The sequence below is a fragment of the Megalops cyprinoides genome, chromosome 19, assembly GCF_013368585.1.
Source record: "Megalops cyprinoides isolate fMegCyp1 chromosome 19, fMegCyp1.pri, whole genome shotgun sequence".
Lineage (NCBI taxonomy): Eukaryota > Metazoa > Chordata > Actinopteri > Elopiformes > Megalopidae > Megalops > Megalops cyprinoides.
Genome location: NC_050601.1, coordinates 10,712,729 through 10,773,676, shown reverse-complemented (window position 1 = coordinate 10,773,676; position 60,948 = coordinate 10,712,729). Strand labels below are relative to the sequence as shown.

At 41.3% G+C, this 60,948-nt stretch overlaps 3 protein-coding genes across 7 annotated transcripts; 1 reads left to right on the top strand and 2 right to left on the bottom strand.

Moving 5' to 3' along the window:
- Positions 1-7,609: 7,609 nt before the first annotated feature.
- LOC118794405 (putative E3 ubiquitin-protein ligase UNKL) lies at positions 7,610-28,632 on the bottom strand. Of its 5 annotated transcripts, none has more exons than XM_036552652.1 (16): positions 28,501-28,632; positions 27,220-27,429; positions 19,361-19,537; positions 16,620-16,753; positions 16,079-16,214; positions 15,477-15,594; positions 14,901-14,985; positions 14,616-14,782; positions 13,769-13,957; positions 12,736-12,798; positions 11,926-12,103; positions 11,088-11,180; positions 9,561-9,794; positions 8,989-9,203; positions 8,335-8,592; positions 7,610-8,017 (listed from the first exon to the last, which is right to left on the bottom strand). In XM_036552652.1, exons 1-16 carry the CDS (start codon positions 28,563-28,565, stop codon positions 7,862-7,864), a joined length of 2,478 nt encoding a protein of 825 aa, XP_036408545.1. In that variant the 5' UTR covers positions 28,566-28,632; the 3' UTR covers positions 7,610-7,861. The 5 variants fall into 5 exon arrangements, with proteins under 5 accessions (XP_036408545.1, XP_036408546.1, XP_036408547.1 ...); XM_036552653.1 differs by having other exon boundaries at positions 8,989-9,185; XM_036552654.1 differs by lacking the exon at positions 28,501-28,632 and adding an exon at positions 27,821-27,868.
- A 2,245-nt stretch (positions 28,633-30,877) lies between these two features.
- On the top strand, positions 30,878-33,697 carry LOC118794186 (histone H3.3A). Its single transcript, XM_036552384.1, has 4 exons — positions 30,878-30,943; positions 32,143-32,293; positions 32,562-32,715; positions 33,243-33,697. The coding sequence occupies exons 2-4, from the start codon at positions 32,166-32,168 to the stop codon at positions 33,369-33,371; spliced, it is 411 nt and encodes a 136-aa protein (XP_036408277.1). The 5' UTR covers positions 30,878-30,943; positions 32,143-32,165; the 3' UTR covers positions 33,372-33,697.
- A 15,887-nt stretch (positions 33,698-49,584) lies between these two features.
- LOC118795091 (G-protein coupled estrogen receptor 1) lies at positions 49,585-51,023 on the bottom strand. Its single transcript, XM_036553451.1, has one exon. The coding sequence runs from the start codon at positions 50,781-50,783 to the stop codon at positions 49,710-49,712; it is 1,074 nt and encodes a 357-aa protein (XP_036409344.1). The 5' UTR covers positions 50,784-51,023; the 3' UTR covers positions 49,585-49,709.
- Positions 51,024-60,948: the final 9,925 nt, after the last annotated feature.

The following is a 60,948-nucleotide window of genomic DNA, read 5'->3' as shown; positions in this document are numbered from 1 at the left end:
TCCTGCAGTATCTGCAGGGAAAGATCTCACCTTGGAAGTGTAAAGAATATTGACAACAGGTAGGTAGCTAAATATGACGACAGGTAGGTAGCTAAAACAAGACTGACACTGTTTTGTTGTAGCAGACAAGAATTGCAGAACAGAGACAGATTGAGAAAATGTATGCACAGACATGATGCAGTTTTCCAAAAATCAAATCCCCTCTCAACGGATACATAAAGCCTAAACTTCAGCGCTGCTTCGGCCAGCGGGTTTTGTATTTGATTAAGCTGACTGGTGCATTTGTTATCCTCAAATACAGCTTGGGGCATACAATATAAATCTTTATATAAAGCTAATCCAACATCTGTGGAACTGGAAACAAGCATGGACACAATGCTGGCCTTTTTCCTTGGATACAGCTAGATTTTTGAACTTCAACGTGCAATTGGGTCGTAGGGCTAATTTTACCTGCGTTTTCCAAACATGTGGAAACGTGTGTGTCTCTAAAAGCTATAAATGATTTGATATGACCAAGTACCATAACCCAAGTACATAATTCAACCATTAGTGAATCATGTCTGTCGTTATGCAATTTTTTTGTAATCATTACGTGTCTGTTATATTGTAGTTACATCATAAATGCATACCTCGCATTTTCAAATCTTCCCACAACATATAGGCAAGGATTGTGTGGGGCTACACAATTCATTTGCTTATGAAAATGTATGGATACATTTAGATCAGTAAAAACTGACCACCAACTGGCAACAATAGCCTAGTTAGCCTTTTCAACCTTCCTTCTTCTGTGGCTGTCCTGTTAAATGTTAGCTGTCTTAGCAGGCTTTGAAGATGACAACAGGACATCTGGGCTGTACCCACTTTTCACATCAGCGTTTCTATTATTCTAAGCAAACAGCCTATGAATCAGCTTTGCTTCTCAACTGTCGCAGAATGACAGCCACAGTTATCTTCAGTTCCCAAGTCTGGTGCTTCTCTTTGCAGAAGTCAGAGCAGAGCAGATCTGACGTGGTCCTGCAGCGCTGGATCTCGCTCACCAGCTCCTGCGGGAAGCGGGCCTCTCCGCACAGGGGGGCCTCCCCGCCCCGCGGCCCTGTGTTCCTGCTCTGCGAGCTGCGCGGCTCCGCCTCCATGGCCTCCCTCCGGGTCCTCTGTCGCTGCCGGTAACGGCCGGCTGCGTGCCTGTTCTGCTCCATCTCCCTGGGCTTGCCGGTGTTGCCCGGGGGAAGGGGACAGGCTTCGGCCCTCTCTGCGGCGGAGTCGGAGCCTCCGCAGGTGAGGATGGACGGGGTCAGAGCCAGTCCCTCTGACTCTCCATGGCCCTTGCACTCTGTCCCAGCCTCTCTGTTGTAAAGAGGCACCGCCGCTCTAAACTGTCCGTCACAGAGAGCAGCAGCCGCTCCAGTGTGGCAGGGAAGCCGCGGTGCATCCGTCTCTGCATCCTGTTCTTCTGCACAGAGCGTCTGAGCACGGGGAGAGGGGGTCAACAGCAGGGCCCCATGCAGGCCAGAAGAGGCAGCCTGGGAGGGGGGGGGGGTAGTGTACAGAGGACGACCGTGAAGGCCTCACAGGCATTCGCGTCCCCCAGCGTCCGTCCTGAGGCTATGAGTATGAGCCTGGGGTTTCATGCTCTGTTCCATCTGGGAGGACGTCCACCCTGTCTCACTCACACCTGCAGCACAGCGGCACCTCGCCCGCTTTCACGGGCCACAGCCTCTGCTTCACTCAAGAGCGCCTGAGTGAGGCCTGAGGAAATGGACTCCTCCTCCTTTAGGTCCCAGCAGTGGGTCAGCCTCAGCGATCAGCGAGGCAGCGTGTGGAAAGAGGCTGCCCGTGCAGCACCTGGGCCCCAGCTGCTGGGCTCTTGGGGGCGCCGTAAGAGGAGGCCAGGATTTGTCCTCGTCACATGAAGAACTACCGACCAGGAATAATGGGAAAGCCTTGGGACACAAATAAGAGTCAAGTTTGTTCTTCATATCATATATCATATCATAACCAATATCATGTTATATTATACACACACATATGCACCACAGCATTCCCAAAATGCATATTTAAAAAGCTAATTGAACTGAACAGGACTGCATTAAGAAACCTGCTTCGAATTATTCTGTATTCTGTATTAATGATTCATTCTTAACTTAATCACACTTTGGTATGGTACACTTTGGTACACTTATGTATGATCTCAGATATTTGCTGTGTGTAATAACCCTGAATGTATTAGAAAATGCAAGCAAAATCCAACAGGCTCACAAATTTCAAAATAGATTTAGAGGTACTCACTCCATCTTTGGTTGTGGTTTCTGGGAGCTTTCAGGTAGCAGGCAGAATCTAGATGTTTTTCAGTCCATGAATGCAGCCTTCTCAGAAGTACTACTCAAAATCTACTGGTAACGGCAAAATAACAATATGTGTTTGTATATATGCGTGTGTGTATGTAATCGGACTGGCTGACAAATTAGTAAAATGCAGAAGACTTTCCCCTCTGACAAATCAGAAAAGGCAGATCTATTTGCCACAGGGGAACACGAGACATTAACAGGGAAGTAATAAGTCCATTTCAGTCCCTACCTTCTCAAGCAGCAAACACTGCAAGACCACTGAGAAACACTTTTCTGTGTCCCCTGCTTCTACCTCATTCTCTCACATCACGTTACAGCAGAGGCGAGCTGTATGATGCAATGTTGAGCAATCCATTGTGTGTTAGTGCTGTTATATTTAGGGCATCTGACCCCCCCCTCCCCCGGGTTTAAAAAATGGGTCGGTGCCCCCAACGTTGGAAATAAATGGAAAGCAAGGAATGCACAGAGATGTAAGATCAAAAATCATTTTAATTCCCAGGATGATAATAAAAATAATTCAATGAATTCTGTAAACCATTGCATAAATGCTATAGTGTAAAAATTTGAACAAGTGTTAACAATTTTAAACAATACACTACAAGTAAATGATTATGCATTATAAATAATACCTTCTACTTTATCTTTAAAAGGAAGAAAAGCCATTCAATCTGTTCTAGACACTCGGCTATTGTAAGGGCTTCCATAAATTAAGCACAGGAAAATTCCCATTAATATGTAATTAAGGTCGTATATTGACAACACATATACAAATTAATATACTGACAGTAATATTTCTAGGAATATTTAAACACTAATTAAAACACTAATTAATAATAGCAATTCTATATATCAATACATACGGTACCAAAATATGGGATATGTTTTCTCCTATATAATAAAAATGTTTATTCCAATCAAATTCTAATCAAATAAATCTATTAAATGCAGTTTAAAGTCTGTAGGAACTGAACACCATTCTTTATTCTACAGTTATTACTGTAAAACCCTGAGAAAATAAAACTTTTCCATTTGGACACCCTCTATCATTGACTAATAAATACACAAACCTAAAAACTGCATTTGTGTTTAAATCTTAAAAATTTATTTGTATAGTACATAGCCATTCACAAACCTAATGCTACATAATAATAGCTGAACTGAACTCCACCTTTTTCAGTGGCCAATATCCAATTTGGAATGATACATTCAATATTAGGGTTCAGATGTCAGAATTAGAATTCTTTTACAAGTGGTTCCAGTACGTTGGACATCATTTTATTTTTCTTCCTAAAAAATACTTTTTTTTGATAGTTAACGCTGAAGTTCTTTAAAAGAAAATTCCTGTATATTCTATGAAATGCAACCAGCTTCATACTTCTCAACGAACAAGATTGCATAAATGTCCTCCGATTTAATAATTACAATATTAATACAGAAAAAAATTCACGGGAATGGAAAAAAAAGATTATCCACAGCAGAACATTATGAACATTACAGCTCATTTACACACTGCAAACAGTGAAAATTCCCCACTTGGTGCTTTTCTCCAGCATCAATTGCTTGGTTTAGTTTGTCTCATTTAAAGTCTTACTGAAGGTTTTCCCAGAGCACATCTATGAAGTAAATACAAAACTAAGCTAGCTGTAGCTGGTAATTACAACGTGTAACGGCTAATACAAACAGCTGGGAATTTTCAGGATGAAATATCATGTTGGATTCACTGACGTTAGATAACTTTAGCTTATTTCCCAAATGCTTCCTCTGTAAGATCTGATGCAATTGCTGCTGTATGGCCTGCTTGTTCCCATATACAACCTGTCTGGCTAAACCAGAAGACTCAGATGACAAGGTTCTCTACAGCCCCCATAATCAAATAGGAAAGGAGCCATATCTTAGCAAGCAAGATAAAGCAAGATTAATTGGTTAAAAGTTACCTATGCGAATGGGAATTGACCCCGTGAACCACACCTGTCTGTAATGGCCATAGGGCTCGCATATTCACCTGTCAGCAGGTAAGGGCTGTTTACTGAGGTACTGTACTCGCTAGTCAGATTGCAGCAAAGAGCATTCTTCAGAGTGACATTCCGGAATTTTAATATAAAAAGGTAAGAAGTGTGCTTTTGCATGTTTGCAACTGTAGAAACAAATGCGCTGTATATGCTGACATGTACCCAACACACCAATCAATTGAACACCAAAGAAAGCACCTTACAGTCCAAGTGTACACTTTATAGAACTGACAGAATATAACAGTGCACAACCATTAATATTCAGTATTACGAGGCTTACCAGTAAGTGACAGTTTAGCACAAAATCAAGAAAATAGATTTCAATTAAGTAATAATCAATATGGCCACTTAAGAATAATAAAAAAAATTCTCCAACATTCCTTCACTATGGACTACTGCCAGTTAAAATCATCACTGTAAAGTTTGTGCATTCAATATCTATATACAAACCACAATCTTTTGTTTCAGAAAAAAAGAACATTTTGTTGCCATTAGAGGAGTTCTTGTAAATGCACACTTTAATTTAAATAAGGTATCAGGTTTGGTCATTTGTCAAAATCAGAATTCCAGCCATTTCTTGCTTAGAATGTTTAAAATAAAAAGTAATAAGAAAAATAAGACAAATATCATAAAACAGTAAAGGTCTTTGGCAAAAACTACAAAATGGGCTAACAGTCCATTAATATTGTCAGCAAAAGCAGTTGGCATAGTTTTTCCTCCTTCATTGAAATGGAATAGAATACATATTACCATTATTATACTAACTGTATGTTTTAAATATTTGAATACACACTTTGAAAGCAATACCATGAAGAAACTACTGGCTACAACACTTTGGTTCATTTAATTTTACATCTACTTTAGCAGACATTACTTACTTCACTTCCCAGCAAAAGATACTTCAAGCCAGATCTCAATTATTTGGGTTAATTAAACCATACAAAAGTTTTCATTATAGCTTGAACAATTAACAGGATTCTTACTTCATCAGATAAGAGAACTGAGAAATCCTGGACCCAGTGTGCAGGATCCAGTTAGATTCAATGGTAGCAGGTCAGCTCATTATCTCAGTTTAAAATGGCCAACGAAAGCTTGTGTGCAAATTCTTTTATCCCTGTTTAAGTACCGCAACCTGTATCTCACACAAACACAACTCAAATTTTGGACAAAATTTTGTGTTTTAGACAACTCTTCAAAGTTTTGTTGCTAAATTTCCAAACACCTTTTATGTTGCGTGCAGTGGAAGTATTAATTTGCCTTTTGCAAAATCAAAATTGTGGCTTAAACAAAAAGTACATTTCAAGAAAGGATAAAGAAAGGGGTTCGTTACACAAATACCTTCCAAAAAGATAACCCCCAGCATGATGTGCTGTGATGAGGCCCTAAATGTTTTGCAGGTATGAAACAATAAAAAAATATACACGGCAGTGCAATCTACATGATTAAACTGGTTAACATAAATCGTACTGGAATAAATGTAAGAGTACTCAAGTGTTTTTGCCTGTTCTTTTTCCCTAGCCCTATATAAAACATGTGAGCTATACACAAGTTAGTGTGTATTTATTAAGAGTTACACCAAATTCTTTGTAGATGGGGGCAATAGTACAAATTTTAACCCATGTAACTTATTACCACTTCTTAGTAAGTGCTAATTCCCACAAGTGCCGGTTAAAGTTTCTACTCTTTTTCAGGTCTTACAATCATAGAAGGAACAACTGCCTCTCATCATATAACACGTGTTTTTGAAGACTGAGGCTCACACAATTACAAACATTTGTGTTCACCCAAAAATTCAACAGAAGAATCCCCACCCCCTTGCTAGACTGCAGTTAATTATACCAGGATTTCAACCTTGGTTACAAACTGACACAGATGTACCCCTCAGTCATTCAACATCGTAGTTTTTTTTCCCCTGTTTTGCTGAACTTACTCATTGCTGTAAATATTAAAGGACCATGATAAAGAGTTGTAGAAAATGAACACAAATACACTGTTTGTGAACACAGTAGTAGGTCATTTCATTAGATTAACCTAAGCACATTACACTGTCGTGTTTGACAACACAATTTACAGATTGGATGCTGCTGTCTGTTCCGTAAAGGCATTACAGAATGATTTTTTTTCTGGCATTAGAGAGAGAGAGAGAGAGCCAGAGAGAGAGAGATTTTTTTGTCTCATTTTTAAAAACATACATTATTTTACCCAATTTGCCTGCTTCTTACAATGAAATCAAAGATGGTGAACTCTGAGGATACCGCACAAATTAGTACCAAAAACAGCACCATTGCCCATTTAGACACAAGAAATGGGGACAGGAGTTTTTAAACTGATGTCAGAGTACTGGCACCGACCTGTCCACCTGCGGAAACATTTAAGCATTGAAATGGGCTGCTATACATTGTATTTGATGTACTTCGTTTGGTAAGTAATAATGAATACATTTTGCGTAATATGCACAAGCATTTGATTAATGATAGTTTGTTTTTTATAACTACAATCTTTAAATGCTCACAGAGGCTTAAGTTATTCCGAGGCAAGGCACTTGAGAGTGAGTGGCCAAGTATTAGTTAAATTCTACCTAACACATCCAATAGGCTGAGTCCTACAAAACGCACTTTCTCAACTGACACAGTCACAGACTACCTCAGCACACGTGTGTGTGGAGCAAGCTCCTCTAATTCCTAAGCAATGAGCAATAGAGTAATAACAGAAAAATGGCAGCTGATTTCCTAAATGCTTTAGCATACTGTATGTGCCTTAATGATATAATAACTGCTGGTTATGCTTAAACGCATTAAAGTATGCACTTTTTTGATTGAAAAATGTAAAAATCCTAAGCAATTCAACAATACTATTAGTTTCTATTTTTTAGTACTTTTTATATGAAAACTAACATTATATTTGCTATACCATGATTTAACAGTAAGAAATATGAAATATTCTATTATATTTCACAGTACACAAACAAAAGCTTCATACATTAGCATATTTAGTAAAAAATATAAATCTACAAAAAAAAAACAAACAAAAAAATGAAACTACAAAGCAGCTTAAAGCAATTTTCTAAAGTAACCTTTAAACAAATTCCCAGGTCAACAAAGTGCTTTTAAGAAAAAAGAAAAAAACTTCACATAACTAGTAGCAATAACAATGTTTGACTGATACTTTTAAAAGTTCATAAGGAGACCATAATTAACAGTCAAAAGGGGACACTACAATATATATGTACACCAAATCAGAGATGTCATGGGGCAAACTAAATGCTTTTCAAATATTTTATGCAAGTCATCATTCAAAAAAATTAAATAAACTATTTTGGAAAATTCCAGGATCAACCCATGTGTCAGTCAAACACCATTATTTATTTTCTGATCAAACTATCAATTCACTACATGAAATACTGAAAAGACAGAGAGAAATTGCCATTCTTAAATTGTAAGCATTATGCATGTATTAGTAGTTCTTCAAAGGGCTAAATCCATAAATACCATCTTGAATAGTTCTACATCACCACTTCAGTATTTTTGTCTTGCAGTAAGGGCATTCCGTTTTGCTAGGTGCGCAGTTCTCACACAGTACATAATGCTGACAAGGTTGCAGGACTATGGAACGATCATGCTTTTGGCAAACTATACATTTCTTTGACTGAAGCTGATATATTACCTGTGTGTTGAGAAAAGAAGAATTAGTATCTGTCACATCTCTAAAAAGTGAACAAAGATCATTCAATGCACAACGTGTTTCACACGGCTTCCCTGGAATTAATTTTTAGTAATTTACTAATTAATTTCACTAATTTTAAATGTAACCCGCATGTCTACTGTACAGACATAACAGTATGATAATTATAACTCATGAACTTATTTGTGTTTTCTCTAACCTGTGTAGCTATTCATTTCATTACTGGTTGAAAATGGCATGGTGTCGAATTAGGCTGTGTGTAACTGTGAAAGAGAATGCGGAGGTCTGGTCGTTCTTACCCCGTCTATGAGGTCTAGGTCTGTTCGCAGCTGGCTCTGGATGGAGTGAAGCTTTGGTAGAGGGAGCTGGTCCAGCTCTCCATAGCTGCGCAGAAGGGGCACGCTGGAGGACCTGCAGAGCGTGTCGAAGTCCTCCTGGAGCTCCTTCAGCTTGCGCTCCGTGTCCTCGCGCTTCTGGGTGGCCAGTTGCCGCTCCGCCTCGGCGGACTTCGCCTGTTCTTTCGCGTCCTGGGCGTCTTTCTGCCAGGCTTCACAGGCCTGATGCAAAAAAAAAATGAACATTATATTACTGCAATTTAGCAGACACTTTTACCCAGAGCAACTTACGTAGGTTGCTTTTTTTTTTTTTTTTTACACATATTATCCATTTATACACTTGGATATTTAGTGAGACAATTTTGGGTGAAGTACCCAAGTACCCAAGGGTACAGCATCATTGCCCTGACCGAGAATTGAACCAGCAACCTTTCGGTTACGAGCCCTGCTCTTTACCATTATGCTCCACTGCTGCCCAAATAAAACTCTAGATCTTTCCCTGGAGGTTGTTACGTTCACACAAACTTCAAACGGCACAATGGCAGGGTAACCTCCACCACACTGTGTAAGCTGGCAATACACATGGACTCTGTCACAAACAGACGAGGTCAAACTGACCTGTTTGACCTGCTGCCAGGCCTCCTCCCACTGCTTGATCTTCCTCTTGGCCTCGTCCAGCTCCCTGAACATGCGTGCCAGGTCTGCGCTGCCGGAGCTCATGGTGGTGGAGGTGACGCTGCTGAACACCGGGGATGGGCTGGGAGAGTAGCTGCCGCTCACAAAGTCCCATATACTGCCAGAGCCCCCATTCAAACCTGCAGGGGAGGAAAGACCTGCAAAACCTGATGCTGACCTCCCAAATGCAGCGATGGTGTTCTACAAACAACATGTTATCCCCAGCTTAATTAAAGCTCACTGCAAACTGATAGAATAAATAACAGTGTCTGCTTCCACTAATCCCCCCACTAATCTGTGCCAAAAATGTGATTTTAGCAGAAAATGGCACTCTATTGCCTCAAGGTTACCAAGATAAATTATTTTAAGAAGTGCACAAAAAACAATTTACAAATAAAACACTTCAGATATCTTAAAAATAAACGGGATCTTGTGATGAGAAAATTCTCTTATTTATGGTCTGACTGCTTCCTGCTGAATGTGTTTAGAGAGGGGAATGCTCACTGCAGCCTTACCCAAGGAATTCTGGGAGGAGGTGGAGGTTCCCAGAAGGCCATGCTCTGTCTTGGTGGGCGGGGCTGGGGGCTGACACTGCTGAGGCGCCATCCCTGATAGGACAGACTGGGAGAGGGACTGGGACAGCGAGCTGAGCGGGGAGGCGGAGAGCGAGGAGGATGACTGCAGAGAGGAGGAACGTGCCAAAGAGCCGGGGATGTTCACAGGGGCTGATCCTCCTAGCAACCTCTGATCTGGGGAACACACACAAAACATTTTATTTTCACTTTTCTCTTTTCTAACTTTTCCCTCTTTTTTTAAACCCTTACTTTGGAAGTGCCAAATGTGAATTAAGTATGCAAGGCTGTGACACCATCTACAGGAACAGCATCACTGGATGCAATCCCCTGATACACTATTCACAGCTGCCAATGGCCATTTTGACACTACAAGACCCACAGTGCATTAAAAGAGAATGAACACTTATCACTGTAATGAAATGTAATGATCAATGCATCTGTCGCTGATGTCAACTGAACAAACTGCAGGTGCCTGAAGAGTCACTAGAGGGTGCTGAAGAGTGGTGTTACAAGGAACCCTGGCTGACACAAACCCACACTACCCTTGCAGAATGAAGCGAGTTATGTTCCTTCACAGCAGACTCCACGTCACTATTAGCTACTGACACAGCTCTGACTCAGACTATGTTGTCTTGGGCTGTAGGGCTCGCCCTGTGCCCAGAGCAAGCACCGTTTCTAGATGAGCCCATTAGAAGTCAGAAAGACAGTGTCATGAAACCCACAATTGTTTCAAGACATAGCTAACAACAAACGTGTAGCTCTGTTACTGAATAATGTTATCTTGAAACCTGACACAGTCTGTCTTGTTTGTCTAATTGGTGATAAGGAGGTAAGTTTTAGTCAGCCAACTGGTTTTTCACTCAAGATACCCTCACAAAAATGTATCCATACTCTACAAGCATAGCCATAACCCATAAGTGTTTTCCTGATGACATACCCTAAAATCATGTTTTGGAGAGAATATGCTAGGGATGCATTAGAATTCAATGGGAAATATGCTGTTAGTCAATGATTTTCTGTAATCTACATTTTTTTGTGAAGGACACAAAAACAAATTAACACAAGTGGACATTACTGCCAGGGACTCAGAATTATCAATCATTAAAACAAAACTGCTCGAACTACCAAGATCATTTATGCAAAGTCACCAGCCACATAACTACCAGCACCTTTGATATGCTTTTCAAATAGAGATAAAAGAAAGTACATTTTCACTGTTATCGCACCAAAAAGGCAAACTAGTAAGACAGACAGCAGCTCAAACAAGTCACATCATTTACTGGTTTACAAACTTATGTTTTAGGTGATTCATTAGTGCAGCTTTGGTACACAAGTGATTTACAAAACATTTACCTGTGCTTATGCTATCCTCATTCATCTTGTCAAACTGACTTACCAAAAGGAAATGTAAGGTGCTAGCCATCCACTGACAATTGCCCAATAACAACAATAAAACAATGCTCTTACTTGTTAAACCAATGCCATTATTTTCTTGTTCCTCTAATTCTTTATCAAGAGAAGCAACATTGATGTCACTGAAATTCAGATCAAGAGCAGAACCTGAAAAAGAAAAAAAAAACAGTAAGACATTTGACTGAAATTAAAAAAAGGCCTACTGCAATCATAATGAACAAATACTGTATTCTGCCATCCAAAACAGCTGCCACATTTAACAAAGTGAAAACTGATGCATCATATTCTACAACAATTTTAATCTGAAGCCTCAATAGCATATATACTCTAGAAGACCATCTACATTTGCTCATTGCCAGCAGCTACATACTGCAGCCAACAGTACTGAGGCAACACGCTTCATGAACTCATCAGCAGAATAGACCGTCATAAAAGCTTGTCTAATGAGCTTCGCGGCACGGCCTAATTGTTTTACATACTCAAAGGAGGAGAGGGAAAAATTACAGCCTACCTGGGAGTCTCCACAGAGAGCGGGTCTGCACTCGTGCTGACTCACTGTCTGCAGCAGCCTGCTCAGAGCCTACACACACACTCACACACCCATTCACTCTCAGACTGCTCGCGCACACAGCAGCTCGTCGCAGGCAGCGGGAGTCACATGACTGCTGCTGGTGCCTCCTAGTGCTGCAGAGGCACCACAGACTCCCTCACGCTGCCCCCCGGCTGCAGCTTCACAGCGGGAGCCGTCGCGGTCTGCTGAGGTCTGTCTGAGAACGAGCGTGTGCTTTCGGCCCTTCCTCCTCCACAGGAAAACGACTGCATTCTAACGCAGGAAACTGCACCGCGCCGATGTTTGTATTTAGGCGCGGTTCAACGTCAGGTTGGGACGTACCTATGACTGACTCCACGGTGTTGCTCCCGGGATAGAAAGGGGTGGCTTTTGCATTCATGGTTGACAGGGTGGTGGGTGACGAGCTGTCTGAGCCAATACTGGAGGCCAGGCTGGAGGTTATGCTGGAAGTTATGCTGGACGCCAGAGGGTTTGTCACTGAGAATACACTGATAAGGGTCTGAAAACCAAAGAACAAAACACTTACTGTTAAGTGTGCATTACATACAGTCAACAGGGATTTTTTTTAATAAAAATATAACTGCTGGGCGCTACCCCCTAGACAAGGAGTTATAGATGGGGGTAACAAGGCAGGCCCTTTTCAGTGTCATTTTTTTCCATATAAAATATTTATCAAACCATATGTTATGCTCAGGGACCCAAAGGTTTCAATGTGAAGTTACATCTGAGCAAAATTCACAATGTCAACACCTATGGCATGTCCTGAGACTTAAACCTCAGTGGCCATGTTCACAGACAGGCTTACAGTCTCATCTGAAATTCACTTATACATATTTAAAGTCCATGCCTGCAAAAAATATCTAAACAAAATTTAGTTGCAGCACAAAGAGACACCCACACAGGCCAGTTTTCTCAGCTTGAGTCAAGTAAGGCAACTCATCAATCACAGTGATTTGACATAATGCCATGTAACACCTCCTTCCTCAAGAGCAGCTCGTCAGACTCTGCTTCCATTGAACAGGCAAGATATACAGCACCCAGGGTGAAAAGCAGTGTTAAAACAGAATTTAAAAACAAAACATATAGTCAGATGAATTATTATATGAAAAACTCAGTACTATCATCTCTCACCTGTTTGTCTTGGTCCATTAACTTTTGATTACCATCAACGGGATATCCCTTCAGGTTCTTTGCCTGAAAACAGACCACAGATTCATTTGATCAAACAACATGTGTAATGGATGTCAGACTCATATGCTTCTTTAAGAGAACAAAATGCAGCAAACGTTCAGTCTAACATCTGGAGTGTAAAAAAGGAGGGAAATAACTCTCAGTTCTTTGGATTTGCAAACAAAACAACACTTACAGTGAAATACATTTCAATTTACCATACATTTAAATATCATATGATAATCAAAAGTCAACCACAGGAAAGTTCTACATGATCTTTGTTTGCATATGCATTTCAAACTGAACTCTGATATGACAAATCTGACAGACATGATGAGCCAACTGATTATTAGGTCTTCGTATTAGTAACTGGTTTTGTTTTATGCTTTTTAAAGATGTAGAGACTGGGACAAAGCAAAAAAAAACAACAGCCTGAATGAACAGCGCAAACAAAACTCTATAGTTCTGAATGAGACAGCAGAGACACTGCTGAAATGCGCTACAATACAAGACATGAAAGCACATGTGACAACATGAAGCACACATTTATGTAAGACCTGCCATTCTGCCACTTTATCAGCTTAATACTCATAGTAAGTCAGTAATTCACCATAACCTGTGTGAAGTTTAGGATTAAGATTTAAATCTGAAAACCGGTTCCCAGTTCAGCTTTTTAACAAGAACCCAACTTCCTGTGACAACAGAACTTTGAATAGGCTTATTACACAAGACCACAGGGAAGGCAGCTAGCTGATGACTGTTCATTAACAAAAAATAAATGCAATTAAATAAATAAATAAATAAATAAATAAAAGAAAACGCAACAAAATTAAACAGGAAAGAACTGCATAATCAATTAAACCAATTAAATCATTTCAAATGCAAATGAACTGAAATTGTTGGAGCATGCACAGCAGTGTGTTTAAGCCCTACTCTCAGCTGGCTGCACTGGGTTTCCCAGGCAGGAGAGAGAAAGAGAGCGGGCTTTATGTACCTGGTCCTCACGCTCAAACCCCGGCGCTTTGGGATAGTTAGACGTTGGAGATGAAACACTGGACGTGGTGGACTCTGAACATAAACTACCGTTAGTAAAGCTTTTGGGCCTGCCGATGGGTCCGATTGGGGACAATGAACTGTTGCTTCCTGAGCTTGACGTTACAGTCGGACTATTAGAGCATGAAACCTGAAGGAGAGAAGTACACAGGATCTTAATGCCTCAGAGCCAGCCAGACACGCTTATCTAACTTCCTTCTGTACAGCCAGTCACTAGGAAGACTGCTCAAGCTGCGAAATGTTGTTGGTTTTAAAGAGGTGTAACATTAATATCTGTTAAACAACAAGCTCTGTGAATGAAATTAGTGAATATTTGTCACAGGCACAGAACACGGTGCTATCAAGCCATTTCTAGCTATCTCCCAAGATGCTCAACTTAATGAACAGCTGGTTTAATTTGGTCAGAGTTATGCAAATGAGATTAGGGGCAACTGCATGTCGAGAGACTGCCATGAACAGCAGGACCACACTGAGGTGAAATGTGAAACAAACAAAAAAAAAAAACATAAAGCTCGGAAGAAAGAAATGTAAGATCAAAATCAGTAAAGAAGCACACCTCTTCCTGCGACAGGGTAGGAAACGACACAGAGCGCGTGCAGAAATGGTATGAGGTAGCGCAAAAGGCTGCAGGGTCACAGCTGGGTCGGTCCTACAATCAACACTGAGCCTGACAAAATACATTATCTCTAGAGCTGTATATATACATCTCCACAGAGGGCTCTTGAGGAACGGGAGAGAAACGGGAGGGAAAGGCAGAGGGAGGAGGTGGAGGCGGATCTCACACATACGCTGGCGGTTTGGCCGTTGTTGCTCGCAGTGCTGGTGATGGGGTTTGCATTGCCTCCCAGCTCGCTGGCGGGACACTCTGGATACTGCTGGCTGCCCAGCTTTGACTGGGAGCCCGTGTGCATGACGGTGAGCAGCGAGTTCATCGTCTCCTCTGTGGAGGGGATCCCTGAAACCGAGCACACACAGGTGGCTCCTTTCAGCACTGACAGAGGGGCTTTGAGCTGAACGCTCCAGAAATTGGCAAAAAGGGGAAATGAAGGGTGTTGGGTGTAGACGAAACTTACGTTCCACATGTGCAAATGCGCAGAAGGGACCCCTCGGACAGTAACCAGTTTGCCTCATGTCGTTGCACTTTGTGGATTTATAAATCTGAAGAGAAAAAGTCAGCAGAATTTTACAAGTACCAAAACACAACTGGGTGGTTAGTTAAAGGGTAATGCCAGTGAGCAGCTCAAAATCACAGATTCCACACAATGACAAACGAACCAACCTAGCATGTATTCTGTATCAAAGTGATCCAGAGCATTTTGAAGTGAGTGAAAACCTGATTTGCAAATGTAATTTTCAGAGAAAAGGGGAGGTAAAGCATTGTATTCTGGGCTTTGTATAAGGGTGTGACAGCATTAGGAAAGCATTTCAAAGTGACAGACACCTACTATCATAAGAAAAAACTACAAAAATCTTTACTGTATTGGTTGTCAACATTTCAGAACTACATACCTTAAACAAAGCTTGCTGATGATACTTATAAAAAGTACAGCTGTTCAATTTTAAAAATATCTGAGATATCATCCTGCATTTTGAGTCTGCAGCCCCCCACTCGAACCCTGCAGTGGAAGAGCCAGGCCGGTGTCACTCACCTCGGGGTGGAACTGCTGTTCTGTGCGGGAGTGGCAGTATTGGCAGCTGTCTCCGCTGTCACACTTTGAGGGCTCTCCCCATTCATCCCCATGCTTCACATTGGGGCACGGCGTCGACCTGACACAAGCGTATTTATTCAAGCTCAAATAAAATGAAATAAACTGGACATTCACACAGTTTTTTTTCAGACATATCATCTTCATACAGAGCCAGCTAAAAGTCTGGACACACCTGATTATGATAATGGGAAACACCCATTCAAAGACATTTTGATCTGAAGATGTATGCTTAAATGCTTGAAATTTGTTTCTTAGACAATATAAATAGTGAAGCTGATGCCTATGTATGAATTTCTTTAAAAAAATTTTAAAATTATTTTGTGTACTTCAAAAGTGTAAAATTTAAGATAGTTCGGATTTGTTTAACACTTTTTTGGTCACTGCATAATTCCATTTGTGTTATTTCATAGTTTTGATGTCTATACTATTATTCTAAAATGTGGAAAATAGTACAAACGAGCCCTTCTATGAGTAGGTGTGTCCTAACTTTTGACTGGGTTTGTATGCAAGTGCTAATTGAGTACAGGTGTGAATGCTCCTACCTGTACTTGAACTTGCGAGGATTCCTCCTCCTGTCTCGGCTGTTGTGGTAATGCGGGCAGGCATAGCCCTGTCTGCAAAGCCGTGGAGGCTTGGTGCACTGATCCGTTTTGTAGTTTGCCAAAACAAAGTTGGTGTCTGTGTAAGACAAAGAGTGCAAAAGTGAACAATAGGTCTTAGCTTATGTTTGTCATGAGAAAAGTTATTGATTAAATTGTCTTAATTCCCTTTTTCAGGATAGATGTCAAGAAGACGATAAAACTGCCATATTGACTTTGCCCCACAAGATGGCAATATTTCCCTTGAACACATTTGAAACTGCTTTGATGTGGGAAACGGACTTTTGGTAGCACGTACAAACGTGACCAACTTTATTACATATATCTGTATTTGAAATCAGATTATATAATCACCTCATCCATCCAATACACAGCTAGCTGTGCAAGCACCTACTGTCTGCATGTACAGTCCATGCTGGAAGCAGTTATGCAATTGAAGCTGAATATATTTTAAGTTTAAATTTAAGTGAGCTGACAGCCTCACCCTGCCACCGGGGGTCCTCTGTGAGGGTCTTCTCGATCATGGCCTGGCTGGCGAGCACTCCAGGCTGCAGGTCAGGGATGCCCTCCCCTGCCCCCAGCTGCCCATTCTGAAGAGCCTCCTGTGCCTGGATCTCTCTGTGAACACACATTCATTAAAGACCCTAAGGATCACAATACTGTTACAGCTTTAGCCAAAACACTGCGACCTGAAAGGCCCATGACACAGGAACTCAAGACTGATCCTACTGCTCTTCACCTTCCCTTTAGGATCTCATATCATATTCTACCTGACTGCAATAGATTACTCAAAGCAGTATTGTTAAACCCTAACTGTCAAGTCATTATGGCTGTGTTTCAAACCAAGTGAGCAAAGCAAGTGTAAGGAAAGAGTCCATACTTCACGAGGGGAACGGTGTTATTTGGGAGCATGTAAGGGAGTCCATAACAGCTAAACAATTCTGAGGGAGCACACCTTTTATTTGATGTGAGACTCTCACTCACAGTGATTAAAACTGATTGAAATCAGTGGGCAAGTTATACACTGTAGCAAAGGGCAGTCATTTGTGTATCTGGCTTTACTGAAAAAATAGGCTAATGATTGGTATAAAACATGCTGCTTTTCTAACTCTTGATAAATGTTGCTTGATTCATAACCACTTGATAAGCATTGACATCCAACTCCGAAGTCATTTGTTAACATTTCTTTGCAATTTTACAGCAGAACAAGCACTCAGCCTGACAAGCCACTATTGTGTGATTGCTTGTTGTGCTTGTTGAAAAATCATTCATATAGTAGAATTCAATACCATCTGTGGAAAATCTGGTAAAATATGGTGCCATTGTAGAAGAGAAGTGTGTACAAATATGTACCCTGGGGTATCACACCAATTAATCTTGGGGTCTCCAAGTGAAGCGAACATGCATGTACACTTGGTTGTAGGGAGCAATCCAAGTGAAAGCCGGTTTTTCTCATTTGGGACACCCTTAACCACGTGACAACACCATTTTTAGGGAAAGTGCTTAGGGCAAGTGAGCAGAAATGCTATTTGGGACACAACCTATATCTGAGAAATGTTTTACAAGATGCCAGGAATTTCAGCAAAATCCAGTGCAGTGACCATACCATGTAACTGCTCAGTACATCTCTTGCTATGAGACAACATCCCAGGCAGAAACCCCCACTATCTTGAAAGTATTGGTCGAACCCATGACCCATGAGCTGGGTTTTACAGGTATTAAAAAAAAACGGGTAGAATAATGACAGCAACAGTGGGGAAAGCCAGAAAAAACCAATATGTTGTCTACATGGGATGGGTAATTCACTACCTAACACCTAAACACCAGCTGTTCCGATGAAATGGCCTACTAAACAAATGACATCACAAAAAAACTCCTTTACTCAGCCAACAGGCTGAGCCTCAGGGGTTTGAATGGAGTGGAATTCCCCTGAGTTTTGCTGTGACTTGTCACTTCCTTTTTCTGCTGTAATTGTCATGAGACTGAGCTCTCTCTCTTACTGGACTATGACTGATTGCCCTTCAGTCACAACTGTGCAGCAATCTGACTGACTCTAAAAATGTCTGATACATGATATAAACATTTTTATGACTAATCATGAAACAAAATACAGCAATTTGTGGTCTTATAAAGACAGCACATATGTTCAAAAGGCTATTAATACAGAGATAATAAAGAGATAAAATAGATAAGAGATGAATACAGATTACTGCTTAAGGGTGTGACCAGAAATGTCAGAGTAATTACGGTCTTAGTTATTTAATAAACACGCCTTTTGACAAAGTATTGCCTGAATGAAAGTCTCTTGGCACAGCTATAATTTTTTTCACACCATGTTTTAGCACTTGGCACTTAAGCTGCTGTGAATAATCCCTCAATGCACTTTAATTGTAGCCTCTGTAGAAAACAAATCAATTAGAAAATAATGAGATAAAGCCTCCCATTAGCAGGAGGACTGCTCCAGGGAGGGAAATAATTTACCAGCAACAATCCTTCTGCAGGGACTACCAATGAATCAACACTTCCTGCAGCCACGAGTCAACACTCACAGCAACGTCTGAAGACAGCACTCATTTCAAATTACTCCACACACCCACAGGAAAATGAACACTCTGCTTTTAAAATTACTCCCCTTAACTGCATTCTAGGATTAATAAATCATTACTGGGAGGCCAAAGCGTATGCATGCCCCTTTAGATCCAGCCAAGATGAGAGAAGGTGAGGGGATTCCTGCACTTCGGAGGCAACTGAGCAAACGGAACAGATTAAACAGCTTTCATTCTTGCTGAGTGTCTGTATATACATTCCTGCATTACATTAAAGATGCTCTTATCCGGAGCAATTTACATAGGTTACATTTTTTACATGTTATCCATTTATATAGCTGCATATTTTACTGAGGCAATTCTGGGTTAAGTACTTTGCCCAAGGGTACGGTTGCAATGTCTCAGCAGGGAATCGAACCAGCAACCTTTTGGTTATGAGCCCTGCTCCTTACCACTATGCTACACTGCAAATATACACCGTGTTAAGCGCGCTGCTGTTCCTTTTCCAAAGATGCACAGCATCATGTAATCTGCAGACTCTCACAGATACCATGGACAAGGTCCACCAAAAATGTTCTCTATTCTATTCTTCATTCACTGAAGGTACTGTGCAGGCCTGGGGCAGTAGGTGTGGGCGGAGTGTGTGCTTCAGGAGTCTCCATGGAGAACGGGGGGGTACCTGATGTCATAGACAGGGGGCCGCAGGTCATGTGGGCCGTGTGCGAAGGCACAGTGCAGGCCGTTCTTTACACAGTGCCCGCGGGTGTCTGTCTCGTGGATGCAGGTGCCAGTCTTGTAGTAGCGCAGATGGTATTTCCGCTCTGTGTCACCTGTGGTTCGGTGCAGGTACGGACAACTGTGCAGTTGGGAAAGAGAGAGGGAGACAGAGAGCGAGATCAGGACAAAGAAATCATGAAATAGTTTTAATAACGATTACACACACACACATATTGTTGCTACTATATATCCAACCCACCCACACACACACACACACACACACACACACACACACACACACACACACACACACACACACACACACACAGAGTACTGTGTTCTGTTCACTGAAATGGCAAAAACTTACAAGCCAAATTCTTCAAATATTTACAATACATCACCATGAACATTTAACAACCTATCTGAAAAAGGCTGAGCCATTTTACCATTTTTTTAAATTAAAATCAAAGAAAAAGCCCTACCATTACACACCATCTGAAAAAGGTTACCGTATGTTTTCAAAATAAAACAAAAGGACATTTACCACACAGCAGTGCTCTAAACACCTGAGTACAGCATTTCAAGAAACCTGCAGTGTTTGGGTGAACGGGTCCCTGAACACATCTCTGATGAGGTGTGACACAGGCCTGCTGGAAGCAGCGGTGTGCAGTGCTGCCGAATGAGTGGGATTAACACCGTGCCGCAGGGCTTTCCTGGAGGTGGGCCAGGGCCATCGCGCTTTGTAGCGCATCACAATCGAGGGCCGAAAAACAATACCGCTACTGATTCAAGTGGCGCCCACTCCACTGGAGTAGCCTGCATCACCGAACCCTCACCTGCTCAGAATCACGATAAACAGAGAAAAAGGGAGACCACACAGCACACGCAGCATGACCTCCGCTGACTACGGTACCCGATTCACTGTGCCTGCAGAGATCAGTCTCAAAAGAGCCCTCAACACACAAACGCCTGTCAATTTCCATACTGTCAGCCCAATCCGTGCAACCAGCTATGCGTCCGACACATTCTCTTGTGCATGTTTTTCATTCATCCATCTTTAGACAGCGGGACGACACTTAGCAGTACTGGTAGGCGAATAACACTTCAGGACTGGTTTTCAGAAGCGGGACGCGAAATCGTGAGACATAAACGCTGTAGGATTTCGATCCTTGCTCGGGGGCGGAAAACAGCGGGGTATTCGATATGCAAATGAGAAAATGAAGTATGACAATAATAACGCTGCCAGTGCCAGCTGTGGGTGTCAAAGGAATGTGACAAATCCTCTGCTGTATGGAGCCAGCAATGCCACAAGCTTTAATTTCGAGCTGAGAGAGATGCGGTTTAAACAAAAACAAGCAGAACATATAAGAAAAGCTATTCCAGCTGCCGTGTCGATTCATGCAGAAAACATATATTTAGACCAATAATCTTCACACATACAGCAGCAGCAGCAGCCTATTCAGACAAGAACAGTTACTATGGCAACAGCCGCCGATGTCATTGGGGAAGGCTGTCACTAAGAGCAAACTCCTTTTTTTTTTTTTTCTTTCCCCCTCCAGTGAATCGAGAGGGAGTTCCTGCAGCACGCGCTAAAAAATGTTCCTCCAGCTGGGGTTGGCCTAAAGGTGTGTGCACGTTTTAACTGTCAGCGTCACCTCCATTATGACTTCAGCGTAAATGGAGGCATAAACACCCCTTTGAGCTTGTGCTCATCTGCCACAGTCTCTCTGTAGAATGCAGAAAGACGAGACCATGGTGAGGACCCTGCAGTCCCTCACACACAGCCGTGATGCGTCAAAAACAATCACAATGACATTACCCAGCATAATTCTGCTATTTAACAATATTTTGAAAGCAAGGGATTGTGTTCCTTCAAAGGATGAAAGGCTAAGTTTTACTGCAAATTCTGTGCTTCAATAGCAACGTCCGCCCCAGACAGTCACATCATTACTGCTTTAGAATACTGTAGAATTTGCCACCCCGTCTTCCCTTCACAGAGTTAAGCTACTGCCTACATTCTGCATCCCACATGTTCCTGCTGGTTCTAAGAGAGCTTCCTCCAAATTTGGCTAGGTACAACATTGTCTTAGATCATCATGTGGAAAAAACATAAGTGCAAAAATACCGTTTCGTACTTATTTTTAATTCCTGGATTTACTTTTTTTTTTAAAGATAAAACCCAAAAATTATGGGTCTTTATTACAGAGCAATAATTACAACTGACTACAAGTTTCACTGACTTTGTGAGACTTGGTTCTGGAAAAGTAAACACCTAAATGGTTTGACAAATCATGTCAAATACATGGACAAAGCACCAACTGCTGATGCATTAACTGGACAATGTTCTGTTTCACATAAATGAGCAATAAGAGCTAGAGACAAGTTCTGCAATGATCTTTCACCAAAGTGTAGTTCTTTTGGATGTGCACATTTTCCCTTGTAACACTCAAACTGATTTCATTAGAGCTGAGCCTGCGATTTCACTTCTATTCCTACCCCAAATTGTCTTATGTCTGTGCAGATCTCTCTTTTCTCCATAGGCAGTGACCAACAGTCTACCACTACATGCAGGCTGGGCCAGAGACTGGTCAGAAGAACAACTGTTCTACCTGATTTTAAACGTGGCGCCATTAGGGAATGGGAATTAGAAAGGCATTTTATTTCCAGCACAACAGCTGCGCGTTAGCTAGAACTCTGGTTCCCAGGAGGCACTGAGAATGAGGCACACAGGCTTGTCAGCTGTTCTATAAAGAGATGGTTAATGAGAGAGCAGAGAGGCCCTTAGAAGACCCAGCATCACAGGCGGGAAGAGTTAGCAGAGTGAGCAAATAAGGAATGGGTGTGTGTCAGGATAGAATTCTAAGTGAGTTGTCTTTCCCCCAATGTGAGTTTAGATGCTCTGGCTGTCACGATGCAAACTTAAAACGGCTGGGTCCATCAATCACACGCTGAATGACTATCCGTCTGGCTGGCTGGCTCCCTAAAGGCAATATCACACTCCTTGTTTTTCCACTATATGCCAAATGGGCACTTATTAGGTGATCTACTGAAGTAGCCTAAGTCACTGAGATGATGATACTGGATTGAGACACTGAAAAAAGAGTGCAAACAGTCTCAATTTTTTTTTTTTTTTTAATTTTCTTTTGTACTCAACTCAACTTCTCTCATGTGCATCAAAGCTGCCAGGCTACTTCAGTACTTCAGGCTGAGAACATACTGTTGGCTGTACTAACAAAACATGGCAGGCTACCTGATCTCCTGTGTGTAGCAATTTATTACAGGAAAATGTCTATGTGATAAGCCTGCCCTTTTTCTCACGGGTGTCCAAACAGCTGTCCAAAATACTACTTTATGCCATGTCTTTCCACTGCTTTGTCGTGAGCGGGCTAAAAGTAAACTACAGCTGGTCTGTGCTGGTGCCTCACAGCCCGTTACACAGTGCACCTTCCCTCTCATGAGGAAAAGACACACACAGTACAGTGGATATTTTCTAGTCAACATGGGGCTGCTAAAACTAAAAACAAACAAATGAAAAAAATGAAGACACCTCATGACAGCCTCACTGGGATGAGATGAACCAAACTAGGCTGTAGCACAGAGGGGCTTTGAGCACGTCTGTTCAATTGAGGGCTATTACACCATTTTCTGAAGTGGCTACTAGATGGATGTTTGTGATGACCCGCTGACCAGGGGGAACTTCCCCAAAAGCGTTAACGCAACTTACACGGGGACTGTGTACATGACCAGTCTGAACCGCATGCTACATGCTTCTCTTCACTCTCCATTTGACACCACCTGCTCCTCTTGATAAGATCTGAGCTCTCATTGCCCCTGTGCAGATGACAATACCTAGAAATCGGCTTTAAAAAGCAAACATCTAGACACAGATGCAGGAAACAGGTTCACAGAACGTCTGTGGGAACATTAAGGTAAATTAGTATAACCCATAAAGCAATGCATTTTGGGTGGAATTACCTTTATATGCTCACACAGGATTAAGAAGAAAGAATGCTTATTAGTCTAAAACATTTAAAGTCTGAAGAAGTTCTGCTGCATTTCTAATATAAATGCACAATGTATCCTCACTCTTTAAACTATACATCCTCTCAGCTTTAGGACCTCAAGCTGATCTCTGACATGAAGACCCTTTAATGCATGCATATTAACGTATAGGGTGATGTATATGGGTTAGGTATCTTGGTGACATTAGCATTAAAGCGAAGACAGTAATGCAAAGGCTATTCTAACAGAGGAAATGTAACTTCTTTAAACCATTTCTTCATGTTGGTCACATGAGAAGCAGACAACACATTGGTGTTTGGCAACGTTACACCCCATTCAGCCTACAGGAAAGAACCGGCCCCAACCAGTAAATTCCCAGATCAGTGGCGAAACCCTTCTCAATTACCATACACATGAAAGCATCTTAAACCGGTTGCCACCGGCCCTCCTGAAAAGATGGTTTTGCGTGGAACAGAGACAGGTTTGAAAAGCTTCATGTGTTACTCTTATACCTTATAAACCTCATTCTTTCAACACATTCTCTCAATCACATAAGCAGACACTTTCTGATTGGGCGGTGAGTGGGTGGATGAATGGTTGCAGTAAACTTCAATGCATTCAGTCTGAACCTGTTCCAAGTGTCTGCAGTGTGAAGAGAAGTCTGTATTATATGCTACCTGCACTGCATGCAACTGACCTTGATACCTCTGCTAACTAAATACTTTCTATTCTAGCTAGACACAGATGCATAATTAATTTATTCATTTATTCATCCTTTTGAAGTCTAACCCGCCATCGCTCCATACCATGGAAGACCTCAAAAAATACGCCTCCAGAGCAAAGGAAAATGGCAGATTAACATTACAGGTGATGCGCAGGACACAATGGGGCGAATCACTTACCTGTAATTAATCTGAAAGAGGAACACTGCACCTTTTACCATAGATCAAAGTCTGTAATCATCATCTATGTGCGAGGATAGAGTCATTACAATGGACAGAATAAAGAATCATTCAATAATCAAACAAAAAGTAGACATAAAGCACTGTATGACATAAAAGCAGAGCAAAAAAATAAAGTTACATCTTATACTGCCCTTCTTGTGCTGAAACAATAGAGGTTACATGTGAGCATATGGCATATATGGTTCATAGGTTGTAATCCAATCTAATTCACCTTTACAACACTATACTACATCTTATGAAAAAAAATCTATCCATTATGCCAATTCTATCTTGTAGTCTGTCAGTTTACAAGATGGTGACAGAAAGTCTATTTTTGATTTCCCTTCGAAAAGTATTTTCCATACAGATCAGAGGGGGTTTGATTACATGTGAGGAAATTGCTGTGACACTGTATAGAGGTCATTACAGTCCTTTTGAAGAATGACTCCTGTGGACTTTTCAAATGCCCTGTGAAATATCTGTGTTTAATACCAGCTTTACACATTTCCAAAATTCAGACATACTAACTGCATGGTGTATACACCTGGATATACCAAAGCTACCCAAACTGTGAAGCAGGTTAAAATGAAAGATTTTGACTGGAGTCAGTCTTTAAGCCTTACTCATACCTCGCAAGTCTTTCTGATGTCCAAACGGTACGTATTGGTTTTACCCACCAAAGAAAGAGTCATCCCAAGTGCATACACCGTTTGGGAAAGTCTCCTGAAATTACCCCCAACCGTTTCACTTACTGTTTTCCAGAACATATGAGTAAACCCCTGGGGATTCTGTATAGTTGTTTCCAACGTCTCACTCAAGACCCATCTTTACTTGGAAAACAGCTTCAAAACTGAATACAGAGAAAACATAAATTTTCAAATAATGGTTTTATTAATATAAACAGTGGACTGACTTTACTTACACAGCAGGAAAATAACTGAGTGAAATTAGGACTTGGCCTATTTTTGTTGATACATCTGCCATTGGTTCAATTTTAATAATGTGAATACTACACTGTGCACATGTTCTAATGACAGCATGCAATATTTGTGTATATACCATGTCATACACCAACTCATCACTGTTTCTTTCATACACCACTGAGGAAAACTAACAGCACTTGGAATTTTGTCCCTTAATATTTACATTTGCTTGTTCTTGAGAAAGCCAGGAGCTTTTTCCATTAAATCATATTGCAAAATCATTGCAACTACATGTTTAAAAGTGGAATTTTGTCCCTTAATATTTACATTTGCTTGTTCTTGAGAAAGCCAGGAGCTTTTTCCATTAAATCATATTGCAAAATCATTGCAACTACATGTTTAAAAGTGACTAAGTGTAAAGACAATAGGCAAAGGCCATAAATCACAATATGTCACTGCCTCTTCCCATTTCACGAAAACTATGGTAAGAACTACAGCACTGCAATTCGTACATTCAAGGGTCATTTAACAATAAAATCAAACAAGCATCTCAAACGTTATTTAAATACTGAAACAGCGTAAACCAAGTGACACTATATTATATTAACTGTCTAGGTGACTTTAACCTAGCTGTCTGGGTTCTCTTCCGAAATCCGAAAAGTACATACAAATTCTGACTTCCTCACAAAAATGTGCACTTAGCTACGCTGTTTTAAAAAACAGGGCGTAATTCAATCTATCACAGCAGGACCGATTAAACTGTGAAAGGTAGGAGTTTAGATTTCCTTACAAAATTTATGTTCAAGACCTTTCATATCGTTAACATAAACTACCTGGAAGAACAAAAATCACGACTTAAACACCTACACACACACACGTTGTTTGAAAAAACAAACAAAAAAAAACTCGAAAACTGCTCATAGGAAACAGCGTAACGACAAACACTTAAGACTGCCCCCATTTCAGTGGACTTATCTTAATTACACACACTGTAGGAATGGTAACCGCTCCACATACTGGCCAATAGCGAAATGCTCTGCCCGGGGGAGGCTCAATCAGAAGCAAGTAAAAAGGGGGTGTGTGCGTCTACCATGCAAAACAAAGCCACTTCACGTTCCCCCGTTTTAAACGGCTCTGCTTTCGCTTCGAATCCGAAAAACGTGTTAACTACAGAAATTTTCGAAATGGCCAAAGCTATGGGGGGACGAGTAACTCAAAGCAGACCACAGTTCCGTATATGAAAGAGTCCGAATGTGGCGAATTCCTCATCCAGCTTGCAGTGAAAACGTGACAAAAGGGCGTGCGTGCTGCTGCTGCCTTATAACAATAGACAAGACAGCGACAGCACCGCGTGCAAAACCATCGACCAAACTGCGTTCACAGCAGTATCATTAATGACTACATTTCAATATTAGTGCATCTTCATTCAAGCAGCCCGCTGACACCACGTCTTTGCTAGTATCCGAAAGCTATTTAGCTATTTATATTTGCATGGAGACCATGATATTTTGTTGAAGATTCGAATATAGCCATTAGGTATTGCCTGACTTGGCACGTAAGGCATGCTACCTCGAATGAATGACAGGACAGCAAACCACCTTACTACAACTCAACATCACTTACACATTGAACGGAAAACGTAGGCACGTTGTCGTAAGAACATGTTAAAAACAGATGGCGTTAGTAATCTACCTATCGTAGCATATATAACACAATCAATGTACAAGCAGGAAAGCAATTTCTCACCACAGTTATATTTGCTTGGTATGCACCACTCCATTTTCTATTTAGCTAGCCAGCCAGCTTGTTTATGTCAAAGCACTGTCACTTCTGCAGAAAATATCAGCTAGCTACATGTAGTTAACAAAAACACGTATACAAAACAGGATCCTTAAAAATATAAAGAACACTGACTAAATGAGCGAATTAATTCTCTGTAGTATATAACTTACTCATCTCCGTCTGGACAAATGCCTGTTGTTTCGTCGTACTTGGTACAGTAAACATCAGGGCTGTAGTTAAACGTGCCGTCCCTTCTTCTGATCGGTCGTCTTCTCCGCTGGTTTAAGAAATGCCAGTGGAAACACGTGAAAGGTCTATGTTGGGTACACTTATGTTGCAAAAACAGTGGACATTGCTCGGTCCTAAACTCCTTTAAATAGCTGCAAAGGGAAAAAAAAGTAACGTTAGCGTCAGGAAACGTTATTTAAAAACCATCTTAAATTGAACAGCAAAATTCCATTTCAACCTTGGGTTCACAGACATTTATTGTAGCTAATCTTCACACACTCAAAAATCAATTACAGCGATTTCAACACGCTGACATTTCCGTCGTGTCGGACTTCTGTTTTATGGCTCGCTGTTACTAAATCAATCGCATTCTGTCCAGCTAGTTTAGCAGTGGAATAGCTGAGCTATCGGTGGCTATCATACGTTAATTCTTCCGATATCTTCCTCCCGTAGCTAGACTAATAGTTATCATGCCATGTAACTATTAAACAATTTTGCAGTCGCACGGTGAAATATAGAACATAACTGCTGAACATAACCAACCAATTTTCACTGTTGCTCATTGTTTCAAGTAATGTCAGTCCAAGCTGCCAAAAGTCTACTTGTACTCACGCTACTTGGCTATTTCCATAGCACTTACGCACAGTTTTAGGCGCAGAAGCTATTTTGACGGCTTGAGCGTACGTCAACAAAGACGCGTAGAGATCAGTAAATTGGGCCGAGGTGGAAGACGGAAAAATAAAGTAAAAATCAAGCTCACTAGCTGTAAGATAGATGCGATGAACAACTAACTAGTTCTTTTGATTTGTGCTGACAATACAGTCAGCTAGTCAAGAATCAGCTTTTAGGCAACTAGGTAAAGGATTTATGAAATGTTCTCATATTCAGCTAGCCAGCTAATAGCTAGGTAGCTAACGTTAGCTACCAAGCAAGCCCCGAATTGTTCAAATAAACAAAACAGCATTGTTATTTTCGTTTTAGTGGGTTTTAGTTATTAAGTTGCTATTGAGCAAGCCACCAACCACTAGCTACCGAGTTTGATACCACGCTACATAGCTAGCTAGACTATGTGCATTGGTAAGAATTTACAAAAGGAAAAAAGCACCATTTTAACACGCTCTGGACGATGAAATTGCCAGCGTTTCGAAATTGCAACGAACAGCTGCGCACCACCATCGATTTTTAAGAAGCGATTTTCTCCCAGTAACAGTCTCTTTACTTACGTATAGTGGGTCGGTTTCTCGGTTTGAGGAGAAGCGCTCGCCGCCGTTTTCGAAACCGACGGCATTTTCAGTCAAAACAATATAAAGCGCCTGCGCGAAGGCCCGCTCCACTCCTCGTACTCTCCTACGCTGCAGCGGGGCAGCATGGGCAACTGGCGGGACAAACAAACAATTCAGATAAACCGTGGTCCCCAACCTTACTTCGGCCAAGGTACAAAGGATATCATTTTGACGCACTGTATGCCGGCGCTTTCGAGTTGGAATCACACCTTGTCGTTCAAACTTCACTCGTACTGTGTGCCTACAACCACATGAAAAAATATCTGATTCATATGAGTGAACTATCTTCGTGTCATTTCGAAAACCATATTGTAGGCATCATCAGATGCAGAGCGTTCCACCTTATATTTCGCCGATAAATTAAGTTATACTATTAATTTATATTTATTTATGCTATTATTTATATTATACTATAACTAATTTATATTCTAAGTGGGATTCTTTGTTAAATGTTTATGCATAATTCATTTATGCATAACTCTTGAAGAATTAAAACGTAATCGGAGGCTCGCATGCATTCTTCCATCAAATTACACTGCTGCATCATGCTTTCATGTCGTTCAAAAGAGCGGAATATCAATGGAAACTGATCTTTCTTAGTGCTTTCCTGTGTGTGTGTGTGTGTGTGTGTGTGTGTAAGTGTAAATCTGTCTGTATGTATAGTAATGTCTTTTTCTCATCTTATGTCTCGTTTTGGTTACATGTCTTTTTGCACCTCCGCTCTAATTTGAGCGTGGTTACTGGGAAGACAGTGTGCAATGGGGCTACCTGAAATTTGTCAAGGCTTACAGGCAGCAAAAACTGTTGGATATTCTTTTTTAGACAGGATTGGCTGATCCACACCAATCCAAACTGTCGTACAGTAGGTGGCAGTAATGCCCCGTTTGGTTTACAAACTGTCAATAAATGAAGAAATGTTAGAGGAAGAAGTGAAAAGATGGGAAGATGAGGTAGAAAGGAGTATGTGCAAATGTGCATGATATTGTATACTTGGAGTATATTAATGTGTCTTGTGCCTAATTTAGATGTGTATGCCATTCAGCAATATAGGATAGCATAACAAAACATAGGAAAACCATTTATTATTGACACCATGATGCATGCGAAACGTACTATATAAGCAAGGTGTCAGTTTAATATAACGATAACAGAAAATACTAACAATGGCATTCACTGTTGAATGGGTGACAATCTGACAAGGTATTGTCGACATAATGTCCCATAATGTCCCAGCTTTTCATTTAATAACTTATGTTGGTATGTTTGGATTTTTTTAGAACTAGAAGACTGTACTTCAGGTTCTGATTATGGTTTTCAATGGTTATAAAATGCATTAATAGGTGTAAAGGGTTCAATAGTTTTATCATACAAAATAATTGCAGCAAGAAGCAAGATACTTCTGCATAAAATTATACGGCAAATTCAAAGATACAAAGGGCATAATTAAAATGACGCAATGTCTTCTCCTCTAAATGGTGAAGAAAAATAACCAGTTTTCTCTCCACTGAATAATTGACATAACTAGGAATATCTGCCTCGATTAAGATGAAATTAAACTATCAGTTATTGTCTAGTTAGCCTATATCATTGGAAGGTGAGGGTTAAGAAAATGAAGCATCATTAATTCCCATGCCTTTCCCCACTTTTTATCTTCTTTGCATTTTGAAAGACGATCATGCAAATAACCACAAGGCTGTCAAACCCACAAGTCTGTGACTTTGACACTCTCCAAGAGCACATCTAGTATTTATGCCTGAGAAAGGTGCTAAATATGAAATGAACACGGAAATAATGATAAACCTATAAGCAGAAACAATTTTCTTTTTTTTGATAGCTGTATGACGCGTTGCCACGGACCAAACTCTAACTTCATATGTATATAAAATCAGCAGTAGATTTGTTAAATTGGCTTAGGGCAAAAGTGTGGAAAGATGTGCAACGTTTTTTTTGCAACCATATTTGGCACAGTTGGTCATGGCAAGGAACGACACATATCGGCAGTCTGGAAACTGGAATGAAATTGGGCAATGCTCCTAAGAGTTATGCCACTAATATGGTGCCAAAATATATGGCCTTCCGTCGTTCAGGCTTATTATTCGTTGTACAGTTTTTTGGACGGTCACATGCCTTGCATAATTAAATACGCATCTACGCGGCTACGTCCTTCCAACCGCTACCTTAAGAGGATGGGCGTTCATGTTAACCACGTGAAGTCGTAAACCAATGCGAAAATAAAGGGGGGGTTACGTACTACAACGTACTATAACGTCACTTCGATATAAATACCGACCCAACCCCCCCCTGCGCTACAGTTCTTGCTCACGCTGAGAAAGAAGGAGGTGTGTTTCAAGTGCAGGTGATCGAATTTATTGAGTCCAACACAGTAAGTACTTATAATGCAAATACAAGCTAATTTCCTTATGTTTATACATTGGTTTTAACATTCAAAAAGTATGATGTCGTAATAGTTACCTCTTAGTTTTATAAACTGTTCATTGGAGCTTTTAAACAACAAACGAGCTAGCTAGCTAGTCACAGTCTAGCTAGCCAGCGTGTGGCACGGTACAGGATGTTTTAGATATGATCTTAGTTTGCTGTTTTTGAATATGTATGCTGATAATGTTATAGCTTTTCTCAAAATCAGCTGACTGTTAGCCGAAACATTTAAGTTTAGTTGGCAGTGGTTGTACCAAATAGTCTCAGTACTCGAATGCATGCTGGTGTAACGTTAGCTAGCAAGCTAAACAAAGCGTTTGTAGGAAATTTTAGTTCACTTAAGGCGCCATGATTGTTAACGTTAGCTAAGCAGTCATATAGCCTTTCACGTCTAGTGTAGGTAAACGTTGTCAACGGAATCTACCGTGTAGTGAGAGTGGCTAGGTAGGCAACGACTACATCCTTGTTTAGTTAACGCCACATGCTCGTTTAAACACTCTGTAGAGCCGCTTGATATTTTTGTTGCTCATAAACCCCAGATGGTCCACAATAAGGCAACGGACGTATGCGATCCGCCATTTTCCATCCGCTTAAAGTTGGCAAGCCTGCAGTTTTGTTCTGGGGGGAAACCAGCTAACGTTAGCTGCTTAAAATGATAGTCGCCTGGTAGCAATATAGTGCTTCCTCCTACACAGCCAGCAGATTTAAATGAACTGCCTGTCAGGTAGCTGTGGAGCTGAGAGTAGTGTGCGGTGTTTAGTTGTCTAGCAGACTGTGTTAGCTGGACAATTCGCAACATTCGGCTTAACGTCTGAGGTGTTTCAGTGGTTAGCTTGTCAGCTGGCTATTTATTAGGGGATGCCGCCATTTTGTCCACTGGCAAGAGTCTTGCCTGTTCAGGATCTGGCTAGCGCAGTTGTAGCGAACTCGCGGTGCTACTTCAGCGTCTGTTAACCGAGCTGTCCAGTGGTTATGGCTGCCGTGGATTGCTCCTCATTTCAATGATGCGGAAAATTATGGGTCAGCAATGTTCACATCAGAGAAAATGTTTTTAATGCTGCAGATGAGGCGCAATGTTGCCATAGTTAAGTCAGTTTATTGCTGTGTTAGTTGATCTGACGTGACGATCTAATGTTTCGTTTCTAGCGTTAATAACGCATTAAGGCGACATGGCACGTACCAAGCAGACTGCCCGTAAATCCACTGGTGGAAAAGCGCCTCGGAAGCAACTGGCCACAAAAGCTGCGAGGAAGAGCGCGCCCTCTACTGGTGGGGTGAAGAAGCCTCACAGATACAGGTAGAGACCCGCTTCTCCTGCGTATATAGCAGTGACTTTCCATTGTATGCCAGTTTAAGATGGTGTGTAGATATAGCTGTGGAGGAGTTCCAGTGGCTAGATACTATCTTGCACCAGTTATGCATCCTGTGAGATGCTGGTGCCTCCTGCTACATTGATATACTGCTGATAGTTTTGTTGGTGCTGTCAGTTCTCGTATTTTGCAGAATGTGATTACTCCTGTTCATTATGCACGTTAATAACCAAATCTTTCCCTCGCCTATTGAAGGCCAGGGACTGTGGCTCTGAGGGAGATCCGTCGGTACCAGAAGTCCACCGAGCTCCTGATCCGCAAGCTGCCTTTCCAGCGCCTGGTCAGGGAAATTGCACAGGATTTCAAGACTGACCTCAGGTTCCAGAGTGCAGCTATTGGAGCTCTGCAGGTATGAAACCTACTTTACTATTTTCTGACACAGTAGGTGCATGTGGTGCATTACAGATCCACAACAGAGGAGGATCAACATTTTGTGGAATTGCATAGAACTTCTGTCAGCCTCATTCCTCTGTCCAGTCAGATGGGAAGTTTATTGTTGGGACTAAATTTCTGTGACAAGACCTGTGACATTTTGGGCATATTGGTGTCATAATGCTTTGTCATTTCATTGGGAATGGTCTGTCATGCAGAAATATTTTTGTTCTCTTGGTAGACTTTGTCTCTTAGATCTGTTTGTGCCATTACTAGTGCATTGGGACTTTGCAAAGCAGAGGTCTAATATGTACTTGTCTTACCATTGATGTAGCTCAGCATTTTCCCTTGACTGTTGGTGGTACATCCCTGTCTTATGTACTGAAGCTAAGGCTATAAAGCTATTTTATTCTGTTCCAGAAATGGCTCTTGTTCTGTAAAGTGCAGTTGTTTGTGATTGAACAGTGGTTTCTTGAACCTTTATCTTTTTCCATGTGCTTGCAGGAAGCAAGTGAGGCTTACCTGGTTGGCCTGTTTGAGGACACCAACCTCTGTGCTATCCATGCCAAGAGGGTCACCATCATGCCCAAGGATATTCAGCTTGCAAGGCGGATCCGAGGGGAACGTGCTTAATTTTTAAATACTCTTTTCTAAAGTTTGGAATTTTTTTAAATCTTTTATCGAACTGCAAATACCTTTTTGTGTTGAAGTTTTATTTTGTATTTTGTTAGTGTTGATAGAAAACACAGGCTAGTGGTTTACAATGCAAAAAGTAGCATACATTTTGTAAAACATTCCTTCAGACTCCCTCAGGTTTTTAAAATGGCCAATTTTTATCAGAAATTGTACCTCTGGCTTATTGTGTAGGTTAGTTTGCATGCACGAAAGGGGATAAGTTATTAGAGTTGTGTTTTTTTTTTTTTTTGCATTGTGATTATCAGGTTGTATTGTAAATAAACTTTCCACTACCTCACGTGTGTGTGTGTGTGTGTGTTTTTTTGATGCATGTGTTATGATATAATTGATCAGAATGGTTATATAAATTAAAATGTAGGTGCCAGTATGGGCTGCATCCCAGTGTAGTTTCTTTACTGATAAGCAGGCTTAATGCTAATTTTTTCTTCCAAATGCAATTGCACAGAGAAAATGGTTCAACTGCACCATGTTGGTTACTTTTGCATAGAGTGTGGAATGAAACAGACAAACCATTCCAGTAAAAGGGTATTTATTGGATCAGTTCTCGAGAAATTGGTCATTTGTTTACAATAATTTCACATTTCAACTTGAGTATAGAGCACTCAAATTTGCTGTGATGTGAAACTATTTTAAAATAGAGGAAAATGACTTTCAGTAGATCTGTACGCTTAGGTCTATTTAAGCAGTTACTGCAACATACAAGACATTGTCAGTACATGCTTTGCAGATTATATTCAGGGAAAGTTACATACACAACATTTAATATTAAAACATTTATACAGCCAGATATAAACTGATGCCATTCATTTAAACTACAACAATGTCCTTCCACACATCTGAACCGGCAACTTTCTGGTTACAAAACACCACCACATGGCTACTGAAGGATGGCAGCATAATGGGGAGTATTTTGCTGTTACAGACCGGCTCAAAATTGATTTCGTATTACAGTTGTTTCTTTTCCGGCGCACAACACAACTCCATGTAAACCTAGTGTTCTTTTTAAATAACATTGTCCAAAGTAGAATTTTGATATCTTTGAACAGGTGTCCACATAGGTGCAATGGCTGCAATAAATAAAATGTACCGAGACATTGCTGAGATCATGAAACTACCTTTGCCTTTCCTTCATAATTGTCTGGTAGTATATCAGGCAAATGTTTGTGCAGTTTTTCTTCAGACTGCTTGTCCATTACAAAATTCTCTCCAAATATGCACCACAGCAGAACTCCAAAGGTAAATAAGCCGACAGGGAGAACTTTCCACCATGGCCGCTGGAAGGAGCTGCCCATGGACAGATCCACATTCCAAGAGCGGTGACTGGCTTTGCTGGTGGAAAATTTAATTGGCTTTCCAATATCAGTGTCTGTTTTGGCTGGAGGCTGTGTCTTGCTACATCGCCAGGATGTCAGGCACAGGTGCCTTTCATTGTTGCACCTACAGAAGAGAGCACAATGATAAACAACCAGAACCTACCTAACCATGAACTACACAAAGCTGAACTGTAAGCAAAAAAAAAAAAACCCACTTGTCTTACCCAAAATAACACACTGGTTATGAGATTTTAATGTTACACTTGATTAGCATTTAAAATTAATTTACTTTGGATGATCACTGAGGGCATTAAGTTACTGTAGCTACAAAATTGCCAACTCTCTCTCATCTGGCGTGACTCTCCGCATACCATCCCACGCTCTCACGCCCCCTAGCGGAATCTCACAGAGATGTTTTGTTTAAACCAGAACTGGACTAGCAACCTGTCTGAATTTGTTTGCTAGCGCATTACAGACTAAGCTAACGTCACCTGCCCAATTAGAATCAGTTCACTAGATCGCTAGCAAGCAAGTTGAAATTGAAATCAAACATTGTAGCGAGGTAACGTTTGTAATGACCTCTAGCTAATTTATCATTCCTTCCAAGACGTTAACTTAGCTGAGATTCATTTAGACTAGCTATAGTTAGCTAACGATGGTTCGTTTCATAACATAGCGATAGCCATGCTAACGTGGCAAATTATGAACTCAAGGTCACAGTCAAAACAATTCGCTAACACTGAGGCAGCCTAGCTAGATGGCTAGTATAAAGGTAGGCCTGTTACATGAGATAGGCAACAGTATCCACCCGTTTAGCCAACTGCCAGCTATTTAGCATGCTCGCTAGTAACACAGTCATGGTTGCAGTTTTGAAAGCAACATTGGTAGACGACCAACCAAATTGACTTTGGTCGTCCGCTTTAGTGAAAATTGATTAATATATTGTAACACAACTTACCTCAGGAGTTTCTTATTTCCATCTAGGAATAAACCACGTTCACGAAATACAGTGAAGTATTTCAGTTCAGGGAACATCCTTCCGGCCCCGTGCGTCAACATCATTCAGGAGATAGCAATGCCGGTGAGTTGAATAAGCGCAGAGCTAGTTATCTGAACTTTTAGGTGAAAATTGAATAGTATGGGCGATAATGTTACGTGTGAGATCTACTTGATTTTTTTTTATCTACGTACTGACTTTCAGGTTACATTCAACCGCCGTTGCACAGAGAAACGGAATAGTATTATGTCAGCTAACTTGCCGGTCACAGACATAGTGCACGTTGTGCGTATTACGAAAGGAAAACTTACACAACGTACATTGCCTTGGTGCACCATGTGGCGGCGCAGGTTCACTGATCTAAGACGTTTTCTTGTAGCGATACTATGTGAGATTTTAATAAAAAGGCCACTCCCCGACTATGTCTGTGATGTTTGGGAATGTATTGCTTGGGAAAATGCCTGGGAAGATATTGCTGGATGGGATGTTAAAAAAGTATTGAAGCTGATGTGTGTACAGTAGGCCTACTTAAGTCACAATGTTGCAAAAAAAGTTGAGGTTTAGTTCGTCGGAACGGCATCATTACTGCAAAGTTGCATTGAGGTGGGGTTCCCTTTAGCTGTGGCCAAACCAATCTTATGACGATTTACAAGTGGCACTATTACTGGGCATTTACGACTTTATCAGAACATTGCGAGAGCATTTTGTATGAATTAAATATAATCTTTATCCTCCATATTCCATAATTTCAATGTTTTGAATGTGACTGTCAGCAATGCACTTTAAGTTTATTGTTAATAGTAAGATTATATTGATTTGTGACATTTGCTTGTTTTTCACCTCCCAGTACTGTCTGGTCTGGTATGGTATGGTATGTAGCAGGTACAGTCCCCTCCACAATTATTGGCACCCCTGGTAAAGATGAGTAAAAAGAGTTCTAAGAAATTCACCTTGTGGTGAATTAGCTTACTCTCGCACTGAAAAAATGAGAAAAATCCAACCTTTAACTGAAATAAATTTATTCAGAGAAAAAAATACCTTATCAAGAAATAATTATTTTTAACAAAACCACGTGCCACAATTATTGGCACCCCTATAAATTCTTTTTTTCCATTTATATTTTACTTTTTGAAGTTGATCAGAGTGTTTTGGACCTTTCAAGCAGTAATCCATGACTTCCTGTTCCACTGGGGTATAAATATGAGGTGACACAGAGGCCAAATTCCCTTCATTCTTCAACATGGGAAAGATAAGAGAACACACAACTGGAACTGTGACAAACTTGCCTGGATGAGGACACAAGTTTATTTTGCCCCCATGCACAATGAGGATTGTAAGAGAGGCAAAAAAATCTCCAAGGATCACTGTTGGAGAGTTACAGAAAAAAAGTAGCATCTTGGGGTCACCAAATCTCCAAAACTACCATCAGACACCACCTCCATGCCAACAGATTATTTGGAAGGCATGGCAGAAAAAAGCCTTTCCTGTCATTTTACCACAAACGTAAGCGCCTGGAATTTGCTAAACGCTACTCAGACTTTGACTGGAACTGTGTTCTATGGTCAGATGAAATGAAAATTGAGCTTTTTGGCAACAAACAGTCAGGGTGGGTTTGGTGTAAAAAGAAGGATGCCTACTGAAAAGAACCTGATCCCCACTGTTAAGTATGGTGGAGGGTCTGTGATGTTGTGGGGCTGTTTCTCCTCCAAAGGCCCTGGGAACCTTGTTAGGGTACATGGCATTATGGACTCCATGAAATACCAGGACATTTTAAATCAAAATCTGGCTGCCTCTGCCAAGAAACTAAAAATGGGTCGTCGCTGGATCTTCCAGCAGTATAATGATCCAAAACATATGTCCAGATCAACATAAAAATCGTTTACTGAACACAAAATCAAGCTTCCGCCAAGGCCATCTCAGTCCCCTGATCTAAACCCCATAGAAAACCTGTGGGGTGAGCTTAAGAGGAGAGTGGACAAGAAAGGACCTAGGACCCTGGACGACCTGGAGAGATTCTGTAAAGAGGAATGGTCTCAAATTCCCTGCTCTGTATTCTCCAACCTACACTGGTGCTTCATAATCATAATTTCATAAAATTTTTTAATACATTTAAGAATGTTGTCCTGTGCAGTATTTTTATAGGTCTCTTGCTGCTTGATCATCTAGAAACCTGTCCCAGCATAGACAGATGTTAACAGTGATTAGCATCTGCTGACCAGGTAATCAGTGGAGTTCCCTGAGTTTACATTTCTTTGAGCTGTTCCCGATCTAAAACAGTCTCACAGATCCAAACTAGTATTTTTTATTGAGAGTGAATTAGGACACTTGTAGTGTTGTCATTGCGTGTTGTCTGATGTGGTGAGTCTGGTGATGGTGATGTTGTGAGGCTCAGAGTGTTTATGTTCTACACTGCAGTTGATGTATCAGAGGTTTTATTTACTTTGTGTGCTGACCCCAGACCACAGCTTGACCTGGGGGAGACGGGGTATGGGAGTGTCAAGGAAAGTCAGCAGGCCTGTGATTCATCTAAGCAGAGCTACAATTATTTTTTTATTTATGTAGCACTAATTTCTTCTTCCATTAACAAACAATCCAAAATGTTTACATGATTTCTATGTTTTGCATGGAAAAAGGCAAACCCATGTGATAAGAAGCTGTAGTGTCCAATTGTTTATTTGCCTTGCCAAAACTATAAGAACAAACTGGCTCTAGAATCCTTCTAGGTCAGGGGTGCCCAAACCTCTCCTGGAGGGCCACTTGTCCTGCATGTTTTAGATCTCTCCCTGCTCCAACACAGCTGATCAACTCGTTATGAACTCCTGAAGCTGCTGAGTAACAAACTGATCATTTGAATCAGCTGTGCTGGAGCAGGGAGAGATCTAAAACATGCAGGACAAGTGGCCCTCCAGGAGAGGTTTGGACACCCCTGTTCTAGGTTCATCATTGCGATGTTGGTCTAATGCCACTAGAGGGCATAAACTCCCTTCATCCCCCCCCAAAAATGAAGGGATCGAGGATGCAAGAAATTGTTTGCATGATGCCATTCAGCTAGAATATATTTTTCACAGTGGATTTTTTCAGATGGTGTGATGAATGTAAGTGCTTGTAATATATAACAATATCTTAAAACATATATTACATATACTATATAAACATATTAATAATACATTAAATTATGATGGTCTTGCCTTGACACAGCTGATCTCTAAAAACTGCTGGATTTATTTATTTTTCAATATCTGTTTTTTTCACATTATTCATATGAAGGTTATCACTTAATCCTGTGCTATACTGTGCTGCACATTTTTATAAATATAGCAGGTTGGGGCTTATATGAAGTGCTAGTACTGATAGGTCCAAATCTGGGTTTGTGTCTGATATGTCATAATGATGATTGTGTTAGTCTTACTGGGGAAACTAACTGCATTTATTGCTTTGTTCATTTCTGCCACCAGTCTTGTTTTCTGTGCACTAGTTGAATCGACACAGACAAAAGGACAGACACCGAGAGGCACTGATGTTCAACAACTACAGTGATAATATCTGCATTAACAGGGATTATTTTTTGACACCTCTTCTCTCAGAAGTGCCTCCCTGTTCATTTTCATTTTGACAGGTATTCCTCTTTACGTGCAGTACTTTCAGAAAGGTGGAGTAAAGCGTGGAAGCACAGATGTGTGGTTAGGAGAGGTCTGAGCCCATCGACTCTGTTTTTTTTTTTCTCTGTTGAGATGACATTTGTGCAGTGCTTTCAGGCATCTGGTAAATGTCAGTTTGTGATGCGGTAGGAAAAAAACATGGACTCTGTAGTTATTTCTGTGAAGACCATCACCATTGGCAAGCCTTTATATGTCATCACTTTCTGTCAGAAAAATGACCCACCTTATCCTTTTGTCAACATGTCAAATGTGTGTATAGTACAGTACAGTAGTACAGTATTGTCTGCGGGATGATATATTGATGTAATTAACCAGGCTTTTCATGAAAATCATCATTGGAATATTGTAAACAAACTTATTCATAAACAAAAGACAATGTTAAATTGATCAGGTATAGAACATCAAAATGAGAAAACAGTAAACTAATAAGAAAACAGTTAACTAATATCAGTTCCCATTAAAAGTTAGCATTGATTTGTTACAAGTGCTTTGCAGCTTAATTCATCCGATTTGTTAACGGATGCTGTGCAGGTAAGTTCCAGTGTAGATTCAGTTTGAAGTGGTGTCATGAAGCTACATTGCCTTCGAGGACAAACTGAATATAGAATATGTTAGTGAGCAAGTCAAAGTTTAGAGTGAAAAGGAAATCTCCCTCTAATTTCTTAATAGAGGATTAAAAGGGGGAGGGGATGAAATGTTTCCCAGGCTTTAAGTTGTCCTTTCCCTTGTTTACTAGTTTACTTCACTTTGCTTTATTAGTCTTTACAACTCTACTAAAATGCTTTGTCCCTAAGGCCACTAAGGACCACTTTTTTTTTGCTGTGGTTTCTTGCTGACCACAATGATTTGGCAAGGCAGAGAGCACACTCCAAATGAAAGTAAAAGAAAAGTTAGTCGCTTGCCAAATATGGTTGAAATGTATGTCTTTGTCTGGCTAACCTTCATTTTCATATTAGGTATGTGTACATGTCTGCTTTTATTGCACAGTTAATATATCTAACTAGAAAGTTCTCCTCCACAAAATCTGCTCTTGAATTTGCTTCCAGGTAGTTACAGGCAGGTGGAATCTGTTCCCCATTCTTCCAGTAACAGTGGCCTACTGACCAATCACTCATGCTCTTTATAAAATAACTGCAGGCAAACTTTGAACCCATTATCTCCATCAGTTTTCCTGTTTGTTTTGACTCATAACAGTCTGACCTCGGCTGCGTCTCGATAAGGTTTGCAGATAAAGCAGCGGTCGGCGTGCGCTACATCTTAGCTGCGATTTTTAGAGGAGCCATTAAATGTGGCTTGCATTCAGCTCGAGCCACATGTGCCACTCTGCGCCTTTGTAAATTCTTTTTTAGTGAGGCTGGGAGGTAATCTTTCCCTTTCTTTTTTTCTGCCTGGGGTTTTAATTTACAAATGCAATCAGAAGTCGGAGCCATTATTCAACAGCCGCCGCACTCTACATGTGTTTTCTTAGGATTATGCATTGCTTTTTAATTACAGTCAGCCTGGCAGGTTGTCTTCAGGAGTGATTCAGTTCTGTTTACCCCACCTGTGAGTTCAGACAAACACGGATTTTGAGCTTGGTTTTACAGTAAAAGTGAGGCTGTGTATTTCAGTAGTGCTGGAGCTTCAACCTATTTAGAAAAATGGGTGTTTGCAGCAGCTAATGACATATGACTTTGGACTAGCAAATAATTTGTCTCTTTTATATAAGGACCTTGAGACCTTGCAGATGAGGAGGCATGAGTAAAGGATGTATTTTTTTTATATCTACAGCCTCTTTCTTAGACCTGGGGACATGTTGTGGCTCATGGGCTCAAAGATCATGACCTGTCATTAAAGGATTGCATATGACTCATGTCTTGCCTGAAAAATTCTGGCTACAAACACCCCAGATTGTGACACACATTGCTCTGATTTTGACGTCCTCAACTGTATGGATGGCGGGAAGGAGTTGTTCTCTTGATAAATAGGGATATTGCTCATTTTAATGGTTTCAGTTTCTTGATTTTCACAAGGCTTGACATTTAACAGTGGAAATCACCTTATCACATGTCCAATCACTTTCAAGACTAATGAGATGGTGCAGTGCTTCTGCAACAATAAAAGGAGAAATTCACAATCAAGTATTAGTGATCAATAAATCAGTGTCAAAAGCATTCCATCAGCATCCAAAATATGTATGTTTTTTTAATGTACAAGCATACGTTCTTAAACAAAATGACACATGTCTTTGATTCTGAGCATATAAAAGGTGGAGCTCAGTGTTCAGTTTGGAAGAGGTAGTGAAGTCCCCCCTGGGGTCAGACAGAGGCAACGGTCACCACTGCGCTTCCCACGGACATGAAGCAGAGCAGCCCCACAGGTGCACGAGCCCTCTCTGAACTCACGGCCCTGAAGGCAGAGCAAGGTTCAATGCCTGAAGCTGGCAATGGAGACAACACAGCAGTGGGCAAAGCTTCACTTCACAATCATACCTCAATAAACTCACATGACAAGACCAAGTTTAAATTATTGTCACTGTTTATTGTTGTCGTTGAGATGATGGCTTATAATCTAAATGTGTTTGAGATGGTGGCTTGTTGTCTGTAAGTATAACTGTAACTAGTATAACTAGACTACGCGTAAGAGCAATGAGCTCTGATGTCGGCTTCAGTGTCTCCCTCAGCCAGTCTCACCTTTGTCTTGCTTTATAGAGCATTATTCATGAAAGCAAGTGTAATCATCGGCGTCAAGGAGATGAGGGGATCATTACTGAATGCCTTGGAGGGATTTGCTGTAATGTTTGGGCTTAATTAACTTTGAAAACTCCTGCTCACAACGTGAGGCTGGAACAGAGGCAATTACTGTGCTTGCAATCCACGGTATGGAACAGCAAAAGTGTATATCAATGAACTAACAATATGCACTGCTGTAGCAGTTTACCTGACCTAACGCACTGAGAGAGATGAGAAAGTACTCATTGACTCAGTTTTAAGAGTACATGAGAGACTCAAGTTTAATGTTTCGTTATAGTTCATGGTTTCATATCACAGGTATTTTTGACAAAGTGTGCTAACAAGTGTCTTTCATTTTTACCATCAAATCTGCAATCAGTAATTTGAGACATAGCATGCCAGGTTTGTGAGTGTAGGCATGGCTCACACTGGGAGATTTAAATATTCTAGTGTGAGTGCCCTGCCCACACACAGCCCAACATCCCAACTGTGCTCTCTCAGACAGATGGCTCCCCCTGGTTTCATTTTCCCATACCCCTGTCCGCATCCAGGGCCCGTGTCTGCCTATGGAACCTTCCACTCGATTTCACTCCATCAGAAGGGAAAAGAAGAGTGGAACTGTAACGATGAATGTGAAGATAAAAGCCTTGGTTACACTGTCACCTCTGACCCTGCTGAGTCCCAGCTGAACACACAGTCCCCTCCTGTCAACCTTTGCTTGTCTTCTCACAGGAGCACCAGCCACGTGTGTGTGTGTGTGTGTGTGAGTCTGTGAGAGAGAGAGTGCACATTGTACAGATCCCCCTCCACTGTCTCCTTTGGAGGCTAACTGCAAGGCTTTTTGGCTCTGTCTGTCTGCGCTTGTTCAGTGTATTGTGAATTTGTCAGTACTCATTGCATTATCACTTGCCTATTTTCCTGTCTCGGTCCCCTCTGTCGCCTTTCACCGTGAGTCACATCCTCAAGCTGTTCTCACCATGGGCTCTGTCTTTTCTTTTTTCCTTTTTTCTCCGAATCTCATCCAGACATTGTTAGAGAGAACAGGCCCCGAAGGCACACACAATGTGGCGTGCTGCTGGGTCCTCAGTGCCTCTGCCATAAAGACAGACTGATGGGGCACAACACATAAAGAGTGTTTTTGAATGCTTTCCCACATAAGTAATTAACGTTATTATTTCACCAGAGGGGGCAATGTCTGAGGGCTTCATATGAGAAACGGAGAGACACCGCTATCATGTATGTACCGCAAGAAGTCTGACCGGTTCCCCCTTTCGGCAATTATTTGAACAATGCTTGGAGCTCATTTCCCAGGCTGGGATGTCGCAGCTGGAAAAACAGTTAATGGTTTTCGTTTATGCTTTTCCCAGACTGCGGCATCCCACCGCTCTGCCCACAAGCGCTGCGTGGAGCCGTGCCGCAGGCTGGCCAGGGGGCGCTGTACAGCCTCTCAGCCCTGCTTTTTGTTCACTAATTACAGTTCATTGAGAATCAGTGCGTCCACAGGCAGTCGGGGGGATTGTTATAAACAGTAAAGAAGAAGGAGCAACTGTCCTGCTACACCCACTTGCTGTGGTGGGTCTGTCCTCACACAGTAGGTAGCTCTTTCAAAAGGCTGCAGTAATAAGACTATTTGTCAGGATGCAGAGTTGATCATGACTCAGAAAGCTGTTCTATGTCATTTTTCACTCATTGAATTCAGCTGCAGGACCAAAGTATTTTTTTTTAACTCATTTTCTCACTCATACAATGTAAAAAATGTAGTGAATGCTATGCATTAAATATTTGGCACTGTCTGTTAGATCATTTTAGTTTCATGTTAGTTTCATTTCCAGTATGAAATACGATCAAATAAATTAAAACAGTAGAAAAAGGGCTTTAATACATTAAATATTGATGAGAAGACAATAAATTGTCCTGGCCAAAGTTGCAATCAGACTTTTTCAATATGGCTCACTAATCATCCCCCTTCAACTGCCTGATTAATTCTCTACCTGTACATAGTGGCTAATGTATGGTGATGGTAATGGCTCTCATGATTCCCCCAGGCGCTGATGTTTGGAATGATGGTGGTTCATTATAAGGCACTTTGAGATTCATGAAGGCATTATAGATTGATCTAGTTACTTACATGAGCTTTTGTTGCAGATTGAAAAGGCCCTTCCCCTATAACATACTTATTGAGGCCTTTTGACAGTGTCAGTGAAATATTAGCTTTGCTTACTCCTGTGAACACCACTCAAGTGTGTGGATCAACCAGGCAAATTTACTGCAGAAATGCATCAGTTTCATCCGCTTGTGGGCTGCTGCAGTGTGAATTCGTGCTCCTTCAGGGATTTTACAGCCACATGTGGACATCACCTGTCAACAGGTGCATCACTGCAGTCAATAAGTATCGAGTCTCAAGAAGAACTAGAATGATGACTCTGCTTCCAGATTCCTCTGAAGAAAGGGATGGAATGTCAGAGATTGTTTTGGGGGGGGGGGGGGGGGGGACTCCAGACAAGCACTGTTCTCTGTAGGTTAGTGTGTGAGGTTGCTGGTTGTGCTTCCAGTGATTATGCATTTTATTTTCAGGGTTTTTTTTTTCCCAAATGAGCAGTGCATTTGAGATCTTGCATGAGTCTTACAGTAGGAAGATTCTGGAGCTGATAGGCTGGTGAGTTGGAGATACTGTCATGGCTATGCCGCACTTTTTACATTATTACCAGTATTCCGTCACTGGAAATATCTTGCTGCATCAGTTTATTTGTACTGGGTATAGAGCCAGTGGGAATTTGTGCACACATAAAAGGGTTCTTTCTGTGAGGGCTCATTGGCAGCCCTTTGAGTTATGGGATATTTTGGGGTCTTTATTATCTTATGTCTCCCTCAGGGATGGCTCGGTGAATTAATCAGATGACGTCTGACCCAGGCTGCGCCGCAGACCTATTCTTCGATGACTTTCGCCAGCGTGGGTTTGTGAAACAACACCCTGCGCCATTCGCCAAAAAAACAAAAACGGAATCAGAATCGTAGCAAAAACAAATAACGTGAAAGCGGAGCGCTTGGAAAGGCTTCTTTGTGAGCGCCCCATTCTGGCCTCACGTTTCCTATTTGTTTTCTCGTTGACTTAGGTTATGTGTGAAAGTCTGTGCTGGTCTCTGGGTACATGCTACTGTTGATCAGGAAGATTTTTATATCATGATGAGGAATATTTTTTTTCTCACAGTTGATGGACTCATTAAAAGAATAATGTTTGGGCTTCTGTTGAAGGGCACGTGTTCCTCTTCATATTACACAATGCATAAAGAAGTGGACTGTAGAGAATTGGCATTGCTCTACAGTCTTATGCATGACATAATAGGCATTTGTGGAATATTGTGATCAGTAGAAACCCCTGAGGTCCACATTAAATATACAAACAGAGAACTCAATGGTGGAGCCAGAGCCTTGTGAAATGCTCAAGTTAGGCTGTGAATGGATTTCAAGTTCATCTTTGGCGCGCTTTCACTTGTATATGTCAGATTAAGTGCCATGCTTTGAAGCCGTAGTAATTTCCTCTATGAATTTGCAAGTACGCAAAGTTTAATATTTGAATATTTTCCTTTCTCTTCCCTCTGACAATAATGTAAGAAATGGAATAGCATGAATTGGGTAACTGTGCCACTTACTTGACACATCTGTAGAAGCGCATCTGATGAGTATTGCGTTTGGTGTGGGCTGAAGAGTGCCAGTTCACAGCGAGGGGTGAAGGGTGTGATTAGCGTAAGTGCATCGATGTGATGTATGCCGGTAGTCGTAAAATCGGAGGGAAGTGTGAACATTGGTGGCATGCCCTGTAGGGTGCCGTCCTGCGCTAAGTGACGTGAACAGAAAGTCCTCGTGGCTCCATCATTCACTGTTTATAAGAATGATCGAGAAACCCCGTAAACTTGTGCTGTGACCAGCAAGAGCTGCACCATCCACATTGTTAACATTTCATTCAGTGAGAACTACATCATTCACTCTTTAAAAGAGTAAATAAAACCCCTGTAAAGTAGGACTACGCTCAGTCAGAGTTAAGTTCACATGCTTGGGGAATCAAAAACCCTCTAAGCAAATGCCGTGCTTAGTAAAACTTAAACCATTCAATACATACGTAAGGGAATTAAAACCCCCATCAAACTATCTCAACAAATTAAATCCAGACAAACAAATAACAAAGTGTGGAACAGTACAGAACTGTGGATAGGTGCACATAATGTTAACATTAAAGCACACTGTTGCAAATATTCTTATATTTTGCTTTCGGCTTTATCTGGAACATATGCAGAAAGGGTTATTACTGTGATTTGCAGCTGTGAACTGTAAGAGTATCAGGGTGCTGAAAATCCAGTAAATATTAGCATTTACCCCTTAAAATGAATACAAACTCATGACAAATCCTCACGGAAACTGAATGGCTCATTGCATGTTTGCATGGCTCTATCTGCTACAGTTTTATGTCTTCCTCCTTAAATGTCAGCCTCTTCTTCCCAAATAAACAGAATTTCTCATGTTTTGATGTTTTCTGTTGCCATGGAAACGTGTTTCCAGGACTCATAACCATATTATGTTCAGGTCTCCGTAGACCGAGGGCTGCAAAATGGGAGAATTGTATTGTTTTTATATTGTGCATCTTCTTTTGCCTCCAAGCCTTGAGTTCATGAAACAAAGGGCTACGAATGGGAGATTTTGCACTTCATTCACCTGACTCATTAGCTCTGCAGCTTGCATATTTGCTGCATGTGTTGAATTTTTTTTAACAGACAACAGCCTGTTTTTTAACCAAGCAACCACTACGTTAGACAGACTTGCTGAATTCAGGGAAATTGACATGAAAATTTAGGATGATTTGATTTGTCACTTTTTTCTAGGCATGACTTACGGATGGATTCAGTCTGGCGGAATGGATACTTATTCAAGGCACTCATTCAAAAGCCTCCATTCAAAACAACAGCACAGTGGTTTGTCCATTAGATTGCGGTAGAAAGTTAAGATTTTTATGTATGTGTCATTAATTAGCACAACTACAAAACTCTTAATGGCTAAAATAAAAAATAGCTTAAAAAGGCTAAGTTCATTGGCTAAATTCATTTTTCAAAGTTAAGAACAAAATGCACCGCTGTTAGATTGACTAGAGGCCAAAGAATTGTTGACTGATACAGAACTTAGTTGATTTTGATGACTGCAGTCAGATATGTAATAAGAAAACAATTGGACAAGGTTTGAGTAAATAATAAACATGTAGTAGTTTCATTTTCCATGGTTGAGGGAGTGTGGAGAAAGGATTTGTGCGGCTTATGAGAACATGTCATGATATATGACACATAGCGAAGGGCAAAAGCTCACACCATCATAAAAGCCCTCTGGGAGGTTACATCTATCAGGTTACAGGGATTTAGTGTAATCTGTATGTTTTCTTGTTATGGGGACCTCATCAGCAAAGGGAAGGCAGGTGTTGCTCAGACCATTTGGAATCATTTCAGCTGATCTTAACCCTCCGTTCTGCCTGTCAGTCAAGTCTCTTTTTTATGAAGTAAAAAAAATCTTGCGTTTACACAGTGTTTGCCAAAATTTGTGTTCATATGAGCAGGAGAATCAGATTTATAGGCATTTAAAAATGCTGGTGAGGACAGTTGTAAACCCGAGAGGACAAGGCTGCATAAACATGTGAACGATACACCATCTCTGATGTCTCCACAAAGTGATGCATTTACCTTCTCCCAGCTTCTCTGTGCACCATGAGCTTTCTTGCTCCCGCAGATGAGCTAACACCTGGGACCCTAGAAGATTAGATGCCTTTCCCTTGTGCTGAGCCTCAATCTACCCAATATATGGTGTTGTCCTGAATGCCAGCTGGTGTTGAGTGCCGTGCTTCTTACTTAGACTCAGGTTTAATCTAATTACAATGTACCTTGTTGTCAGCTTTGCACATCCAGACTGAAGCCAGTATTATTTTATCAATTGTATGAGCTCGGTGGTTATTGAAAATGGAAAAAAAATGAAATACTTACACAATGTTATTACAGGATCGTGAGGACAGTGTGTAATACAATTGAATCTGAGCTCTGGAAACATTTGTCCTCCAGACCTAGAGGCAGCAGCTGAAATTTCTGTTTTCTTTTTAAAATATATCATTTATCAATTATGCTTTAAAGATATACATACTGTATTGTAAAAACATAATTGCTTACATACAGTGGTGCATTGCATTGGATGGTATTAAGTCAGTGTCCATGAATACAAATCCATAAACATCTTTTTCGTGGTGATGTCTTACCTCTAAAACACTAATGTGGCCAATATGGCCAAATATCAAGTAATGTCTGAATCCAGATGTGATTCTGTGGTGTTCTGTCGTGATGCCTTTATTATCAAAAATGAACATAATGTATTATTAAATGTGTTTTGAGTAGTACAAAGCTATGCAGCCAGTTTGAGACCTTGCATAAGTCTTGCAGTAGGACGATTCTGGAGGCTGATAAAAATACATTATGTTCCTTGTTTTTTGGTTGTCATTGGGTGTCAATGAGTGTTGAAAAATTAATAGTACTTAGTGATAATTGGATTAATAATCAGACCTGTGACTAGACACCCGCTTGTCATATTTCTTGCTTTGTGGGATTAGAGATCATTTGGCCATATGAGAAAATATAAAGCCATATGTTACCTTCTTGTATCACAATCAAGTATTGTAAGTCTGACATTTAAGATAAGATGATAATGACATGTAAGATAACAGAATATTTCAGTAATTTTGATCCACATCTGCTAAATCTATTGTAAATTCAACATGATGCTGTGTTCATTGTTGGGATTTATTTCTTACAAATGTGCATGTTTTAGTATTTTGGAAATGGAACTTGTTGTTGGGCTATATGTCCATCTGGGGAAAAAGTTACCATAGACTTCATTTTTAACCAGCTTTGTATTATAGTACATTGCTCTTTATCATCTGAAAAGTACATTGTTAACCACAGTTGTGATAACTATCAGTCCCATCTTTTTATTTGTTCCCAAACCACAGGGTCTCTGAGCACATAGTCTTGTACTGGACAAAAAGACATGCTTTAGTGAAAATCTGCTGAATATTTTTAGATCCCTGTTCTAGCAGTTCAATTAACAGAGAAGTGGCTACCTATGATCCTGACAATGATGCCACAAGAAAACTAGAGCTTAGAAAAACTGCTTCCTTGTCTTTTCTTTCCACGAGCATTTCCTAAAAGTACATTAATCTGAATGAATCTCTCTCAGCTCAGAATCTCATTGTTACATTATTTAAATATCAAAAAGAAAACACAGAGCTTCCTCTGCATTTGCTTACACAGGCTGAACCGTGTGCCTCCCTCGGGCTAATATCTGCTCTTAGCTCTTTTCTTATGTTATGTCTGCCGTTAATGAGAAGCTTAACTTCCCAAGTCACAGAGGGAAATGAAGGAAATCTCAAATAAGACCCGCTTGCGGCTGGCTGAGATTTTCATTCTCAGGTTCATCCTGGGTGTGATTTCTGCTAAGTTGCCCTGTGTTTAACGCAGAATTCACAGCCCTTCATGCTTCACAGCTTCTGAAGGTACTCTGTCACCGCACGTTCGGCGTTAAACCTCGGAGACCTCGCTCCTGTCAGGGATCCGTAAATCTAGAGTGTGGTGGCATAGGCGGTACAGCACGGTCCAGCTGGCCTTCTGCTTGATGAAGAGGCGCAGCTTGTCCCTGAAGGTCTCCCCCAGGAAGCTGTAGATGATGGGGTTAAGGCAGCTGTTGGAGAAGGCGGCCAGGTTGACGACGTGGCCGGTCAGCGGGTAGTCGTGCCAGAGCGTGGCGGCGCTGCGGCGGGCGGGGTCGGCCGTGCCCCGCAGCAGCTGGATGCTGATGAAGACGTTCTCGGGCAGCCAGCAGATGAAGAACACCAGTACCACCACCACGATCATGCGCAGGGCCTTCTGCCGCCTGGGCCACAGGCCCCGGTGCTTCTGCGCCCGCATGAGGATGCGCACGATCAGCGAGTAGCACAGGCCGATGACGGAGAAGGGCACCACGAAGCCGATGGTCACCTCCAGCCACTGGATCTCGAAGACGTTGGCGAAGCAGAAGTGCACCTCGCCCGTGTGCTGGGTCTGCACGATGGTGAAGGGCAGCAGGGTGGCCAGGATGGAGGCCATCCAGATGAGGCCGCAGCTGAGCTTGGCGTGCTGCATGGTCCGCAGGGGGCTGCTGCTCATGGAGCTGGCCAGCGCCACATACCGGTCGAAGCTCATCCATGTCAGGAAGAAGATGCTGCTGTACATGTTGACCTGCAGGAAGAGGGACATGAAGGTGCAGAGGGTCGCGATGTCGTAGTACTTCTCGTTCAGGTTGAAGACCTCGATCAGCGAGTCGGCCACCAGGATGAGGTCGGCCACTGCCAGGTTGACAAAGTACAGGTCCGGTATGGTCATCTTGTCCCTGTGGTTGAAGTTGACCACCAGGATAAGAATGTTCCCGATGAAGCCGATGGGGAAGAGGAAGATGGTGTAGAGGCAGGAGAGGAAGAGGCTGACGATGTAGAACTCATTGGCGTCTGTACTCTCAGACAGACTTGTTGTAGCGTTGTAGCCCGTGGACGTGTTCAGCCACTCTGTGCTGTTGTCGTAAATCTGAACCAGAAAGGGTGTCTGCACTTCCATGCTCATTGTCTCTTTGTTTGACTGCCCTGGATCACTGGTCACATAGCTGCTAGCTTACTGCTGCTACATCTTTAAGCTGGCATAAATCCCCCTTCTCTTTCTGAGAAGATGGTCTGTCATCTAAACAGGGTCGGCATTCTCACGCCAGTCTGTATGGTTCAGCCGCTGTTCAAGGGTTGCTTGGTCCCATTTTCACTCTAGGGCTTCTCTGTTAATGTGAGACAACGGCGACAGAAGGCTCCACATAGAAGCACCTCCATGGTGCAGTGCTTTTGCTCTTATCTGCCGAGACTCGCTATGCTCTCGAGATCCATGGTGTGTGACCCAAAGCTCTTGCCCTCAGGGGCCAGACATCTTTTTCTTTCTTTGGGCAGTTTGCTTTTCGGACCTTTCGATTCCAGCACTGGTTTTCCTCGACCAGTCCATTTGCATGTTAATACGTGGCACTGCCCTGCTCTGACGCTATCGCCGTGACACCTGAGCTGGGGAGGAGGAGAGGAGAAAGAAGTCATTACATGCACAAAAAGATTAGAATCCGAGCTTTTGGTTTAAATTACCTCAACCCCCTGGCTTCTGGTGGCACTCGTGCCGTAAATATGATACCTGGAAGAGAGTCTGAAGCCAGTCCATTAATTGGCAGCTTTTGACCAGAGTGACCAGTGCTAGTTAATTTATAGTGTATCAAAGCTATGTATTTATTCTTACAACTTCTATTTCTTTCTAACATATCACTGTGAGAGGAATATTTGCAACTATAACATAGTTCCTCATTCTAATGTCCTTTTATTGTCTGTTTGATGTCTCTTACTTAAAACCAAAAGCCATCATTGAAAATCAGTCCTCACATTGGTATTCAGGCAGTGAATACCTTGCAGACTTGCAGCGTGGCAACAGTAGCCTTGCCTGCATAATTAGCAGCAAATGCTGTATGTTCGTTCACCATAGCTGCCCCCCTCTCTCACTTAATTGTGTTTTCAAGAGGTGTGCAAATCTCTCATCTGCTTTTTACATACCGCGGCCTGACCATCAAGTGGCCACTGAAGGAGTTTAAAATGCAAACAAGACATTTAAACAGATGCATTGAAAAGCTGCTTTGAAAATCCTCTTCCAATCACAATAGAGCCTCACACCCTTGTGTAAATTGATTATTATTTATGGTGGGATGGGTCGTTTGGAGTTCAGGAGCTTCAGGGCTCATGAAAATGCACAATTAATTAGGTCTAAATGGGCTGTCAGAGCAGAGACAGGCCTATATAAAGAGCACCGAGCCAAAGCCAGACACATTCTTCCTCAGCAGCGAGTTTAGTCTGTATGATCACACTTAAGATTGAGCTCTGGTCTGGAATTATGGTTTCCACCAAAAATAGCAAAAATGGTCCCCAAAACATCCTTGCACTGATGGTTATTCCCTTCACTGACATATTTGATAGACTAAGATATTCAAATGTCAAGTACCAGAAGTGTTAGAATTCTTCAAGAAACTTAAATTTAAGAATTTAAGTACAAATATCTGTGCAAATACACATTTGTAAGTACGAATATACAATCTTAGCTATATTGTTGTGAATTTTTTTTTTTAGTTTATTGAGAAATACTTAATGTAGTTATTCAGAAATCACTTCAGTTCAAGACTTTCATTGTAGTATGTGATCATATGAAATACCTGATCACATTTATGATATTAAAACTCTTGTTGCATTATACATAAAACCTGAGAATAGACATCCTTTGTATGGGATAGCACAGATGATCATTTTAATCATTCACATAAATAATGAAACCTTTAACCAATAAAGATATCACAAAACAGTCACACCTCTTCTCTTGCTTTCAATTAACAATTTAGCTTGTCTCACTGAGCAGGGAGAGCCTTGAACTTTATCAAGGAGGGTGTTAGGTCTCAGTCCTATTAATTTTCCCAAGCTGCAGATGTATGCATTATGAATGACTGCCTCCGCTCCAGCTTTGAAGGCAATAACTCACTGATGATCCTATCTGTGGCTGACCTTATGCACGCAGTCAAGTTCTGCTGTCATTCTAAATGCCGTTTGATTGCTAAAGAAGTCTGACAAAAACAGCATGAACATGTGATCAGGGAAATAAGGAGTGGAAGTAAATCTGAGCAATTTCTCGAGGGCATAAACCCATTAGCACTATAATTGCGTATCACAGCCCTTCATATTTCTGTCACCCTTCTGGAACGCAATATGAGATTAGGAGTCTGGCTGTAAGTAAATAGATGTAAGTTTTCACGGCTGAGGCATGGGCCACTCTGATTGGACCCGAGGAACGATTTGGGGTCAAATTCCCACCAAAACAAGGGGAGCACAAGGCAGATAAGGACTGAGGGGACTGCCAAAGAATCATACATCAGACTTATTTTGAGGTTGACAGAGATTGATGTCTGACGGTTGTTGGGAAACCAGGATTCTATGATTAGGAAAGTATAGGAAGGGGCAAATTATTTTTCCACATAAAAGAAAGGGAAGGCCGCACGCACAGCTGAGTGTACTTTACATGCCCTTTTATGTAATTATCCGGGAAAGCAGTCATAAAGGGAAAAGAGGCGGCTGAGGAGAAGACGCGGAGACTTCTTAGTGCCCCTGGCTTAGTTACAAATGCTGTGATCATTGAGGAAAGGAGGTTTGAACTGTTACGGTCATGACCGAAAGTTTCTGCTGCTTCTCATCTCAAGTGCCTCCAGCTCAGCAGCCTCATTGAGCAGCAGGCCCTGTCTAAATGCAGCCTCTGGCCGGCTGTTGACGTGGGCCGCGAGATGAATTGTGGAACCTGTTGCTTGGAGAGGGAACAATGATTCTGTAGCACAGGTGAAGTGTTGATCCGGTCATAGCTGAGAATTTACAGTGAGCTGGAATCGGCGCGAATTAGCACAGCATGTGTCAGTCTGTGAACTGTCTGTGTAACTTCCATTGTGGAATTGCAGGTTGAGAACCTTCTAATAAGAAAGAGAAAATGAATTGAAAGAGAAAAATTAAGAGGTCTGAGAAATTTCCCATACTGGTAGTATAAATCATTGTACATATACATATGTTTTAATGCTCTAAATTAATTGGTGGTATCAATGCGATAATTAGCTCAATGAAAAAAATTTAGAGCACAAATTCCTATATGACAACGACGACAAGGACGATGATAATGATGATGATGATTATTATTATTGTTATTATTATTTCTATACTGAGGGGCTAAATGAACACAATTAAGACATTTCTAATGCTGCTTTTCATAGTCTTTTTGAAAGAGAAGTTTAAAAAAGAATTCATCTTGATTTATTTTCCTGGGGATTATTTAAAACTGTGTAATGGTGGTTTAACGTATTATCTGTGCATTACCGTTAGTATAACACTGATATTTCATCCAATAATTTCATGAATGCTCATTCTTCTTTGGCCGTAAAAGCTTTGTGTGGATGCACACAAGGACTACACAAAGAGTTCACTTGGTGAGCTTTAAAGCAGATGATTAAAGAAGCATCTCTGTGCTGGACTGTGATCAAACTTCCACAGATGTCGGCAATAAACTGACCTCAGGTCTGTGAGAAAGTGAAGCACTGGCTATTAAGTCTTTATTGTAAGCCTGACAAAAACAGCATGCGGCAGGGTGCAAAGCAACTTGATAATATGCAATGCAGGCAGCTACTTTAAAAAAAATACACATTCTATGTGTTGCAATTCTTATTTGTTCTAGAAAATAAATCAAATATTACCACACAACAGCTTTTGCACATGTTGCAGAGTATGTATCCATGTAAGCATGGAATATGAAAATAGCTATTATTTATATATTTTTAACCTACTTTCTAAAATATGTAGTATATTTAAGATAAATGTTTTGGAGTTGTTATTTTATTTTTGACTTTTATACTGCTTTTTTGTAGGGTACTGGCTCTAGGGGGAGTCCATTTCTTATTTAGGTGATAGAACGGCTCAGGAACTCTCCAAATCTGGTCCTCTACAGCAGACATGAGCTGGGTGGGTCGGAGGTGCAAAAAGACCTGAATAATGTATTTCTCTGCATGACTGCCTGACTCATGACAGAGACACTGTAACGCATCTGTTGAAGTAGCCGAGGTTTTGTGCTGAACATCGAGACACTGATTTGCACACGAAAAATCTGCTTGAATGGTGCGTTTTTTAGCTTTTCCTAATTTTCCATCTTCAGTTTGAATTTACCTCCAAAAAAAAAAAAAAACACCAATACCAGGTTGCAGTGCACCTGCCTGCACTCAGCTGAAGTTAACCACCCTAGCAGAGGAGCCTCATGCAGTGCCCATTTCTCGTGGCTGAGATCAGAACGTCCCCTCAGATCTCCACTTTTTTTTCCCCTCATGTAACACGTTGACTCGTTTATGCCATGTATGGGACCGCACAGAAAACCTACCCTGGGTTTCCTGATGGATCCCGCAGAGCCCAGTGGATGGGAACACTTACAGTTCTGGCGAAGGCTGGTGCTTCTCCCCTGTCCGTTGTCCGGCGCTCGAGTCAGTGAGGAGCCACGGATTTGTAATCCCCATGTCCCGAAGAGCTTGAGGGCCAACGCCACCTGCTGTCCAGCCTAGCCGAGGAGAGGAGAGAGCCGTCCAGGCAGCAGCCAATCGCTAAACCTCCTCTCCTCCAGATGCCTGCCGCATATGTGACCCTCCCTGTCTCACCGCCCCTCTGTCTCCTCCTCTCTCCTCCCTCCTCTCTCTCCCCCATCTCCGTCATCTCGCTGGAGGCCTCTGGTTGGGAGTGGGCAGGACAGGAGCAGGGTTCATACGAAGGAGCTCTGCCTGGCCGAGAGACTGCATTCTTCAGACATGCCACTCTCCGCTGAGAGACACACACCATCCTTGGGCACAGGGAACATTCTGAAGGGTGGTTTCAGTGCCACAACAAATATATCACCAAATTTTTGGAATGATTGTCTCTCTGCTGAATGGTGTACACATTAGTCTCACAGCAGTGTGTAGGCAAGATCTTTTTTGTGAGTGCAAAAAGATACCTATTATTAATTGTATTAGTGATATACATTTGCATTATGCACCTACCATTGGGGCGTAAATGTATGATTTTCATAAATGACTCATTTTTGCCAGTAATTGATTAATTGGTTCACTTACTATGAGAATTTAATGCTGTATGGCCATTGTGCACAATGCTCTCCCTGTAATACAATGTATGAGAATTTTACAAGAATTATAAACTAATTCTAAAGTTTTATCCATTACATTTTAACCTACATTTATGTAGAAAGACCTCCTAATCATCGGCCTTATCTCACAACATCCAGAAATATAGTTTATGAAAAAAATAAATAATGTTATAAAAGTGGACATTATAATCAGTGATATGTTTATTGATCATGTAAATTGGCTACGAGTAACAAGACCATTAAAACTGGTTTCATGACTGAGAAAAAAGTAAGAGGTTATTTAAATTCCAGGGAAAAAAAAGTGCAGATACCTTGAATAGGCTCAATTTATTTTTCCCCCAAATACATACTTTGGGCTTGGGAATGTCAATCCTTTTGTGGTACACATATTTCATTAGCAGGAGCCTCTTATTTGAAAAATACTTAAAAGGTTTGACAGTTCCACAAAGCAGGAGAGTGATTTTGAGAGTCAATTCAAACAGTAGGGATCAGATGTGCTGTGAAGCACGTAAGTAAACATCACCAGCTCTTACACTGGGCTACCTCCCACCACGTTATCGACAGGTGTGTGTTTATACAGAGGTGCTAACAGTGAATGTACAACAACACATGCTCTGCTTACACGAGTGGCTTGGAATCATTTAGTGTGAGGATTACTGCTGGATAGGGGGAAAGTACCACTAAAGGTGTTTGCGTGTGCATGTGTGTGTGTGTGTGTGTGTGTGTGTGTGTGAGAGAGAGAATTTGTTGTTCATTCTTTTTTATTCATCAGCATTACTTTTAGCACTATTTTCCCAGAAAATGTGTCATGCTTAATTTAATTTGTCCATAACTGGAAATGTTTGAGAAAAAGGAAATTTGACTAAAATCCCATCAAAATATAATGTTTTCTTGCTGACATTTCTATGATGTACCAATATATATAATACTTACACTCAAAAAATATAATTATATTATAATATTTATAAACACAAATATAATATCTTTGAGGGAGTCATTTCAAAACAAATAGGGATATCTTCTAATATATCACATATATACGTTACCAGGTATATGGTGACATATACAACAGCATGCGGTTATTCATGCCTTTGGCTGACTTCACCGGATTTGTGACTGGAGAAATAGAGTGAAACTCTTATGATGTCATGCACAAACACAGAAGTCAATCCTCAAGATCCTGAGGATGACAGCGCTGTTTCATCAGTTACTAACCACCTTGGATTTCACGCCAAAAGTGCACCCTCTTTAGCACAGTACCCAAAAGCCCCCTCTCAGAACAGTGTTGCCCTTAATGGATGATTACCAGAAGTGCTCAAAGATGTTAAAGCGGAAGTTACCAGATGACAAACAGGCCCTCAGAAACAATCGCTCATATTTGCACAAAGCATGATGGATGAACGAGGTTTATCTGCCAACTAAATTAAAAGCAAAGTGAATTATGAGCAGTTCCTCTCATAATCCCTTTCTGTACCCTGGCAGAGGTTTCTGTTCTCTTTGTCAGTACTGCTCTAACAACGTGTAACACTCTCAAAATGTAGTGAATCCATCTTCCTTGTTGGTCAATTTACCGTGAAAGTAATCACATAGAACATAGTTGTTTTTGATTAGTAATGCCGTTTATTTCTCAAGGAGGACTGCGTATGTTTCATCTGAAGCATCTAAATTTGGTTCTTCCCATCCACTCTGAGATGTTTTGTTCTGTGTGCGAGAATGTGTGTGTGTGTGTGTGTGTGTCTTTGTTTGTACGTGTGTAAGCGTGTGAGAGAAAGTGAGTGTGTGTAGAGGTTAGGATTAGAAGGAGAAAAACAGAGAGATGGAGAAAGGGAGGAGAAAGTAAAAGGAAAAGTGAGAAGGGAGAGAGCTGAACACCTGCGGGATACAGGATGGTGGCAGTGTTGTCTCTGCCTGCCTGTGGATTTATGTCGACAGTGCTATCTCTAATCCAACAGTGAAGGATGAGCAAGTACCATGCACAGCCACAGGGGAAAGCTGGGGTCTGTCTGCGCTTATTGCTTCTCTTTCAGAGACGAGTTCTCATATTATAGAAGGGGCTGATAGAGGTCCAGGACCAGACAGGGAAATGACATCACCGTTATTTGAGTGTTCTTTTTCCTGGGGACGTGCTGAGTTCGGGAAGGCGGTCTCGTGGTGACGCCGGAGTAGGCTGACAGTGCACAGAGCTCCTGGTGTTTAGAGTTTTGTGCTGGCTGGAGTCATTCCTAGAACAGTGCCATCAGCCCCAGAGCGTTGCCTGTTCCAAACCACCCTGCTTCACGTCTCCCTCTGAGAGCTCGTCCATGGCAGACAGGCTCCAGGGTGCCCCGCTCTTTCCGCACAGACTCATCGCGCGGCTTGTGTAGTGCTGGACTCGGTCACGTGACCAACTGTGAGGCATTGATCACCGTATGAAAGAAAATGGTACTGAACAAAGGAAAAGGTCACCTTTCGTACGTCATCCTTTCTGAAGAGTGCACAAGGGCTTTCCTTCTTTCACATATAGAATTAATTTCATCTCTTTGATGTCATCTCATTTCATCTCTTCTGGAAGATAAGGTCTGACAATTTAGGGCCACATATGTGTGTTCCTGACAATAACCAACTGAGACTGACCACAGACTTTGTGCATTTTACAGGTGTGGAATCTGTTTTATTTCAGTGATATGATGTATAGGTTAGAGACGTGCAGAGAGAACCCTTATCAGTCTCTTTGGATATTTCTCAAAAATACAGCCCAGCCACTGTCTCTCATTCCTCTATTCACACTCAGATTTTAAAAGAAAGGGATAAAAGAATGAATGTTTTATCAATATGCCTTATGTCAGTGATGCCCAGCCCATATGAGCTTTTATAATAGTAGTATAACTAACACAAACAAAATGTTGGTAGTATATGATAAAAATGTAGGCAGTGTATGCAGGCAGTTGTTAATAGAAAAAGTATTTTTTCCTATTTTGGTCTTAGAATTTTGGAGATAGTGGAACATCATTTCAGCACACTTTAGCGTCTCATTAATGATCATCAATGAGGTCCGTAATCTATTCAATCAGGTATGTAAGTCCAAGTATACAATTTTAAAGATTTCAGAAATTTATTAGAGCGGGTTATTACTAGTGTTGTGACCTCATACAGATAACTGTCCAGCAAAGTATTAGGACTTGCTATTTTGGCCCTTTTCTTTGTAATTTGAATTTCTCAGCGATCTAGATCTAATTTTCTGTTAACATGGACTGTCACACTTGGGCAAAGTGTTTAACCTACAGTTGCTTCAGTAAATGTCCAGCTGTATAAATGGATAACATGTAAAGATTGTAACCAATGTGAGGCTCTCTGCATGAGAGTGTCTGCTGAATGCCAATAATGCAATGTAACGCAGTGGCCTCCCCCTCCTGCATGAGCCTGAGGGAGGCGTGCACTCTGCAGAAATGCGAACCACTAGCTTCCGCTTCCCTGATTGCCCATCACCGCCTGTTCCCATGGATCCTATATTCCTGTATGCCTCTAGCAAATTCAGAAAACAAATAATGAGTCTGAGGGTAGGGAGCACAGAAAAGAAGGAATTTAATATGCGTTCCTGAGATGAATGACCCCTTCCATAGATCAGAGGTCAAGAGGTCACCCAGAGGTCTGTGGAGAGACACAGGGTTACAGCTCTTAAAACATTAATAGGCTGGTTTTCTGAAAAAAAGTAAAACCCCAGGGAAAGTGTATGGCTGGATATAGTAAGCATTTATAATTTATTTATTGATTTATAATTTAAATCCAATAACTTTAGATGGCATTGATCCAACTACTCTGGCACTTTGACCTTGACTTGGAGTAAAAACAATGTACCATATATATGTACATTCATCAGAATGGGAAAATATCAAACATGTGATGTCATGATGTGTAAGAATGAGAAGTAAAAAAATACAAAAAGTAAGACAAGGTGCCCTTGCAATTGAACACTGTAGTAGATTTGGTTTCAGTACATCTACTTTCACAATGGGTCTTCAAATGCCTGGTTTCAAATACTTATTAGATGCACTATGTAAGTGGCTCTGGAAAAGAGCATCTGCTAAATGACAATGTAATTGCATGTGTCCAGTGGTCAAGGTGCTCACTGAGTGCTGGCTGCACACTATGGGTTTTAAAATGGCCGTGCTATCTGCTGACATAAAATTCCACAACAGCAGACGAAAATTGATTTGTTTCATCAGGGATAGGGGTGGATAGGTCGGCCATGGGTTTGCCTGTCTCAATGCTCTCTGGCACCCTGCGAATCGTTAGGCACCTGCGAGTAGCTTGGATGACATCATTGGAGTAGAGCATATCCTCCAATCAGCAGCCACTCCACTGTATTGGCCTGCATGTGAGTGTATTGGAGGACTGTATTCATCTCGCTTCAGTGCAATTGCACAAGTGCTGTTGATGTGCTGAGATGAACCTAATATACAATTTGTGATTCTAAAACAAGTTGCTTAATAATTGCTTGTTTCCACAAACTTAAACATTAACTTCAAGTTCCAATTAGACACATGATGACTGTAAGGTAAAGCAATGGGCACTTTGCCAGAGAGCAGCCCTAGGTGCCTAGCGTGGTGTTCATTGTCATCACTCTCTTGAAGCTGTTTAGGCCACATTCAGGGAATTGACTGGATTCCGGCTTCATGTTATTTGGGGACACAAGGCAAACTCCTTGTTTGTTTCTCCCTATTACAACAGACTTTGCAGTCAGTGGGCATTACAGAGACAACTGGTTGAATCTATTTAGAATTGATGGATTGTGAATCCCGGGCCCAGTCTTATATTAGAATGGCGGCACGGAGCTGTGAGCTTTGCCAGCCAACCTTCATAAAAGTGCAAGGGAGAGAGTAATTGGACTCTGCCTGGTAGCGATTTGTCCGGGAGCTCAGGGCTCTGTGAGCCTCATGGCTTGTCTGAAAAAGCCAGTCTTAATTAGCTAATTTAATTTGATTTGACGGGTGCTTTTCTAGCAGGTCAGACAATTATAGTCTCTGTGAAACATTTCCTT

Bases quoted from the DNA above. Each gene is read 5' to 3' on its own strand.
- LOC118794405 (XM_036552652.1), bottom strand. From the start codon at position 28,565: ATGCCGTCGGTTTCGAAAACGGCGGCGAGCGCTTCTCCTCAAACCGAG. The intron at 12,104-12,735 runs GTGAGAGATGAT...TTTGGTTTTCAG, and splicing joins TAATGGACCAAGACAAACAG to ACCCTTATCAGTGTATTCTC. The intron at 8,593-8,988 runs GTCAGTTTGACC...TTTTTGCATCAG, and splicing joins CCTGGCAGCAGGTCAAACAG to GCCTGTGAAGCCTGGCAGAA.
- LOC118794186 (XM_036552384.1), top strand. From the start codon at position 32,166: ATGGCACGTACCAAGCAGACTGCCCGTAAATCCACTGGTGGAAAAGCG. The intron at 32,294-32,561 runs GTAGAGACCCGC...CGCCTATTGAAG, and splicing joins AAGAAGCCTCACAGATACAG to GCCAGGGACTGTGGCTCTGA. The intron at 32,716-33,242 runs GTATGAAACCTA...ATGTGCTTGCAG, and splicing joins CAGCTATTGGAGCTCTGCAG to GAAGCAAGTGAGGCTTACCT.
- LOC118795091 (XM_036553451.1), bottom strand. From the start codon at position 50,783: ATGAGCATGGAAGTGCAGACACCCTTTCTGGTTCAGATTTACGACAAC.